The sequence below is a fragment of the Neofelis nebulosa genome, chromosome 16 (genome assembly GCF_028018385.1).
Source record: "Neofelis nebulosa isolate mNeoNeb1 chromosome 16, mNeoNeb1.pri, whole genome shotgun sequence".
Taxonomy (NCBI): domain Eukaryota; kingdom Metazoa; phylum Chordata; class Mammalia; order Carnivora; family Felidae; genus Neofelis; species Neofelis nebulosa.
Window position 1 is genome coordinate 40,159,959 of NC_080797.1, and position 60,948 is coordinate 40,220,906.

The 60,948-nt window shown below is 53.9% G+C and overlaps 1 protein-coding gene and 1 long non-coding RNA gene across 6 annotated transcripts; one reads left to right on the top strand and one right to left on the bottom strand.

The window, feature by feature from the left end:
• Positions 1-18,360: 18,360 nt before the first annotated feature.
• On the bottom strand, positions 18,361-34,885 carry LOC131498595 (uncharacterized). 4 transcript variants are annotated; one of them, XR_009255492.1, is made up of 5 exons: positions 34,759-34,885; positions 24,469-24,663; positions 24,112-24,368; positions 23,779-23,936; positions 18,361-21,383 (listed from the first exon to the last, which is right to left on the bottom strand). It is a non-coding gene; the product is annotated as an uncharacterized LOC131498595 (long non-coding RNA). The 4 variants fall into 4 exon arrangements; XR_009255493.1 differs by lacking the exon at positions 34,759-34,885 and adding an exon at positions 30,689-30,853; XR_009255491.1 differs by lacking the exon at positions 34,759-34,885 and adding an exon at positions 28,337-28,452.
• ITGA3 (integrin subunit alpha 3) lies at positions 28,552-58,735 on the top strand. Of its 2 annotated transcripts, XM_058706043.1 has the most exons (27): positions 28,552-28,767; positions 29,215-29,422; positions 36,686-36,813; positions 37,141-37,220; positions 38,758-39,007; positions 40,401-40,487; positions 40,878-41,085; positions 41,543-41,739; positions 43,857-43,945; positions 44,073-44,209; positions 44,381-44,467; positions 45,451-45,518; positions 45,592-45,728; positions 46,528-46,677; positions 46,775-46,872; positions 47,206-47,353; positions 47,594-47,662; positions 48,281-48,360; positions 48,469-48,546; positions 49,108-49,210; positions 49,363-49,545; positions 49,744-49,866; positions 50,481-50,594; positions 52,012-52,110; positions 55,955-56,080; positions 56,469-56,612; positions 57,333-57,457. In XM_058706043.1, the coding sequence occupies exons 1-26, from the start codon at positions 28,665-28,667 to the stop codon at positions 56,577-56,579; spliced, it is 3,261 nt and encodes a 1,086-aa protein (XP_058562026.1). In that variant the 5' UTR covers positions 28,552-28,664; the 3' UTR covers positions 56,580-56,612; positions 57,333-57,457. The 2 variants fall into 2 exon arrangements, with proteins under 2 accessions (XP_058562026.1, XP_058562025.1); XM_058706042.1 differs by lacking the exon at positions 56,469-56,612 and having other exon boundaries at positions 57,333-58,735.
• The last annotated feature ends 2,213 nt before the right edge of the window (positions 58,736-60,948 follow it).

Sequence of the window (60,948 nt, forward strand, 5' to 3'; positions counted from 1 at the left end):
CAACCCAGCCACGCGTTGTTTATAAGAAACCCACTTCAAATATAAAGATACAGTCGATTAAATGTCAAGGAATCAAGAAAAATATACCATGCTAACACTAATCAAAAGAAAGCTGGAGTGGGGCGGGGCACCTGGCTGGCTCTGTTGGTAGAGCATGCAACTCTTGATCTCAGGGTCATGAGTTTGAGCCCCACATTGGGCGCAGAGCTCACTAGAAAAAAAAAAAAGGAAAAGAAAAAGAAAAAAGAAAGCTGGAAGAGCTTTACTGGTTTGAGACAAAGCAAACTTCAGAGTGGGGAAAATAATCAGGGATGAAGAGGGGCATCACATAATAAACGGGTTTATTCTCCAAGAAAGCATGACAATCTTTGATGTATACGCACCCAACGTGAGTGTCAAAACATGCGAGGCAAAAAGCAATTGAACTACAAGAGGAAAAAGACAAATCCGCTCTTAGAGTTGGAGACTTCAACACGCCTTCATTAGTGGTTGAGTTTGAATTATGGGTTTGAAGAACCGCAAGGAGGCCAGTAGGGTTGGAGAGAGAGTGAGCAAGAGTACCAGAAGAGGAAGACAAAGAGGTGACGTGATGGATATGGAGGGATCACGTAGGGCCTCGCAGGATATCGTAAGGACTTTGACTTCTACTCAAAGTGAGATGCGGTGCATCAGAACAGAAGAGTGGCACAGTTTGACTTCTTTTTTATTGGAATGTGTGTCGGTGTGGATTTTTCAAACTTATCCTACTTGGAACACTTTGAGATTCTTGGAGGTGTAGATTCATGCCTTTCATCAAAGTTGGCCATTGTTTCTTCACGTACTCTTTCTGCACCCCTTCTCTGTCTGGGACTCCCACAGTGCATGTGTTGGTGAACTTGATAGTGTCCCACAGTTCTCCTAGGCTCTGTCCTTTTTCTTTTTTTCTTTCTGTCCATTAGGCTGGACGATTTCAATTGACTTTCCATCACCGATTCTTCTTCTTGTTCAAATCTACTGTTGAACCCCTCTAATGAATTTTTCGTTGCAGGTACTGTACTTTTAAGCTCCAGAATTTCTATTTGGTTTCATTTGATAACTTCTATCTCATTGATATTCTCTATTTGTTCAGACACCGTTCCCTTGGTTTCCTTTTGTTATTTGTCCATGCTTTTCTTTAGCTCTTTGGGAATATTTTTTTTTAAATTTTTTTAAATGTTTCTTCATTTTAGAGAGAGAGACAGAGACAGAGTGTGAGTGGGGGAGAGGAAGAAAAGAGAGGGAGACACAGAATCAAGAGCAGGCTCCAGGCTCTGAGCTGTCAGCACAGAGCCTGACGTGGGGCTCGAACACACGAGCAGTGAGATCATGACCTGAACTGAAGTTGGACACTTAACTAACTGACCCACCCAGGCACCCCCTCTTTGGGCAAATTTTAAAAACAGTTGAAGTCTTTGCCTAGTAAGTCCAATGTCTTTGTTTGTTTGTTTGTTTCAGTAAGTCCAGTATCTATGCTTCCTTTCTGTTTTCCTGTGAATGGGCCATATTTTCTGTTTCTTTATAGGCCTTGTAATTTTGCTGTTGAAACTAGGTATTTTGAATTTTATAATGTGGTACGTCTGGGAATCAGATCTTTCTTCCTATCCAGGGTTGTTGCTGTTGCTTGCTGTGGGATACAGTGCATTCATCCATTTGTTTAGTGACTTTTCCAAACTATTTTTGCAAGGACTATATTCCTTGTCACGTGTGGTCACTGAGGCTGTGCGCAGTGAATCCTGTGCACAATGCTGCTGAAAGGGGAATGATGTACTTACTTGGGATGCTGAAGCTTTCATAACATTTTTAGCCCTGTTTCCGTTTCCTCAAAATGTGCAGAAGCATTTCATGAGATTACTGACTTTATACAGATGGAAGGAGATACTCCTTAGACACATGCCTACCTGCAAGATGACTATCAGTATTGCTGTTCATGGCAGAGATGTTAGAATGTTGACCCTTAAAGTAATTTTTTTTTAAGTAGACTCCACGTCCAGTGCGGGGAAGGGGGGGGCTTGAACTCACAACCCTGAGATTAAGAGTTGCATGCTTCACTCACTGAACCAGCCAGGCACCCCTGTAAAGTCTTTTTTAAAGGGTAAGAGAAGAGGAATGATAAAAGAGAGAGAGAAGATGAAAGATAAAAATGGAGAAAGGGATCACAATAAACAGAAATTTATATGCTATTTCTCCAAAACTGTTTGGTGATCTTTGGAGAGGACATAGGGAGCCGAGAGAAGAATAAACTGACTGCATTTGAGTTGTTCAGCATCACGTGTAGATTGTGAGAAAAGCTCACACAGGGGGGAAAAAAGACTCATATTTAGGAAATAAGACTGCCTCAGACTTAAAAAAAAAGGGGGGGGGTAGTCACCAGACAGAAGGGCAGTCAAGTTAAACAAGACTTTCTTAATTAAAAAAAAGTTTATTTATTTTTTGGGAGGAAGGGGCAGAAAGAGAGAGGGAGAGAGAAAATCCCAAGCAGGCTTCACGCTGTCAGCACAGAGCCCCACACAGGGCTTGAACCCACACACCATAAGATCATGACCTGGGCTGAAATCAAGAGCCAGACCCTGACCTGACTGAGCCACACAGGTGCCCCAAGACTTTCTTAAAATTTTTTTAAAATAAAAATTGTAACTTATTGGAAATCTGCGTTAGTCTGGGTTCTCCGGAGAACAGAACCAATACGAGATATCTAGCTAGCGAGCTAACCTGTCTCTCTCTCATCTGTCATCTATTACAAGGAATTGGTTCATGTGGTTATGAAGGTTGGAGTCCCGAGATCTGCGGTTAGTAGGCTGAAAACCCATGAGAGTCGGTAGTACAGCTCCAGCCTGAGTTCCAAGGCCTGAGACTCGGGAGCACGGCTGATATAAGTTCCAGTGTGAAGGCAGGCAAAGACTGGTGTCCCAGCATGAAGACAGCCAGAAGAGAATGTCTTCTCCCTTACTCGCCCTTTTATTCCATGTAGGACCTCAACAGATTGGATATCCACCCCACCCCCCCCCCCCAAAACCACCACAATGGGGAGGGTGGTCTGCATTACTTAGTCTACTGATTCACACATTAATCTCATTCAGAAACATCCTCAGGAACACACCAGAATAATGTTTAACCAAATACCTGGGCATCCCATGACCCAATTCAGCCGACATAAAATTAACCGTCACAGAATCTGACTTGGATTTCACAGTCTGGATCACCTCTGTGCCTTAAAACCATCTTTCCCGAGAAGGAAGTCAACCTTTTGCTGGCACCTGAGTATTTAAACACGATGGACGTTTTAGACACGGCTGGTCTGTGTGATAAATCCGTAGATGCGAAGGACCAACTGATGAACAATTGGTTTACCAAAACAAGCCTGTAAGATACAAAGCAAGGGGCATTTTTGAGGAGCTGGGATGGATTCCCAGAGGTCTAAAAACCTGCCGTGGCAAGGAGGTGAAATCCTAAGCATTCCGTGCCCACGGGTTTTGTTGAGGGGAGATTTAGTTGGATGTCGTCACATTGGACCGACACAGGGAACAGAGCTGTGGGGTCGAGTGAACTTGACATGTGACTCTCTGAAGTTTCGGCGCTGCGTAAAAGAAGATGAAGCTCTCCTAAATAAAGGCTGCAGGCAGTTCAGAGAAGTATTATGGGAATAGAAAAACAAGACTCACATCATGCTACCATGTCACGGGTCAGACAGAAACATGCCATTGCTTTATTATTGTTATTATCATCACTTAATATGAGCAATATCGCCTCAATTTGTCCTATTATAGGTATCTTTTTCTTTTTGTCATTTTACATTTATGTATCTTAAGAATACACAATCAGGGACACCTGGCTGGTTCAGTCGGAAGAGCATGTGGCTCTTGATCTTGGGGTTGTGAGTTCAAGCCCCACGTTGGGTGTAGATATTCTCTCTCTCTCTTTTTTTTTTTTAAACGTTTTATTTATTTTTGAGACAGAAAGTGATGGGCTGTGAGCAGGGGAGGGGCAGACAGAGAGGGAGATGCAGAATCCGAAGCAGGCTCCAGGCTCTGAGCTGTCAGCACAGAGCCCGACGCGGGGCTCGAACCCACAAACTGCAAGACTGTGACCCGAGCCGAAGTCTGTGACCCGAGCCGAAGTCGGACGCTTCACCGACTGAACCACCCAGGCACCCTGCGTGTAGAGATTATTAAATACATAAATGAATAAACTTAAAAAATAAAAACAGAATATACAATCCTGTAGCTCACAGAATTTAAATGTCCAGCAAAGAGTTCTGAAGAGTTAAAATAAATTTTCCTACATCAGACGAAAAGAGATGACCTAAGAATATTGTTATATTTTTCTTACACGTATTCCTTAATTGGCCCTGTTATCAATCAGTACTAATTACTTCTTTCAAGCAGTCCCGTTGTTTTGTTTAAATAACAGCATTTATGGACGAGGAAAGAAAATAATAAAAGAATCACACAATTTTGAGTAAATACTTTCATGCTTTTATGTTAAAGTCATAAAACATGCTTAGGTTACAAATGGTACTATTGAGTTTTAATTTTTTGCCTGGTATGGCTGTGTCCCTCTAACAAGATTGGGTCTCTAAAAAGCTGGTCATTGGGGCGCCTGGGTGGCTCAGTCGGTTGGGCGTCTGGCTTTGGCTCAGGTCACGATCTCACGGTTTGTGAGTTCGAGCCCCGCATCAGGCTCTGTGCTGACAGCTCAGAGCTTGGAGCCTGCTTCGGATTCTGTATCTCCTTCTGTCTCTGCCCCCAACCCACTCGCATTCTGTCTCTGTCTCTCTCAAAAATAAATAAACATTAAAAAAATAATAATAATAAAAATAAAAAATAAAATAAAAATAAAAAGCTGGTCATTGTGGGTAAGGGACTTCTGAAAGCCTGGGCCCAGAGCTTCACAGACCTCAAAGGATGTCATCATGTCTACTTATCTGTCTGCTTTCCATGTGGCTGCCCTCCCTCCCCTCCCCAGCCTGTGCTTACATTACCTTCAAGTAACGATCTTAGCCAGGAAAGCGCTTCCCCAGACACAGTCCTGGGATTGAGTCTCAGTGGGTGCCCTTAGTTCACACGCCTGTCCCCAAACCACTCACTGTGTCCAAAGGAAGCGGTGGAGCCTGGGTTATCAGCTCACCCCGGAGTGGGAGGGAAGCTGGAAGGAGCCAGTTCCCTCAAAAACAAATTGAGAGTGGAGAAGTGGTTCCCCTAAGGGAAGCCTGGGACTCTTCCCAGAAGAGGGAATAGATGCTGTGCCGGCGAAAGCGTCCTCAACCATCCATTACTCTGTCGGCGACCAGCCAAAGTGCTTTCCGCTAAGTCGTTTGGGGCCAGCTCCCTGGAGCCACACAAACATGCATCCATTTGATCACTTACCATATTATATTGAGATGATCTGTTGCTGTGTCTCTCTTACTGGTCGGACAGCGCGTTTCTCGGGGACAGGGGCCATGACTGATTCCGGCTCCGTCCCCTGCACCTTGCGCTCGGCCAGGCACCTGAGAGATGCCCTGGGATTCTGTTCTTGCCTCTGTCCTCGGTTCACACGTTCCTTGCACACTCTCTTCCACTCCTATGACTTTCAACCACAGCTCTGGCACAGATCTCCCCCGAGTCCAGAGCCGGGCATCCCGTGGTCTTCCAGACGCTCTAACTTGGACATTCCACAGGCAGCTCGAACTATACTGGAAATTGAACTTGCTGTCTTCATCCCTAAACGCTCAAGATTCTCCTCCACTGCTCCCTTTCTCAGCGACGCCCCGTCATTCAATTGACTTTGCTCTCACCTGCCACCATCCGTCCATCCCCAAGTGTTATTGATTCTCCCTCCCAGATACCTCTCGGTGCCCCCGCTCTCCTCATCCCACTGGCGGACGTCAGCACCCCTCCTTGATGATACAGCAGGCATCCGGTACCAGGCCTGCCTCAGGCTGTTCCTTGGTGTTTCCTGTCACTTTCACCTTCAAGCCTGCAGCTTGAAGCCTTCAACTCTGCAACTCCAGCCCTGCCCAAGCCTTTCATGGTGTCCACTTCTCCTTGTCCTGGGAAACCAGCTTATCTCCAAGAAGAAGTTCTCCATGAGGACTCAGCCCTCATGTTTTTGCTCTTCCCTGCCTTCTAACACCTGTATTCATCCAGCCCCCTTTTCAGGGGTGCATTTAATTGTGCGACCGCTCTTGTACTTGAGGGCAATTTGGCTTCCTGTGGTAAAGCCTCTGCGGTTGACAGGTGGTCGCTTTACTTACTCATTTCTCCCTAGAGACTGCGAGTGACAAGGGAGCAGGCGCGATGTCCTTTATCTCTGTGACCCTGGCCAGAGGTCACCCCGGGGCTGGAATATAGTAGGTGCTCATCAATTGTTAAGTGAGCGAGTCAACAGGGCAGCTACAACAGAGGTTGGCAAACTTTGAAAAGGGCCGGATAGAGACTATTTTAGCTTTTGCAGGTAGCGTGGCCTCCGATAAAGAAAGCAACCACAGATGATATGTAAATAACACTGTAACTTACAAAATCAGGCGGACGCTCTCAGGCTGATCTTTCAGCCTGGGTGAGGGGTAGGGGGAGCCCTCTGATACTTTCTCTGCCTTGAGGACAAGAGGGAAAGGAGAAAAACATGAAGGTCAGACCATAGGTCGGATTTTCCAAGGAGAAGAGGTTAGGGAGGAATCTCTTTCCTTGGAGGTTTTAAAGATGAGAAACTGCCCAAGTGTGCCGGAACACAAGGTGGTGTGGCCTGGAGGCAGGAGGAGGGACAAGGCGGCCCCTGGATCAGTCATGATTGTTACAATCCGGGGTTCTTTCTGCCCTTTGGAGAGGGGCGCTGGGCACTGACCATGGGCTGCAGTTAGCTCAATCGCCACCAGGTGGCGGGCCTGCCCATTCCTAAATGCTGAGGACTCTGGCAGCTGGGGACTCAAATTGGTTGACAGATTTGTTTATCCATCATTTATTCATTTATGATTTGTATTCCCCAAGCACTTTGGACTCCTCCTACAATGCCAGCAGGCATTGTGCTAAGTGTGGGGAGGAAGCAAGTAGCCAAGACTAAGTCTGGGTTCTAGGCCCGTGGCCTACCTCCTCCCTATGCAGCAGCAGGGCAAACGCCCAGATAAGTGTCCACAGTGGTGACCAGGTGTCTGTGGGGCAGGCCTGCTGCTTGGATCTGTTCCCACTGCAGCCTCGTGGAATGGTGCCCCTTGCCTTCTGTTCTCGTTCAGCGAGAGCCAACGGGCAGCGGGCCCTGAGCAAGGTTTGGATCGCCTCCCGCCCTGATCTCAGGTCGCCCACAACAGGTCTCAGGTGCAGCCGCACACTGGTCCCCAGGGCTGAGGTTTTCTCCATCTCTGATCCTCTTGCAACCAGGCCCAACCTCAAACCACCAGTCCCTCCCCTCCCCCGTTCCTCCCTTCCCTTTGCTCTGTTCTGATAGGTTTTCTCAAGCATGTCCATCCAGAATGTCCAGGAATGTCCACCCGCAGGAAGCAGGGGCCTGGAGCAGGACCAAGTCCTGCGGGTCTTGGGGCCACGGCACCCCTTCTGCCTTCCTCCACCCTTGCTCCTGCTTTCCGGGCCACACTCTCCCGCCCCTGCCCCTGGGGTTCCCAGTGCCAGTGTTAACACCAGTGCCTATCTCCCATGGGCTGGAAGCACCCATGTCTTGGCTATTTACCCCAACCCCACCTGAAGTGTAGCCGCAGGAGGGCAGGGACCTCTTGTTCACTGTCAAAGCTCCAGGACCCACACAATGCCTGACACCTAGTAGGTTTGAACAAATGGCAGCTGAGTCACTCGGTGGAGGTGAGGGGATGCAGCTTTGCATAAGTTTTGAGGTCTTCAGAGGGAGACCCTGCAGATCCACAAAAAGGCAGGGTGGGCAGGGGTAAGCCTAGAGGCTAAGAACATGCCCGAGAGTAACTGCCCTGAATGGAATCGGGGGACCCCTTGGAACTGCTTCAGTGAGGACCCAGGCTGCTCTTTATCCACGGTGACACCAGACCCAGCAGGGATGGGGCAGCACCTATTGGGGTCGCTCTTTGGACTAGGCCCCCAGATGGCTTCCTCAACCATCAGCCATAGGGCGCCATCCTGTGGAAGAGTGCCAGCCACTGTTCTGCTTTATTTCCTTCTCCTCTCTCCTCCTGTCCCGCTTCCCTGGCAACCGGGAACCCCCTCCCTCAACCCAGGCCCCGTGCCTTCTGACTCACTGTGCAGCTCAGCTGGAAAGCATCTGGCCATGCCCATGGCCTTGGCATCTGGCCCATTGGTCTTGCATGAGAGGCACCGTGTCCTCAGACCTTCCATGAAGTTCCTCCATCAGGATCATGTCCATTGATGTCCCACCCCATCCCTGGAAAAATCCCCTCGGAGAATTGGAGGTGGCAAAGCACCCCGCCCCCCGTGCCAGGTGGAGTGGGAGTCCCAATCTTAGCAGCTCATCACATTCCGGACATTCCCTGTGGGCAGGGGAGGGGGTGGCCAGAAGAGGAGAATGCTGCTTGACTTCAATATCCCAGGTCTTGGTTTTCTCCAGTTTCTGCCCCCTGCCCCCACCCCCGCCAGGGCTCAGGACCCCTCCCTGTGCCTCCCAGGCCCCTTGCATCTTGGTCACCATGTCTAACTTGGACAAAGTTGTCCAATTCCTAAAACCCTCACACACACATGCCTCTACCTTCTGGCCACCTCCCAACTCCTGACCACAGAGGTGGTTGAAACAGGGCTAGGATCTGGCAACCGTGGGTTCTAATTCTGGGTCTACCACTAACCTACCGTGAAGCCTTACTCTGAGCTCTAGGTTCCCTGAGAAATGACAAGACCAGACTGGTGGTCTCATGTTCTAAAGCCAAAGAGGAACAGTGAGAGACCTAGACTAGACTGAAGTTTCCATAGAGGACGGGAAGGGGAGTCATCATGGAGGTGTGTCCCTTTTGGAGACAACTCCTTTTTGGTTTTCAAGTGAGGAGCAGGCTATCCCTAGGGACTCCCCTCCTCGGTAGCATTCCCTACCCCAAGCCCTTAGCCCATTCTCTTATCAGCAAAATGTCCAAAAGAGTAGTACTATGAAGAGTATCTCCAAACACACACAGCCACCATCAAACTTCCTGGTAAAATGTTGAAAGCCTTTCTACTGAAAAGGATCTCACTATCCCCACTTCTGTCCAGCACTACACTTGGAAGTCCCAGACAGGACACTATGGCCAGAGAAAGAAGTTCTGAGAATTGTAAGGGAAAAATAAAACGGCTAATATTTAGATGACTTAATGGTATACAGAGAAAATCCAAAAAATGTACAGACTATTTGAATAAATAAGTGAATTTAGCAAGGTCACTGGATACAAGTTTGGGATAAGAAATCAAATGTTTTCCAATTTTTAAAAAATGTTTATTTATTTTTGAGAGAGCGAGCGAGACAGAGCGCAAGCAAGGGAGGGACAGCAAGAGAGGGACACACAAAATCCGAAGCAGGCTCCCGGCTCCGAGCTGTCAGCACAGAGCCTGACGTGGGGCTTGAACTCACAAACCATGAGATCATGACTTGAGCCAAAGTCGGATGCTTAACCGACTGAGCCACCCAGGCACCCCCAAATTCTTTTCAATATACAATCAATGCACAATTAGCAAAAGGAATTCAAAAGACAACATCATTTTCATTCGTATGTGGAACTTGAGAAACTTAACAGAAGACCATGGGGGAAGGGAAGGGGAAAAAATGGTTTCAAACAGAGGGGGAGGGAGGCAAACTATAAGAGACTCTTAAATACAGAGAACAAACTGAGGGGTGATGGGGTGGGGAGGGAAATGGGTGATGGGCACTAAAGAAGACACTTGTTGGGATGAGCACTGGGTGTTGTTTGTAAGTGATGAATCATGAGAATCTATCTCCCAAACCAAAAGCACACTGTATACACTGTATGTTAGCTAACTTGACAATAAATTATATTTGAAAATAAAAAATAAAATATATTAAAACAAAAATCAATCTAACAAACAAACAAAAACCCCAGAAGACAACATCATTGGGGCTCCTGGGTGTTTCAGTTGGTTAAGCATCCGACTCTTGATTTAGGCTCAGGTCATGATCTCACAGTTCATGGGGTCAAGCCCCATGTCAGGCTCTGTACTGACAGTGTGGATCCTACTTGGGATTCATTCATTCTTTCTTTCTTTCTTTCTTTCTTTCTCTCTCTCTCTCTCTCTCTCTCTCTCTCCCTCTGCCCCTTCCCCTGTTCACTTGCAAGTGCACTCTTTCAAAAAAAAAAACTTTAAAAAAATCACAACACCATTTATACACCTTAAAAATATCAATTTCTCATTGAGAAATAAATCTAACCAAAAAAGTACATGATTACTTAATACATAGAAAACCACAAAACATATTGCGAAATACTGTAAAATATCTACATTAACAGAGGGGTATACCATTTTCATGAATTGGAAGATTGTAAAGGTATTAATTCTTCACAAATCAATCTATAGAGTCAATGCAATCCCAATCAAAACCTAGCAGGAATGTGTGTGTGTGTGTGTGTGTGTGTGTGTGTGTGAACAAGTTGACTCTAAAATTTATATGTAAATACAAAAGACCAATGGGGCGCCTGGGTGGCTCAGTCGGTTAAGCATCCGACTTCAGCTCAGGTCACGATCTCACGGTCCGTGAGTTCGAGCCCCGCATCAGGCTCTGGGCTGATGGCTTGGAACCTGGACCCTGCTTCCGATTCTGTGTCTCCCTCTCTCTCTGCCCCTCCCCCGTTCATGCTCTGTCTCTCTCTGTCCCAAAAATAAATAAACGTTAAAAAAAAAATTAAAAAAAAAAAAAAGACCAAGAATAGCCAAGATACTCTTGAAGAAGAGAAAAGTTGGAGGACTTCTAGCACCAGATATTAAGACAGTGTGGTGTTAGTACAAGGGTGGACCAGTAGAACAAAATAAAGATCCCTGAAACAGGTCCACACAAAAATGGCCACTTGATTTTTGACACAGATATTGCTGCTTTGCTCTAAGGAGAAAAGCATGGTCTTCTCAATAAATGATGCTGGGTTGATTGGATGTTCACATGGAAAAAAGGTATCTTGATCCCTACTTCACATCACACACAGAAATAAGTTTCAGCTAGAATATAAATCTAAAAAGAAAAAGGTATAACAACTAGAAGGAAACATTGAGATATCTTCATAAGTTTGGGGTAGGCAAATTTCCTTAAACAGGACACAAAAATCACTAACCATAATGGAACAAACTTGATAAATTATTCTCCATTAAAATAAAGAACTTCAGTTTATCAAAAGTCACCATCAGGAAAGGGAAAAGCAAAGCTACAGAGTTGGAGCAGATATTTGCAATACATAGGGATGGCATCCATAATATATAAAGAACTCTTACAGATCAATACAAAAAAGATGGACAGTCCAATAGAAAATGGGCAAGAGACTTGAACAGGCACTTCACAAATAAGGCTTTCCACATGGCCTGTGAACGTTCGGGAAGGTGTTCAATATCTTGTCACTAGGAAAATGCAAAAGCTACTAGAAGCTAAAATGAAAAGGCCAACTAAATATGGTAGGGATATGAAGCACATAGCACTTTCATACCCAGCTGGTAAGAGTGTCCATTGGCAGAATCACTTTGGAAAATTTTATGACAGGATCAGTTAAAGCTGAACATATTCAGCCCCTATGGCCCAGCATTTCCATCTCTGGGCACGTGTCCAACACGAAAAGCATACATTATGTTCCAAAAGACACACACAAGGATTTTCACCACGGCACTATAGTCAGCAGCCCCAAACTGAAAGCCTCAGATGCCCATCAGCAACAGACTAGATCAATAAGGGATGGTCTATTCATATGATAGCATACTACACAATGCAAAGGAACAAACTACAGCTGTAAGAGACAACACAGATGAATCTTGGGCAGTGGGAGTGGGAGGAGACAGAGACAGACAAAGCAGAGAACAGAGAACCAAGGTCACAAGGCGCTGGGCAACCAGGGCGAGAAGGAGAACAGCCATGGGAGGAGAGGCGGCTGGGTGCTTGGAGCAGCGTCAGGTAGGTGGTGGTGGATGGAAACATAGGCCACCTCCCTCCTCCATCACCCCCACCTCTCAGGAGGAGTGACACCCCACTCACTGCTCGGTGAGCAGTATTTAGGGAGGAATTAAAGCACAGAGCCAACAGCCCACAGGTGAGGGGCAAAGAGAACATGGAGAATTTGGCAAAAGGCAGAAAGCAGAGGTAGAGGGGGAGCAGCCGGGACTCTTGGGGTGAGGGCTAAAGCTTAGAACCCCAGTATGGGGGCGCCTGGGTGGCTCAGTCGGTTAAGCGGCCGACTTCGGCTCAGGTCATGATCTCGCGGTCCGTGGGTTCGTGCCCCGCGTCGGGCTCTGTGTTGACAGCTCGGATCCTGGAGCCTGTTTCAGATTCTGTGTCTCCCTCTTTCTCTGACCCTCCCCTGTTCATGATCTCTCTCTCTCGGTCTCAAAAATAAATAAATGTTAAAAAAAAACCCCAAAAAACAAAAAACAAAAAAAAAACCCCAGTATGGTTTTTCACGTGGGAGGGGAAGACGGAGTCTGGAAGTCAGGAGAGCTCAAGACCCCAGGTGATCACCCTGGGGTTTCATGTGAAGCGAGCAGGGGGAGATTAGATGTGGTGTAGGGCCATCTGCTCCGCGGACTCCCCTCACCCCTTCCTGCGCTGGTGCAGGGCTGCTGGGCTGCCGAAAGTCAGCCCCTCTCAGCCGGACACGACACAGACACGTGGAGAATGTCAGTGGCCCAATGTGGAGATGGCTGGAGGAGGCCATGAAGAATCACCCCACTGATATCCAGAGGCTTGAAGGAGAGACACCACCCACCCCCCACCTCCCTCCCAAGTCTTTGGGTGGAAGGACTGTGACCTTCAAAGAGCCAAGGGGTTAGATGCAGGCCACGGGCTCCAAGGAGAGTCAGCAAGCCCTGGGGAGCGGGGAACGAGTGACCGGCTGCCTTGCAAATCAGGGGCCGGCTCTGGGGAAGCCGACACTAAAGAACAGGGGGCTTCTGCTCCCCACTCCCCAGGGCTGGTGGAGGACAAGGACGACAGTGGTTCCGTTTGCCTCGCACAATTTGGAAATCCCGATCTTCTTGCAGCCTTTGCTTATGCTGTTTCCCCGTAGGTCTGGCCTGTCTGGAGGCACAGGGTGCAAGACCGGACCTTTCACGGAGCTGTCACCAGCACGGCCCCAGTTGGTCAGCAGCAAAACCACGGGCAACAACGTCCTATTGCCTCAAGTACACGGATGAGCCTCTATCACAGGCCCAAGGCACACGGCTGGGAAGCCATGGGAGTGGGCGGCCTTGGGAGGGGGGGGCGGGGCGGGGGGGGGGGCGGGGGGAGCTATAGGGAAGAGGCAGCGTCCTAGGTGAGAGTAGGCAGGAGGGCCCAAAGCACGCTCTGCCCCTGCGGTTGGGGGGGGAATCAGTTCGGTGTGGGGGTGAGGGGGGGCGGCAGGGGTGGGCGCAGCCCCGAAGAGAGCAACCCTTCCTGGATGCCTTCATCAGGCTGTCCCTAGTCTCATCCCTACCCCCCCACCCTCCCCAAATCTAGACCACACCAGCCCTCCAGCCCGAGCGAGCGAGAGCGGGGCGCCTGCTCTGCCTGTACCCCATGCAGCTGGCTGACAACTAAGCGGCAGGGGGTGGGGGCTCCTCTGGGTCTCTCCCAAGGAGTCCTGTGTGGGCTTCGCACAGGGGCGGCGAGGCGCTCACTAGCACTTTGTGAGTCAGCCTGAGAAGACCCCAATTGTAGGGCTGACCTGTCCTGGCTGCCCTGGCCGGGAACCCCCAAAAGGAGTGGAATGACCAGCCCACTTCCCTGACCGGTCCCAGCCAGGGAAGCCGGGGACTGGGGAAGGAGAGGCGGTGGCGGGGCAGAGGGCCCGTCCTTTACGGGAGTCCTGGCCCCCACAGGACCTGAGCCTGTCAGGACTGAAGGCTGACGCCCGTCCCAGCACTGACCTGAGCAGACGCGGGCTCCTCAGGGGGGAGGTAGGAAGCCTCCCCCCCTGTCTTCAGGGGTGTTTGTGGGGAAAGCGTGGCCTTGTGGGAAAGGGGAGCAGGTGTTTACCTGGTCAGGAGAAGCTTGGGTGAAGTTCAGATTTAGCTACTTAACGCACACCACGAGGGAGAGACACGCTGTTTATTCCTGTGTTGCAGCCCCAAACCTCCCGGGCATGGCAGAGCGGTGGGGGGTGGGGGGGTGGGGGGTGGGGGGGGGTGGGGGTGGTGGCAGGCAGGGACAGAGAAGGCCGAGGGTCTGGGTCTTCAACTCCCCCGGAGAATCCGCGAACCCTCCTGGCCTCGCCCCACTCCTCCCATCAAGCCTTTTTCAGTGGGAGGCCCCTGGGTTCCTGTCCCAGCCTGTCTGTGCAGACAGGAGAGATGAGGGTTCAGAGGACAGAGACACGGAGGGAGACAGAGACGGGACAAGAGGGCGGAAGTAGGGTGATGGAGCCAGAGGAGGGGGCGAGGGAGAAGCCTCCAGAAGGGGTTTGGGCGGGGGCCTTGGGAGGGGGGGCAGAGCTCCTGGCCCCTGCACACGGCCCAGAACCAGCTACGGTGTACTCTGGGAGGTGGGGGCTTGTCGGCTCTCCCCCCCACCCCCCACTCCTGTCAAGCTCCTTGATTATTTTTTCCTGTCAGCTCTGCCTCCTGGGGCTGCCTCCCGCCCAGGATGTAAGGCAGGCAGCAGCTTATCTGACCCAGCCTAGCCCTGGGGGAGCCCCTGCTCTTGGGGGGGGGCCTGGATGATGGGAGCCAGAGAGACCAAAGAGACAGCTCCCACCCCCCATCCTAGGAGCCCGAGAGGCCCCCTTCCCGCCCCCAGTTTCCCAGCCTCTCCTCTGAGAGCAGGCCTGAGCCTTCTGGGATGCAGCCAGATCCCCGCCGGGAGGGTGGGCTGTGGGAGGGATCAGTAGGCGGTATTCACTGTTCTACAGGTCCCATCCCCCATGCAGGGTGAGCCAGGCTCCTGCCTCCTCCAGCTTCCCCTCCCTGCGTCCAGGGTCTGCCTGCCCGAGGGAGACAAGAGTAATGGACACAGCCAGGGCCTGGCCCAAGAGCCTTGGCTCTGGGCCCAGCACTAAGAACACTGTCCGTAAATATTTGGGGAGTGAACGGTACCCGCCCCTCCGCACACAGCCAACTCTTTTCCTGCAGCCACAGAAGGCTTACGGGAGCGGGAGGCCACGGTGTCCATCCCTCTGCCTCAGATCCGCATCAGGGATCTGCTAGGCCCTCGAGCGGGTCTGGCCACAGACAGGAACCCCATCTTCTTCGTCACCCACGGTGGTACCATTTCAGCCACGCCCCTGCCTCTATGCTCACCAGAGTCTGGCCCAGCCGGGAAACCCCAAGCCTTTACTCTCTCGACTCCAAAATCCTTTGCTGATGGGTGTTCTTTCTGAAATCTAGCTTCTGCCCTTCTGGGAGCCCTTGACTTGGTGTTGGGATGGAAGTGAGTCCTGCTCTGGCCTTTGGAGAATAAACTTCGGTCCTCGCCCTGCTCTACCGTGTCTCTTTCTGGAAGAGCTGTCTACCGGCCGTCACCCTGGCTAGAAGGGCTGAGTGCTGCTGGGAGGCTGCCCTGAGACTCTGTGGGGGGTCCCCTTCCCTGCCCCACTGGGAGCGGGAGCCTGGAGGGGGACACACAGCCCTCAACCTTCCCTGTGACCTTTCCACCCTCCCGTGGCCTCTGTCTTTTGAAGGACAACTCTGGACAACTCCCACACCAGGCAGCTGTGAATTTACCTGCTGTAGCGGGATGGCTGAAGAGTCTCAGGGGTGCTCCCTGTCCCAATTCCTAGGACCTCAGGAGAGGCCGTGGATGCAGGGCTGCTCTGGGCTGGGCTGGGGGACCGGAGCGCTGGAGTCAGGGCTGGGAAGAAGGCCTCCACATGCACTTTTCCAACCTTGCTCCCGTGTCTATGGCTCGATATCTAACCTCGTTCCATGAGCCTGCCTTGGCCCACTGTCGCGTTGTGTAATATCAGGCATGTCATTGCAGGGCTCTAGAGCTCAGTTTCCTCATCTGTAAAATGGAGGTAATAATATCACCTGCTTCATACGATTGCTTTAAGGATCAGATGAGATCATGCAGGCGGGGCACTTAGCACGGGCTAGAGACTAAGGACACAATAAACATGAACCATTATGACTGAGGCTTTTAAGACTTAAAGGCCAAGTTCTCCAAGTTCTCTCGGCCCTGAGCTCTGGGTGTGCTTCTCACGGCCTGGGGGAGGGAGGCTCTGTGGGAAATAATGTGTTCTGAGGCCACACAGACTCCCGCTCCAGCCTGGCTCTGATCAGGTCAACTTGCTCCTACCCACTATTTTTCTCCGCCCGCCAGGCTCTTGTGTGTTTCTAGATCTGGTGCCTTCTCCGGACCTCCTCCAGCCTTGCCAGGCTGGTGCCCATCCCCCTTCCAGGAAAAGGGACGTAAGCACAGCTGGGATGAATGACAGTTCCTAGCATCCTCTCCGGAAGCACCAGGGTGGTGGGGAGCTCCTGTCTGGGTCAGGGAGGGTCTGGGAATTCCTAGGGCTCGGGTGGGAGAGCCCAGGGAGGAGGGAAGCACCCCTTCCAGGAGCCAAAGAGAGGTGAGGCAGGATGGTTTTCCCCACCCCTTCCACAGTGAAGGCCACGTTCAGACCCCTGCCACCCTGCCTGCACACTTAGCGGGTGAGAAGTGGTATCTCATTGTGGGTTTGATTTGCATTTCCCTGATGACTACATCTCCTTAAGTGCTCATCTGGCCTTTTGTGTATCTTCTTTGCAGAAAAGTTTATTCACATGCGTTTTAACCACTTCGTTGGCCCCAGGTCACTAGGCTGTCCTTCCTCCTTCCCTTCTCCCCCCCACCGCAGCCTGTTCTCCCTCTAAGCCCAGCTCTAGCCAGGCCCTCCCCCCCTGCTTGAACCTTCAATGGCTCCCCATTGCTTATGGCCAAACTTGCCATACTGTGTTCTGTGAAAAGCGTTTTGGGAAAAGCAAAGAGACATTCCTCTGGAAATGGTTCTGTGGTTAAACTATGGCCATCATTTTGGGAGATGCCACAACACTCAGACGTGGTCCAAGCTTGCCAATCAATGCGTGTTAGCTCAGAGAATTCCCAAAGCTAAACCAACAAACAAACATAAACAATCCCCTCCCGGACCCAGAATTTCCCCCAATGAATATGATGTTAGATTCACACCCTGCCTGTGTTTCCTTTTTCTTTACAATTTTTTGAGATACAAGTCGGGTATCATAAAGATTCAGTCATACTGTAATGTGTATTAATGCTTCATTCCTTTTTGTGGCCAAATAATAGTCCCCTGTGTGGATGTGATCCATTTTGTTTGTTCATCAGTTGGCGGACATTTGGGTGAGTTTTACTTTGGGGCTGTTACGAATAATGCTGCCACGAACAGTCGCATACAAGTTTTTGTGCAGACATATGTGTTCATCTCTCCTGGGTATATACCAGGGAGTGGAATTGCTGGGTCAAATGGTGAGTCTATGTTTAGCTCTTTGAGAAAATGCCAGACTATTTTTTGAAGCAATCACATCATTTAACGTTCCCACCAGCCATGCCCAAGGGCTCCGAATTCTCTGCGCCTTCATCGACACTTATTTATTTGACTTTTTGGTTCAAGCCATCCTCGGGAGTATAAAGTGATATCTCATTGTGGGTTTTTTTTTTTTTAAGTGTCTATTTATTTTTGAGAGAGAGGCAGACAATGCGAGTGGGGGAGGGCAGAGAGGGAGAGAGGGAGACACAGAATCCGAAGCAGGCTCCAGGCTCTGAGCTGTCAGCGCAGAGCCCAACACGGGGCTCGATCTCATGAACTGTGAGATCATGGCCTGAGCCAAAGTCGGATGCTTAAACGACTGAGCCACCCAGGTGCCCCTCACTGTGGTTTTGATTTGCATTTCCCTAATGATTAGTGATGTTGAGCATCTTTTTATAGGCTTGTTGGCCATCTGTATGTCTTGTTTAGAAAAATTTCTATTCAGATCCTTTGCCCATTAAAAAAATTTTTTTAAGTTTATTTATTTATTTTGAGAGAGAGAGAGAGAAAGAGGGAGAGAGAACATCCATGCACAGAGAGAGGGAGGGAGAGAGAGAGAATCCCAAGCAGCCTCTGCACCATCAGCACGGAGCCCAATGCCAGGCTCGAACTCACAAACTGAGATCATGACTTGAGCCGTAATCAAGAGTTGGCCACTTAACCAATGAGCCACCCAGGCGCCCCAATCCTTTGCCCATTTTTAAGCTTGCCTTTTTCTTATTGGGTTGTAAGAGTTCTTTATATATTCTAGAAACCAATCTCTTATCAGATTTATGATTTAGAAATATTTTATTCCATTCTATGGTTTATCTTTTTGCTTTCGTGAAGGGGTCCTTTGAAGCACAGAAGTTTTCAATTGTGATGAAGTTCAGTGTCTTAGTCCGTTCGGGCTCCTGCGACAAAATACCACAGAGTGGGTAGATTATAAACAACAGACGTTTATTCTGGAGGCTGGAAGTCAAAGATCAGGGCACAACAACAGTCAGGTGAGGACGCTCTTCAGGTTGCAGACTTTTCCCTGTATCCTCACATGAGGCTGGGGGTTTCTGGGGAGCTTCTTTTTATAAGGGCACTGATCCCAATCCTGAAGCTCTGACCTCCCGACCTAATCACCCCTCAAAGGCCCCACCTCCACCTTGGAGATCAGCACTGTCACATACAGATGTGGTAGGGAGGGGGACGGGCCTAAACATTGAGACCACGGCATTGGGTTTGCCTATATTTTCTTTTGCTGCTTCCCTTGGTCACATCTGAGAATCCATTGCCAAATCCAAGATCACGAAGATTTACCCCTCTGCTTTCTCCTAAGAGTTTTTGGTTTAGCTCTTGTATTTAGATTGTTGATCTGTTTTGAGTTAATTTTTGTACCTGATCTGAAGTAGGGGTCCAGCTTTATTCTTTTGCAGGTGGACATCCAGTCATCCTGTCCTCTCCCCCATCCCCCACCCCTTAAATATTTATATATATATATATTTTTTTTTTAATTTTTATTTTTTTAACGTTTATTTATTTTTGAGACAGAGAGAGACAGAGCATGAATGCGGGAGGGGCAGAGAGAGAGGGAGACACAGAATCGGAAGCAGGCTCCAGGCTCTGAGCCGTCAGCCCAGAGCCCGACGCGGGGCTTGAACTCACAGACTGCGAGATCGTGACCTGAGTTGAAGTCGGACGCCTAACCGACTGAGCCACCCAGGCGCCCCTATTTTTAAATTTTTTAATTTTATTTATTTTTGAGGGAGGGAGGGAGGGGGAGAGAGAGAGAGAGAGTGAGAGAGAGAATGTGAGCGGAGGAGGGGCAGAGAGAGAGAGGGAGACACAGAATCCGAAGCAGGTTCCAGGCTCTGGGCTGTCAGCCCAGAGCCCACCGTGGGGCTCGAACTCGCGTACCACGAGATCATGACCTGAGCCGGAGTCGGACGCTTAATTGACTGAGCCACCCGGGTGCCCTGAAATATTTATAAAATATCCAGTACCGGCTCATGGAATTCTGGGGAGCAGCAGTTGGGAAATGCCAACCTACAGGATCAGATCCAAGTTTCTTAGCCTGACCAAAGCCGCTCACCATCTGCACCCAACTTACCTCTTCCCTCTTAGTCTGGACGGGTCTCTTGGTGCTCCTCGGCAGTACTGGATTTTCCCGCCTCTGTATCTAAGCACACGCTGTTCTGATGCTTCCCGCCACCCCTACCCCTGCACCCACACAGCAGCCCCCTTTGTCTGCTGGAGTTCGCTCGCCTTCTAAGGAACGGGAAGAGCTAAGACTTGTTGGGCGCCTGCTGTGTACTATTTCCCTAAACAACTTATTTGTATTATCCCATTTAATTTTTACAATAACCCTATGAAGTATATCCTCCTATCATCTCCACCTTACAGATGAGGAAGTTCCAAGTTCAACGTGAGTAAGTCACTTGCCCAGGGTTACTCAGTGAGCAGGTCTTGGAGGGAGAATCTGAACCCAGGCCATCTGACCCCAGAGTCCCTGCTCAAGAGGGGGACCCGTCACTATCCCCCCACAAGCTTTGCCGATTGCCGCCACTCTGCCCCCTGCCTCATTAGTACCAAAGTATATTTCTCGGGATCTACGATGTATTTCACTGAGATAACAAATTAGCGAGTGAGTAAAAGAATGAATAGAACTGCATTGTCAGAGCTGGAAGGGACCCAAGCGATGGTGCACATTCCAGGATAACAGCTTGATCTGATGGATAGGGACGTTCTGAGACTCGTCCAGGGTCACGAGGCGGGGCAGAAACCGTGTCCGGACCCGGCCTCTTCACCTCCAGCCTCGCAGTTTGGACGGCACACCTGCTGTACCTCCTTTCGACACACATTTATTGAGCGCCTTCTCTGTGCGAGGCCCCAGTCTGAGCTCCATCCGAGACAAACAGGATGAGACCCCTGGGATCTCTATCTCTCCTCCCAGGACAGGGGGGGCTTAGGCCTGGCAGGGCTCCTCCTGGGCTTCAAGACCCTCCTGGTCCACCCCTGCCTCCCCCCATGTAGGGCCATCCCTGGGCTCTGGCCCAGCTTTCTCTGTTCTCTTGCAGGGAGAAGCCTCAAAGGGAGGCGGCAGTTGGCCAGGGGCACAGGGCGGGCCGGGAGGAAGGACCCTGGGTCCGGTTCATTTCCTGGCACCCTTGTTTGCCGCGTGCCCCTGGCTTCTGGTGGCTGTTTCCACCCCACCCACAGCCTCCCTGGATGCAGGGGCAGCTGGCCAGAGTCTGGAATTCTCCCACCATCCTCGGCCCGGCCCTCCCCTCAGAGCCCAGCAGATCAGGACTAGAATCCTGCTCCCCTCTGGAATGGTGTGACCTTGGGCATGTCACTTTGTCAGTCCGGGGCTTAGCTTCCTTCTGGAAAAGCAGATTACAGGACTGACCTCACAGGCTCCTCATGAAAAATAAAGGTCGCAATCTACATAAAGAGCTTGGCGCAATGAGACTCCCCGTGAAATCTGTCACCCCTCTTCTCAGCCTAGCTCTCCCCATTTTCCTCCTCCAGGAAGAATTCCAGGATGCCCACTCTCCACCGGTCCCCATCTCTGTGTTGGAGTCCCACTCTGAGCCCCGGGGAAGGCCAGCCAGGCTCCTCTGTGATGGGGGTTCCCGAGGGGCTGATACCTCCACTAGCTCTTGGGGGTCCATTTCCCAGGCACAGAAACGTCCACACACCGCAATGAATGGAGCCGAAGGGAACCCACAAAGGAGCACTGCGATTTGTTTGATGGACCAGAGAAGCTTCAATCTGAGGCATATCACTGACCTCCACTCCCAGCAGAGCAGTGTCGTAGGAGCTATGGGCAGGGTGGAGAGAGAGGGGGGCGGTCTGGGCTTGCCTTCTCTGAGAGTCAGGGCTGTTGGGAGCCCTGTCGTCACCCCCCCCCCCCACCATCTCAATAAAAAAAAAAAACAAAAAACATTTATTGGCCTATTGACTCTGCGGCGGGCCCTGTGCACGTTCTTATCTACTCTCCACAACGACTCTAGGGTTAGAGTGCAGTTATTAGCTCCAGTGCGGACAGAGAGACTGAGTCACAGAGAGCTTAAGCAACTTCGCCCCAGCTAATAAGTGACATATGGCCCAATATGGCGAGCGCTCTATCCGAGGGAAAAACAGGGCTGTGCCAGAGCAGAAATCATCCGTTGAGGCCCGGGTTGCTGGGAGAGGGCCTCAATTGGCCTTGATGGAAGGGGAGCTGTCGATGGGCAGGAAGATGCTGGCATGTTGCTTTCAGGCACTCTGGGCAAAGGTCTCAAGAAAGGGGCGAGCAGGATTTGGGGGATGATCTCCCTCCCCCACGGGCTGGAGCCAGGGGGAAAGGATGGGAGTGGAGGGTGCAAGGACCAAAGGGAAGCAGGTGGTCGTGGAGGAACCTCAAGCCCCGGGCTGAGCAGTGAGTCGTCTAAGGTTAGTTTTGAATAGGGTCAGGGTAGTAAAGCCCGGGGGCCAGGTAATGATTGTCCAAGGGAAGAGAAGGGAAGGGCACAGGGGGTGGTCCCATGCCAGGTGCGCCTCAGGTATGATCTCAGTTATGTCCCAACTATTCCCAGAGTTGGGCATGACCGTCACCTCTTTGCAAAGAAATGAGGGTCAGAGATGACTAAAGGTGAGTCAGAGGCTGATGCGCGTTGGGGTAGGGGCTCCACTGCCCGGCACACTGGCAGCAAGGACAGCTGTGCATTGTTCGGACGTCTAAGGGTGTGTGTGGGGGCAGAGAAGAGGGTAGGCAGGGAATGAATGAAGCGGGGGCCTCTGGGGTGGTAACCAAGAGAGTTAGAACAAGAAGGGGGCCAGAGGGAAGAAAGGACAGAGCTGAGGCCTGGAGTCCAGGGTGCAGGTGGTGAGAGACCCTGGGAACTATCTCAGGGGAGCCTGCTGCGGGCCAAGCCTGACCCCAAGGAGCCCGGTTGACATCCAAGCTGAGGCTAGTGCTTCTGGGGAAAGGCCTCTAGGATCATCCCTCTGCCGGAAGGTTTGGAGCGCGCCACTTTGGGGGGCCCTCCCGGACTCTGGCCTTGTGTGCCTCTACCCCTGTCCCGGGGCCTCTGGCAGATCGCCGAACATACCTCCACCTAGGAGGCCCCGGAGGTCCCGCGGACTCGCCAGCTACTGGCTACTGACCTCTCCCCGCATCCCCTGCACCGACGCGCCACCAGCTCCTGCCCCCGCCCTCATCCACGTATCTCTCACGTCCATGTACATCTCTGAAGCATGGCAGGTCCTCGTCCTTTCTCGGGTCCATCCCTGCATCCACCCCGGATCGGTCTTTTGAAGCCGCAAAGGCTCTCGGCTCACTCCCAGGGGTGAGTGAACCCAGCTGTTGCCTTCAGTTCCAAGGCCGGCAAGCCGAAGCCTTTCCTGAGCGTGTCCCTTGCAGCCTCTGTGATTGCTGCCCGGCTGCCCCGCCCGTGGCCCCTCGCTGGGCCCGTGTCCCTGTGCACATCTGGTTGTCTCCCCCCACCCCACCGCCCACACCGTACCCCTGAGTTCCATCTCATTCGGCAGTCCAGATGGGCTGTGCCCGCGCTCCGCCTCCGAGCCACGGTCAGGAGTGCTGCCCAGAGCAGTTCTGCCACCGAGGAGTGGCCGTGACGTCCCCCAAGCCCTTACAACTCTTCTTCCCATCAGAGGAGCCCAGGACAAGGCAGGGAAGGGACCTGCAGAGGGAAAAGCCCAAGACTCGGGGGGCACTGTTTTGCAGGAAAGTGAAATCCCTTCTTCACTGCCCATCATGCTAACTGGGAACCAGTAAGGACAGTGCCAGGGGCCTGCCTGCCACCCCCCTCCATTAAATCATTCTCTGTCCCAGCCCTGGCCTCTTCCCTCCCTCCCCCTACCTTCCTGCTGCCTGAATCATTTATAACCCAGGGCCCTGGGCTCTGTGGGAGATGCGGTAACATCCTGCCCCATCCCTGCCAGGGAGCCCACGTGCTACCCTGCCAGGTGAGCTCCCTGCCTTTTAATAAGAACGTTCAGGAGACAAGGCCTTAGGGCAACAGGAAGGTTGCCTCATGGTGAGAATTTTTGTGATCCTGGCAGGAAAGGAGAGCGCCCGTTATGAGGAGGGGAATTTCTGGTGCCTCCCAGGTCAAACTCCAGAGGGGTGCTCTGCCTTGCACATCAGGCTCGGGGTCCTGAGAGCAGAATTTGTTCCCGTCCCCACCCCCACCCCGTGCCCCCTGGCTCACCAAAACTTGCAAGCGCATTTCAGATCAGGGGCAGCTGGCGTCACTGCCCTTCCACTCACGGGTGAGGTCCGCAGTGAGGGCTGGGGGGTGGAGTGCTTGGATGAGGGGCACAGGCAGGGAGAAGGCTGCAACCTGTGTTACTCAGGGCCCGGCTGGGTCTGCAGTGGGTGGGGAGGAGGAAGTGAGTCAGTGGGCACAGCAATTCATGCCTCAGAATTCTGACTTTCCTTTTCAACCCACTGAGCCAAGACATTTGTCCCAACAGGATCCCAGGGTGGGGGAGGGGACAGGAGCAAGAGGATATTTACGAGACCGAGCTGGCCTCTCACTCACCTCTACTGTGTTCTCTGATTTAGGCCCATACGGAGCATGTGGCCAACTGATTTCAGCTGGACACACGGTGGCTGAAGACGCACTGCCACGTGTGAGTGACCGTCACGGGTGCTGGGAATACAAGTGTAATCAACAAGGCAGCACAACTATCTCGTAGTGAGCGACTTCTGGGCCTCAGCTCTACTGTTTTCCACCAAACCTGTGCGTCGGGTTTCTATAATCACACTGCAAGCCCAGACTGGAAGTCACCGTAAGGCCTGGAAGATTCAAGAGTGACTGCGTGGCACCCCCATTGCCCGTCCACCACCCCCCTCCCCAGCCCTAAAATACAATATGGTACAGACTTAGGCTGTTTACATTTGAGAGCTCTCTGAATGTGGGGTCAAGGTGAAAGCTCGAATAGGGGGTCAAGGTGAAGGCCTCCCTGGAAGATGTTCTGGTTCGTCTCTGACACCCCTGGAGGTTCTCAGCTCTGTGCCAGGCCATCGTAGGTTGTCAACGAATGTTTGAGGCTGACAGATTCTGAGGCGGGGACCAGGCGCCTGCCGGTATCTAGGTCACAGGAGAAAGGAAATCTGATAAACCCATTCATGCTTCACGGCTCCTCCCTCCCTCCTCAGTAATTTGCATTTCCAATTCAGATCAGAGATAGAGACCTGAGTCTTAATTCAATAGCAGAGATCTCATCCACTTAGTTCAACAAATATTAGGAGCCTTAGGACACACGGGATGCCGGCGAGGGAATAATGAGAGATCTCCTCCAGCCCTTTCGTTGCACAGATGGGGAAATCGAGGCTCGGAGGAGGAAAGTAACTTGCCCAAGGTGAGAAGGCCGAAAAGAGCCTGCACTCAACACACACACGGCACCCCAGTTCTGCTCCACCTCTCTCCCCAGCTGCCTGTGCACACCCCATCTGCGTGCTGACCTTCCTGGGAGGACTGAGCAAGCCTGGGGCTCTGGGCGAGCGAGATGGGGTCGGGGGTGGTCACCCAGAGGAAGGCTAGCGCAAACCCAGCAAGCGCTAAATAAACCGAGGCGCCTTTATAGAATCTTGACGTTGTCATTGTTGCGACTGAGGAAATTTCACCCCAAACCAGGCCCCGGCTCTTCTGCCCTCTTCTGTCCCGAGGCCCCCGTCTTGCTAGTCCTTCCCTTCTCCCTTGTCCAGATACTCCTCCTCCAAGAAGCCTCCCTGCCTTTACAGCACAACCCACAGTTGGCTTGTTGCCAGGCTCCCCCAGAGGCAGACGGACCCCACCCAAGGTTTTGCTTGATCTCAAGACTGATGACGCCACACACACGCCAAGAGGGCATGAAAAGGTTTGTTATTTACATAATTGAGGTCTCTGGGGGAGAGCAGGGCTGGCGTGTGGAGCAAGGTCTGAACCAGCCAGGGAGAGCAAGGAAAGGAGATTGCCTTCTTGTGGTTGGGGAGTGAGATCAAAGTGAGCATTTGAGCAGAGAAGGCCTGACGGAGTTCAAATCCTCCATGGATGCCAAAGGAGGGAACACAGCCCCCCAGTTTTATTATCAGCTTGTCCAGGGGTGGGGCAAAGGGGAAGAGGGAGAGGGGGTGCTTGCGAGCTGTCAGCAGCCAATCAAAAACAGGACTCCGAGGGGAGCCTGGTGCGGGGGGGGGGGGGGGGCGGGGGAGGGCTCCGTCGGTTAAGCATCCCACTTTGACTCAGGTCATGATCTCACTGTTTGTGAGTGTGAGCCCTGCCTCGGGCTCACTGCTTGTCAGTACAGAGCCTACTTCCGATCCTCTGTCTCCCGTTCTCTCTCTGTCCCTCCCCTGCTTGCTCTCTCTCTCTCTCTGTCTCAAAAATAAATAAACATTTAAAAAAGTTTAAAAAATGGACTCTGGGTCCTCCTGAGGCATGTTATTCATGTGTCTCTGTTTTTCTCTACCTTTGTAGCTACTAGGGCCCCTTCTCCACAGAGCAGAGCCGACACGATAAAGTCAACTGACGAATGAGACGAAGCCGTGGATGACACATCACTGGAACCAGAGGACTTCAGAACTTTGTCATGAACTTGCGGTTTCCCTTTCTGCATCTCTCTAGCCCAGAGACCCTTCCAGTGTCCACGTCTCCTTCCATCCCTGCTCTGTCTCCCCCAGACCTATCTGACACTCCCCCACATTCCTTAGCTGGAGTTCCCCCCCTCCCAGGCGCCCTGCTCTGGCTCCCACATTCCCTCAGGATACTCCCCTAGAGTGGAAACACCATCCCTCCTCCCTTTCCTGCTCCCAGCCCTGGGATCGGACATGCTGGTCATTCCTGTTTGGGATGGCCAAAGAGATAATGCCTGGCATAGAGCCCATCTGTCATCACAGGACACTCAAAGCTGTGTCAGGTGGGACCCCTGCCCACACCAAGCGGCCACCCTGGCCCCTGCTCTCCTGGCCCTGGACATCTCCCCTCCTCCAGAAATGCAGTGGAGGACCCAGCAGCCAGCCCAAAGGGGAACAAGGTAACTGGTCATCTTCGATCCTGGTCAGCTTCTTGTTCCTTGACCTTAGATGGCCCTGTGGACGCTAGACTAGAAGGCAGACTACGGGGAGAGGCTGGGTGGCTCTGGGAGTCACAGCCCGGGAACAGATGCTGTCCTAAGGGCAGACAGGGATGGATGTCGTCTCGCAGAACATCACAGAGAATGCTGTTACTGCAGCTGCTTTCATTTAGATGCATCTGGCTGTCTGACCAACATCTGCCTGGGACTCGTCTCTTAAAGACATAGGTGTGGTCAGGGGCTTCCGGTCCTAGCTCCGACTCAAATGAGCTGTGTGACCTTGGACATCCAGACTCCCTCATAAGTCAAGTGAGGATGATAATCCTGATTTCACAGAGAGGCCAGGAGGGTGAAATAAAAGTCTGCACGTGAAATGATTCATAAACTATAACGTGCAAGTCCCTTTCCAGCCTCTGAATCTAATTTTGTACTCCCAGCTCTTTATTCCCCTCCTTAAAGAGGGGTCCAAATTGTACAGGCTTCAGGCTCCCCCCCCCCGCCAAACCTAGAGCTTCCCCAAGTATTGTACAAATGTTAATGATTAGCATAAGTGGTCAAGGAGGACTCTGAGGCCAGATAATATAGGATTAAAATCCGAGCTGTGTGGTCTTCACCATGTTGCTTAACCTCTCTGAGCCTCGGTTGCCTCATCTTAAAACAGATTATCTTCGAAGATTGTTGCAAAGCTTTAATCTAATAATCTTTGTAGGGGCACCTGGGTGGCTCAGTCGATCGGGCGTCCGACTTCAGCTCAGGTCACGATCTCACGGTTCGTGAGTTCGAGCCCCGCGTCGGGCTCTGGGCTGATGGCTCGGAGCTTGGAGCCTGCTTCCGATTCTGTGTCTCCCTCTCTGTCTGCCCCTCCCCCGTTCATGCTCTGTCTCTCTCTGTCCCAAAAATAAATAAATGTTAAAAAAAAATTTAATAATCTTTGTAAAGCACTTAGCATAGTTCCTGCTGCATGAGCATTTGCTACATAGTAGTTTTCTTCTTACTATTATACACTCTCAGAGATAGGCCCTCTAAGTCAAATTTCAAGAGAGCGAGTGCTGAGGCCTGAATTTCTGGGCCAAAATAAGAACGTTCCTTCAGCCTGGAGAAAAGAATGCTCAGCGGAAGTGGGTCTTTGTGCTTCAATATGAGAAATCTGAGTCAGATTCAAGAAAGTAGATAGTGACCTCTTGAAGTTCCCTTTCGGTTAGATTCTTCTGAGGATAACGAGACCTTTGGGCCCCGCCCACCTACCTCCACCTGGCACCACCCATCACGCACCTATGGGGGCTCTGTCCCCGCCCAGTCTCCAAACACTCCGTCTGAGCCCGGGTAGGAGAAGGAGACCTTTGGGATTCTGCTGGGCTGGGCCCTGAAGGCAGGAGTGGATGAGATACGCGTACGGTCTGGGCCCAGCTCCCTGGCCACACAGTGCGTTCTAAGGAGAAGGGACTCATTTCCACCCCGACGAGCTTATAAGGGAGACGAGAAGGCTCAGCCCTTTGGAGGAACTGCTGTCTTGTGGCTTTACTACAACTAGCAATGCTTGGTTATTACCACTGCTAAATATCCGTCTGGCTTTGCTGAGGGACCACTCCCACCCGGATCAGGGTGGGCGAGGGCGGGTAGGCAAGAGAAATCAATCTCGACAAGGACAGCGAAGGGCCTGGGTGCGAGGAAGAACGCCCAGAGACCGCCAGCCGCCTCTCGGGGACTCACAGCGCCGCGGAGGCGAGCCGGGCGCATTCCAGCCAGCGGCGCGCGGACGTCGGTTCCCAGATACGCCAACGCCGGGGCTCTCCAGCCGGGCCCGCAGAGGTGGCCGCGCCTGGAACTGCCTTTCCAGCAGCAGTAGCAACCCGAGCAAAGCGGCCGGACAAATCCCACCCCCGGCCCCGCCCGTCCAATCCATCTTGCTCGGGCTTGGGGGTGGGGGTGGGGGGCGGTGACGCTTCTTGGGAGAAGCATGGGGCGGAGAAGGGAAATCCAAGTCTTTGGGGGCTCCCGACAGGTGTTTGGGGCAGAAGGCGGAGCCTGGTGAGGGAGGATGAGGAGGGAGGGGCGATGCTGCCCCTTTAAGAGGCGGTGGCGGAGCCGGGACCTTTTCTCTTTCCCCGGAAGGAAAGCGGAGCCCCGGCTGGGCGCGCAAGGTGGGGAGGTGCGGGCTTGGGCGTGGGGAGGCGGGGCGCGCGCGGAGGGAACCCCTCCCTCCGGTCTTCCTTGCGGTCCACCGGTCTGCGTGCCCAGAGCCGCCGCCGAGCCGGGATCGAGGGCCACAGTGCGGCCAAGGGGGCGCGGCCAGGACCAGCTGGGGGCAGGGTGCCCTGGGCGGTGGGGGGTGGGGGGGCGGTGACCCGGCGGCCGGGCAGGCGGGAGAACCGACCCACGAACCTCGGAGAGGAATCTGAGAGCGCAGACCCTGAGAGGACGTGAGACTGACCGGGGCCGGGGGCCAGAAACTTAGCGCGGCGCTGCGGCGCTCAACGACGCGGCCCGCGCGACTGTTCTGCGGTGGCGCGGGCAGCAGGTGAACAGGTCCTCACTCCCAGCTCCGCACCCTCACGCGCTGTCGCCCCGGCCCCCGCTCCCGCTCGCAGCCATGGGCCTCGGCCCCCGCCGCGCCGCCTGCGTCCCGCGCCCGATGCTCTGCGCGCTCGCCTTGATGGTGGCCGCCGGGGGCCGTGTCGCCTCCGCCTTCAACCTGGACACCCGATTCCTGGTGGTGAAGGAGGCCAGGAACCCGGGCAGCCTCTTCGGCTACTCGGTCGCCCTCCATCGGCAGACGGAGCGGCAGCAGCGCTACCTGTAAGTGAGGCTGGCGGGGGTGGGGTGGGAGGGAGGGTGTGCGCAGGGTGCGCGGATCCTTAGCCGAGGCGCAGCCGGGCTTCCAGGCCCGCGGGGCCGCCGCCGGCTCTAGGGAGCCGGGATTAAGGGGGCGGAGACCCGGGCAGCCCTTCTGTTGCCAAGGTCTGGCGGGAAGTGGAGGGGTTGGGTAGGGGATGGGGTCGGTAATCACTGGCAAGTGCTGACCGGGCCAGAACCTGCCTAAACTCAGCCCCTGGGCTCTTCACACCTCTCTTGATTAGAAGTGGGATCCCCGTTTCCTGGGCACCCTCCCATTCTGTAAACCGAGGACCTCATGTACCGAATATTTCTCTCCAGGGCTGGGACCTGGGGAAAATAAACACCTAGTGGATCCCTCTTCCCCCGTTCCTGGGAAGAACCCGTGGGCGTATGTATTTAAGCCCTCCCGGGCCTTTATACCTCGCATTTTAGTCGGCCGGCCATGCCAGCCACACCCTCCCTCTGCAGAGCCGGACTGGAGGGCCTCCTCAGCTGCTGGGCAGTTGCTGGGTGAAGTGATGGGCCAGTGTGGGCGTTTGGAGCTGTCCAGGAGCTCCCTCTGACCCCTTGAGGATGGGGAAGTCGAGGGAGCTGTCCCACCTCCTGCTTGGTCTCCCGCTCTCCAAGCCACCCCCAGCAGGGACGCCCTCCCACCAGACATCTTCCCTGCATTCCACAGATTCATGTTGAATCTTCAACCCTGAGTGTGTTTGTTTTGGTTTGAAGAGGGAAAGAGTGTTTTTCTCTTCTGGTCGCCTTCCCCAACAGCTGTAAGGAGAAGGAGGGGGAACAGCTAGCCACAGGGGAGAGGAGAGAAGGAGATTGCATCCAGCTGTTTGTGTTTCCTCCCCCCATCCCCCCTGCCGTGGTGCACACTCGCGTCTAGAGGGGCGTGTGCAGGTGCTGGGGTTGGCATTTGGGAGAGAAAGGCAGCTGGTGCAGGGGAGGCCACCCCAGGAGGGAAAGAGTTATGACAGGTGGCAGCCCCCCCCCCCACCTCTTTGGGCTGGGGGACCTGCCAGACATCTACCCCCACCTGGTGTCCAACTCCAGCTGAGCGAGAGGACATAGGCACATACAGGGTGTTATTGAAGCCTTTCCCAACGCTGGCTGGAGCCTGCTACATAGTAGTAGAAACTTGAGGAAGCTTGGAATATCCAAAGTCCAAACTCTGCCCCGGCCTCAGCCTCTGCCCCTGCTGGCCCAGCCCCAGCCCAGTCTACCTACCTCCTTGGCCTCCATGTCGCTTCTGCAGGGGCCCAGTCCACCACACCCTTCCCAGCACAGCGCCAGCAACTTCGGGCTGCTCGTGGCGAGCCCTTCGTCTTTTGGAGACCCTAAGTGACCATCGGCACAAGTTTCCATATTGGTGCTCTTTCCGCCCCAGCCCCAAAAAAGATTTTCGGATTTTTCAATCCTGAATCTGCATGATATAAGGCAGCATAGTGTAAAGAGAAGATCAGGAAGGCAAGATTAAATAATGAAAAGCTGGAGTAAATAATGGATTCTGTAAGCCCCACCCCCCCACCCCACCCCCACCCCCATGTGGCCTTGGGCAAGATATTTCCCTTCTCTGGGCCAGTTTTCCCCAAAGAGGGGTTGGATCTGGATCTATATGCTCCTTCCTGCTTCTGTTGGCCTATAAGAGGCAACTTGGCATGGAGGAGAGAGAAAAGGTGCCAGAGTCCCACTGCCAGTTTCCAGTCTTGGATCTGTCACTAATATCTGAGTCTTAATTTCTCTGCATGTCAGGGGGAGAACAACATGACTTCTAGTTTGGCTTTCGTGAGATAGTGTGTATATCTCTGTGCTCTGTGAATGCCTACATCTCCAAGGAGCAGTTTAGGGCTCTTGTGCCAGAGCCGGGCCCTCACTGACCAAGATGGCTTGTGCAGAGGACCTCTACTTGTCTTCCTGGGCAGCTGGAGATGGCATTAGGTGTGCCAGGAGCCCAGAAGGTTCTAAAACGACTGCACCTTGGAGAGGCAGGTAGTTCTAGATAGAGTTCTGGGCCAGTCTCTCGGATGTCCTGTCTTTCCCGGGGGTGGCTCTGTATCTTGGCTCATCTCTCCTCCTCTCGCTGAATTCTGCCCCTTGGCCCTTGGGGAGAGCCAGCCGGGCCAGCTGGGTTTAGCTGCAGCCAGCTGTGGAGCCAGATGCGAACAGCTGCTTGAGGGGAACCGACAAGTCAAGTCTTATATTCTGTTAGCCGCAAAGCCCCTCAGGAAGGGGAGAGGTTTCATGGTCCTGAAAAAACTCTTGGCCTGGGGTTCCTAGAAGGTTTCTGGGAGATGCAGGGGCCCCTGAAAATATCATGTGTCTGTGCATTGTTCTGGGGGCAGAAGGAGGGGAGGAGCGTGGTTTTCATCATATTCTCAAAGAAGGCCTTATTCCAGAAGCGGTTAAAAACCCAGGTGTGGACCTCTTTGTTCACCTTTATCTCTGGACCGGATTTCCCCGCCTGCAACATCAGAGCTCTCTCCAACCCAGCTTTTCCCAGTCTCTGGAAGTGAGGGGTGTGGAGCAGGGCCAAGGACTAAGGACTTTGGGCTTCTTGGAGAGACGCATGAGGAGCCCGGGGGAAGCAGACGGACTATTCCTCTGGGAGATGGCCCCTGCCCCCAGCCCCCGGCACCTGCTCTGTACTTCCCTCCTGGGAATCCAGTTGTCCTGGTCTGGCCTGACCTTTGCCCTTGCCTGGAAGTGAGGAGCCTGGGGCGGAGGTGGTTGTGGCTCCCGGCAAATGAGGTCATATCTGAGGTAGGTAGGTAGGAACCAGGCTTGCCTGCTGTGCTCTCCCAAAACATGCTCTCCTAAAACATGTGTCTCCTAAAACATGTGTGCCAGACGCCTGGCAGCTTCCAAGCCTCGTGCCAGAGGAAATGGGCAGAGCAGCCGTGGCTGCGGGAGAATTCCTACACGCGTGGTACCCTCTTCCTCTGGCTCTCTCCAGTGACCAGTCCAGGCCAAGGAGGTTTAAAATTGGGCAGGAGGCAGGGGAAGACTGATCTGGTACAAAAAGAACTAGAAGGGATTTGGCCGGAGCTAAACAAAGGAGGAAGGGGATGTCTGACGCAGTGCGGGGGACTGAGGTTAGATGGCACGAAGAACACCTAAGGAATCAAATACGGAAAAAATACTAAGGAGCCAGCAAGAAGGAGATGAAATGAGAAAGACTCCTTGTTTTGGGCCAAGGCCTCTTTCTCCTGTCCTCTCTCATTGTCTCGTTGCCTCCAGCTTATTGCTTTGGTTCTTGGGCTGAGTCACCAGAAGGGAGAGGGGGCAGCGTAAGGCAGACGTAGGGGGAGGACGGAGAGGGCCACAGTTCAGCTGCCACAGGAGCGGCCTCTGGGGAGATGGCTAATTCGGGCCGCAGGATGGGCGCAGAGCTGGGATCCTGCGTCTGGGAGCTGCCCCCACCTGCACCCCGCGGGACTCAAAGGGGAGGGGGTGCCCTGCACGACCCGCTTCCCGGCCTGAGGAGTAAGGCACCGGGCCTGTGGTCTGAGTGCTGGCCCCTCTGGTTCCTCCAAGGTAACTGAAAGTTTCCCATTTGAGTCACCCCAGCGCCCCCCCCCCACCCCGAAGCCAGGGGCCTGGGAAGTTGAATCTTACAGGCGGTCTCTCTGAGCATCAGCCCACCCCAGGGCCCCCCAGGGGGCCAGCCTGGTGCCTTAACTGCTCCTGGATCCCATTCCCCAGCCTCCTCCCATTCTGCTGCTTTCTGCTTGGCTGTTGCATTAGCTTTGAACCGCTCTGGGAAGAGTGATGGGATGGGGGTGAGGAAGTGCTTTGATGGGACTTGGAGCTCGAGGGACTCCCCAGAGGCCAGGAGGGGGCTGTCTGGCTGGAGCCAAAGGAGAGGCTGAGGAGGCAGCTCTTTGAAAGCCCTTGAGAGGTCATTTCATCCATCCCCCTAGTTCCCAGAGGGCCCCAGCCCGGCTCCAGGAGAGGGGCTGTCCGATCTCCCTCCTTTCTTCTGTGCTCCCAGAGCTAGGTAAAGCGTCCCTCTAGCTTCCCTTCTCTTCTGACTGCTGCCCAGAGGGTGGGCTCGGGGGTGGTCTGGGAGGGGTCAGCTTTTGGACTCACTGATCTGGACCAGACCCAAAAGCAGGTAGCAGAGGTGCTCATTTGCATGGTATTTCACACTTCAGTTTACGTGCCAGTAAGGTCTCTCCCACACCTGGCTGTGGCTAGAGGAAGCTGGACCTGACCTTCAGCACAAGCCTTCCCCCATCCAACTCCCAGTCCTCTGGCTATAGACCCACTGGATCCCGGGCTGGGAGCCAGAGGGCCTTAAAGGGCCTCCGAGCAGGCCAAGTAGGAGCTAAAAATACTCGAAAGGGTTTGGGGGGGGGGGGGCTCCCTGTGGAATCTCTGGGAAAGGAGGGGCCTAGGATGTGGGGCTGGAATTAGGGCACCGGCCCTGCCCCACTGCCCATCAGTGGGCACAAGGCTGGTGCAGGGTGAGGGCCGAACGGGTATAGATGGCAAAGGGATTTCTTTCAATCTAGTTGCCATTCGTGCCTGGCTCTGCCTGCTCGGTACCCCAGGGGGCTAAGAGGAGGGGCCCCTCCGCCCATGCCCTCTGAGATGAGCAAAGCTAGGAGGTCACGGTCACCCGGCTCCTCAGCCACCTCACCACCCCCCCCCCCAACCCCAACAACTTGGTCAGGGCTCAGCGGGGGGCCAGCAACACCGCCACTGCATTTCTCGCCCTGGACTGCAACCGGGGCTCCCCAGGGACTCCTCGCCCACCGAGGCCTGGACCTACCCCTTCAAGGTCACGGTAGCCATCCCTCAGCCTCTACCTCCAGCCAAACCTGAGCGACCGTGCTCGAATGCCCCCCCTTAGTGATTCCACCCCCGTGGAAGTGCCACTTGGGTCCCGACCTCTGCTCCCTCTAAACCGAACTAGTCTGCTATTTGCCCTTGGTTCCAGGTCCCCTAAACCCGGTGGGGCAAAGATTCCTGGGTGCTTGGGTGGAGGGGGGACACCTGGGAGTAAGTTAAGGCCAGTCCCTGATGCCACAAGGAGTCAGACGGACAGTGCTCACGTTGGCCGTGACTTCATAGTCAGAAAGCCCTCTTGAAGAATGAACCCCTTTGTCCCCCCTCCAGGGCTGGTGGGACAGCTGCTGTCCCCATTTTACAGATGAGGCACTCACAGCTCAGAGAGGGAAAAGGAATTGCCGCACAAGGCGGAACAAACCCCGCGAGCAGGCCGTCAGGTTTTTTTTTCCCCATAGGCTGGCTGGAATGTTCCTTTCCCATGGGCTTTTGCTTCTGTCTCTCACCTGTCAGTTGCTCCGGGGGCAGATGTCCATGGGTGGTCAGGCAGCGGACTCACCGGGCACCCTCTCCGGCCCAGACAGTGGATGACTAACCGGGCCTGGCTGCCACCCTGGTACCCTGCCAGCCTTCCTGCCCGCACCTCCTAGCACTGCTCTGCTTAAAGAAGCCGCACCCCCGCCCCCAGCCACACTTCCCAGGGTGAGGTCTGAGCCCGAGGAGTGAGGTACAGGCAGAAGCCCCACCCCCTTGCCAGCACCCCCAGGCAGCGCATTCTTGACATCAGTGGGCGGAGGCACCCCAGTCCCGGCATGCCCGGGCCCTGCCCTGCCCCCTCCTTGCAGCCCTTGCTTACAGGTCCCAGGAAGGAGCTGCAGGTGGGGCCGTTGCTGTGCACCTCCAGACTCTGGCAGGAAGCCCAGAGCCCAAGTTCTGAGCCGGAAGCCTCAGGGTGATAGTGTTGCCGGGGCCAGATGGAGGGGTACCTAGGAGGTACCCCTCACCCAGAAGGCTGCGTCCATCAGGGTCTGGGAGGCGGGCCTGGCCGAATGTCCAGAGGCTGCCGGGAGATGATGCCCCAAGAGCAAGGGGGACGTAGAGCTGTCTTCTCAAACTGAGGTGCCCATGTTAGATATGCAGGTTCCAGGGCTCTACCCCCAGATGCAATTCGGACAGTCTGTGGTCGGCTGAGGGCTTTGCTGTTTTAACAAACATGCCAGAGATTTCTGATGCTGGTGGGCTAAGGACCATCTTCTGAGATCCTGCTTCCAGGCTGATCTGCCTTCCTCTCCAATAGCCACCTCTCTGGGACGGGATGGGTGGCCAGGGCCCAAAGCACCCTTGGAGGAACTTGCGGTTAGCATCCCCAAAGACGGGTTCTAGGCAGGCTGGGGGCAACGAGATTGTCCTCTCCCATCCCCACGCTGGTGCCCACTGCCAAGAACTCTGCCCTGCGGCCCCATTGTCCAAAGTGTCAGGTACCCAGCCCCCCGCACCTTGTATGCCCGTCTCAAGGTGGTGGTGGTGCCGTGTGGGGGGAGAGTAGGTATCACCCAAGTCACTTCAGGGCCCTGCTGACCTCGGCTCATCTGGCTGTGGTTTAGGGGACACTCGCTGCATTCACTCGTTACCTCCTATTCTTTGGTGCCAGCCCCTGGACCGAAGTCCTCATCGGTCTCCATCCGAAGACCCTCATTTGGAGGGGAAGGACCCAGGCCTCCAGCAGCCCACCCCACCCCTCACACGGTTTCCCCTCAGGCCCCCCGGAAGTTGACCTGTGCCAGGATTCCTCCAGACTTTCTTCCGGTCTACCTTCGCCTCAGAAGCCAAAGCATTCCTTCCAGAAGCCAGATCCGACCGTGTCACTCAGATGCCAAACATTCCTCCCCAAACCCAGATCTGCTCCTGTCACTCCCTTGTTTAGAAAAATCCTTCTGTGGTTGCCCTTTCCACCCTGTCCTCCTGTGTGGCCCCACCCCGCCCCCTGCCCCCGCTGTACTAGGGGCCTTGTGGATCCTGAGTCACCCTGCTTGCTCATACTTCCTGGCCTTTGCACATGTCACACCTTTGCCTGAAGTGCCTGCCCTCCCTCCCTTTCTTCCTGGCGACTCCTCATCGTCATCAGCACAGGCCGGGCTCCCCCTTCTGTGTGCCTCCCTGACTGCTCCCCACACTGGATCTGGGCAGATTTGCTCCCCGCTTTCGTCTCCTGAGGCACTTACTTCAGATGTCTGTTTTCTTGCCGGCCTCCCCTGCACTGGCCACTCCTGGAGGGCGGGGGCCAGCATCCATTCATCTCCTGACCCCAGATCCTGGCACACAGCCTGGCACCTGGGACCCAGCAGATGCCCTGGAAACATGGTGAACAGGGAGTTGTTTGAAGCAGGCCTTGGGGAGTCTGAGCTCGGTTTCACCAACCTCCTTGCCCCCCAGGCTCCTGGCTGGTGCTCCCCGGGACCTCGCCGTGCCTGATGGCTATACCAACCGGACCGGTGCTGTGTACCTGTGCCCGCTCACTGCCTACAAGAATGACTGTGTGCGGATGAACATCTCTGAGAAAAGTGAGGGGAAGGCGCTGGGGATCAGCGCTGGGTCAGGGGTCTGGTGGAGGGGGGTAGCACAGAGAGAATGATCTGGAGGAGCTATCAGGCTTACCTGGGCAGTTTCTAGTCCCTTCTTGTCCAGCTGGGAGGAGGGAGCTCTTAGAGGAGAGTGGGACCACATGGGATTTGTGAAGCTGAAATTAATGGCGGGCTGGGGGAGGAGCACGGGGGGGGGGGGATGCTGTCTGCAGGAGTAGAGGTCCAGAAAGACCAACCCCTGCCCTCGGAGGCTCCAGGCACAGGGAGGATGAGTGCCCCGGCTCATGATCCCTCCCATGCCGACAGGTGACCCTGATCATCACATTATTGAGGACATGTGGCTCGGGGTGACTGTGGCCAGCCAGGGCCCTGCGGGCAGAGTCCTGGTAAGTGGGTACTCACTGTCAGCTCCCCCCACCCCAGCCCTCTCCTTTATTTCCCAGCAGCTGGGGAGGGAAGCAGAGGGCAGGAGAGGGGTCTTGGGTAACTGAGCTGGGACCTTGCAGATGTCCATTTCTATGCCTGTATGTCTCCAGGGGCCTGAGTGTCCCTTCGATCCTACTCTTATGTGGCAGTGGGGTGGGGGGAGGGGTGCTGGCATGCGCCTAGGGCCTGGCATGGCTTGGGTCCTGTCTGAATCACCCACTTCCTCTCCCCCCATCCCCACCGCCACCCCTCCCCCCGGGGTGCTCACCCTTCGTGGGAACGAGCTGAGGGAACTGTGAGGAGGAAAGGGCAGAGAAGGCCTGGGGCAGTGCGGCCTGGGCCCGCTCCTTCCTGACAGGCTGCTGGCGGAAGAGGCACAGCCCTGCTGACCCCAGCTCACCCGGCTGGGGTTTGGGGGCCACTCCCTGCTGTCACTTGCCAATTCCTGGCTGCATTCTTCAGTGTCGGCCCCTGGGGGGGGGGGGGTCTCAATTTCTGAATCCCAGATAGACCGTTCTTTTTTTCATAAAAATTGATGTGAAATTTACAGACAGTGAAATGTACAGATTTTACCTTTTAGTGAGTTTTGACACATTAAACACCTGTGTCAACAGATACCCATTAAAGAAATATTTACATCACTCCGGAGAGCGTGTCCCCTTCCAATCAATCGCCACCCTCATAGTCATCCCTGTTGCAATTTCCGTTACCTTTGAACACTGTTTTAAACTCTGGGTTTGCATCAAATGTCGGAGCTTAAAACTGAGACGCCGTTTTAGAACCATGTTATGGATGGTGTGGTCTAGGATTCCATTTAAGGCAGTCCTAGATCCTGGGCCCTTCGACAATTGTCCGCTGACCCGTCTGTTCATGCCACAAATGTTTAGTGAGCACCTACTGTGTGCCACGCAGTTTGCTGGCACCAGAGGCTTAGCAGTGACTCAGGCCCATGGCTGGAAGGAGACACAGAAAGCAAGCACACGAGACCCAGGCCTAGTTCTGGATTTCACCTGACCCCTGGCTGTTTTACAAACACCTTGTTCTCATCGATTTGCCCCACAACTCTTTGTCGAGCCCCTCTAGTGTGCTGGGAGAGGGTATGACAGGGGCAGAGCAGTCTAGCGCAGTACTGAGGAGCTCAGACGCAGGAGCCTGACAGCCTTGGTTGGAGTATTCTCTGCTTCTGTCTGGGACCCGAGAGCCTGGATCCCACATCCCCTCATCCTTTCCCCTTTTCCTTTTGCCAAGATCTGTAAGCCACTCTCCCGCCCAGGACCTCCCGGCCTTCCAAAACGTGTTCCCAACCTTCAGAGCAGATTTCAAAATCCCGGAAAGGAGACCAGGTCCAGGTGTCACTGTGGGAAGAAAAACAAGCCAGGAGACCTCTTCCAAGTCCTCCCTAGCAAAGCCAGAGGTGCACAGGGCCAAGGAGACAGCGGGTCTTCGGTCCCTGCTACGGGCTCAGGCTGTGTGTGTTGCGGGGGGGTGTGTCCCCAGGTCTGCGCCCACCGCTACACCCAGGTGCTGTGGTCAGGGTCCGAGGACCAGCGACGCATGGTGGGCAAGTGCTATGTGCGGGGCAATGACCTCCAGCTGGACCCCACTGATGACTGGCAGACATACCACAATGAGATGTGTAACAGCAACACAGACTACCTGGAGACGGGCATGTGCCAGCTGGGCACCAGCGGTGGCTTCACCCAGAACACTGTGTACTTCGGCGCTCCGGGTGCCTATAACTGGAAAGGTGGGGACCAAGGGGGACGGAAGGAGGAGCACCCACTCCCAGCCAGCACCCCCCCGCCCCGGGACAGCCAGCCCAGACCCTCCCCACCAGAGGGCAAAAGAGATCTCTCTGTCCATATCGGCAATCGCCAGGACCTCTACTATTTTAAAGCGCCTACTATGTGCCAGAGGCTTTACACGTATTATGTTAAGTAATCCTAAAATACTCTTATGAGGCAGGTATCATTATACCCATTTCATGGAAAGCTGAGCCTCCGAGAAGTAAGGTAAATTGCCCAAGGCCAACAGTAAGTTACGAAACCTGGACTGGAGCGCGGGTCCATCTGACTCCACTTCAAGAATTTGAAACCTTATTAAAACCATAAAACACGCTCCTGGTACGACTGCTGACTGGGGCGGAAGGATTTGGTAAAACAAAGAGTTTAAGTGCCCCTCCTCTCCCACCCACTTCCCTCGTCCTGTTTCCCTGGGCAGATTACTAAGTGTCTCACGGAACCGCCAACTTATTTTAGGATATATAGATCTCTCTCTTTTTTTTAAATTTTTTAATGTTTATTTATTTATTTTGAGAGACTGCGCGTGCGCGTGTGAACAGGGGCAGGGGCAGAGACACAGGAGAGAGAGAATCCCAAGAATCCGCCTGACAGCACAGAGCCCGACGTGGGGCTCGATCTCACAACTGTGGGATCATGGCCTGAGCCCCAACAGCCACAACCAAGAGTCGGATGCTTAACCGCCTGAGCCACCCAGGCGCCCCCAGGATATGCAGATGTCTTTTCTACCACACACGTTGTAGCCTCAGTGATCCTTCTGTCCTTACTGCGTCCTTGTTATGGTAGAATCAACCGGCAGAGAGAGGCCTTCCTCTTGACCAACAGGTAGCCCAGGGCATGGTTGTAGCTCGACTCACCTGAGACTGAGGCCTCTGCTCGGTCCTCTGGTCCTGCCTCCCCTGCCCCCTGGTCCTTTAGAACCTCAGCAGGGCAGTGGCTACGCTCCAGCGGCAGACCCATGGAGCAGGGGACAGGGAGGCAGCCTGAGTTTGGGGGCAGAACCGGGAGATAATAGCCTGGCATCTAGCCGCAGGGTCTAGAGTGAGGGAAGAGTCATCTAGTAGCCAGGAGCCTGGATGACCAGATTCTAGCCGTGTCTCTTGCAACTACTTCCCATCCCCGAGCCTTGCTTTTCTCATCTGTAAAACGGGCATCATCATTCTACTTCACAGAATTATTAAAATAAAGGGGACGGGTTTTGCCAATGGCAAAGTGCTTACAAATAGAAGGGGTTATTATTGTCCTTATTGGGGTGGGGGTGGCAGGGGGACCTAGATAGGGAGGATGAAGACAGTGGTGATCTAAACTCCTCTCCTCCCCCTCCCGGAAATTCTTGTGAAGGAAACAGCTACATGATTCAGCGGAAGGACTGGGATTTATCCGAATATAGTTACAAGGAGCCAGAGGACCAAGGAAACCTCTATATTGGTGAGTCCAGCTGTGGTGGCTCATTGGGTGGTAGAGGAAGAAGGGGGCTCAGTTCCTAGCCTGCTGGCCCCTCACCTTCAGTGCCTGGTACGACAGCGAGGCCACGGTGCAGGTGTGAGGAGGGCCATTGAGTTCAACTAGCACACGCCCGTTGAGCACCGCCTGTATGCCGGGCCTGTTCTGAGCACCCGAGATGCAAGGTCTCTACCTTCACGGAAGTCACAGTCCAGTGTGCGGGCGGGATTGGAGGCTGGGCATCCACGGTCCACTTTCTTTCCCAACTTGGGATAGAGGAATAGAAGATATTTGGGGGATTTGGGGGGGCTGGGTCCAGAGTGGAAGGGGACAAAGTGTACTGAGCCTTGATTGACCACCCTCCCCTCGTCCCAGGGTACACAGTACAGGTGGGCAGCGCCATCCTGCACCCCACGGACATCACGATTGTGACGGGTGCCCCACGGCACCGACATATGGGCGCTGTCTTCTTGCTGAGCCAGGAGGCAGGCGGAGACCTACGGCGGAGGCAGGTGCTGGAAGGCACGCAGGTGGGCGCCTATTTTGGGAGCGCCATTGCCCTGGCAGACCTGAACAATGATGGGTGAGAATCCAGGGACATTCTCGGGGGCCAGGGGGAATGGTGAGGGGGGCAGGCTTGTGCAAGCCACAGGGCAGAGAAATGGAGGGTTGCGGTTGTTCATTTGTTTGCATGCTGTTTACAGGGATTTGCAAGTCAAATTTGCGCGTTGAGTTGCAATTAGACACTAGGCGATTCCGGGTATTTACATGTCAATTGCACGACACCTGCATCTCCGTTTGTCAGTTTATGGTTCTAGTGGATGTGGGTTGTTTGGGTGTGATCTGCGGCTCCATGGCTTCTCCAGGACACACGGTTCCTCTTAAAGGGTCACGCTGGCCTTCCCATGTCCTTCACGTGACCAGAAATGCCATTTGTATAGCCGTGTGTTCTGGCACAATTGTACCTGCTAAACAAGAGTTCTGTTGTATATTGGAGGCTGACCCCACACTCCCATTTCCCCTCCTTCTCTCCTGTGCAGGTGGCAGGACCTCCTGGTGGGCGCCCCGTACTACTTTGAGCGGAAAGAAGAGGTGGGGGGTGCCGTCTATGTCTTCATGAACCAGGCAGGCACCTCCTTCCCTGCCCACCCCTCCCTCCTTCTTCACGGCCCCAGTCGCTCTGCCTTTGGCTTCTCTGTGGCCAGCATTGGTGACATCAACCAGGACGGATTCCAGGGTATGAGCCAGCACTCCTGCCCCAGCACACCCACTGACTGAGTGCCAGCCGCATACCAGCCTTGGCAGGGCCTGAAGAGGAGACTGGGGCCGAGGGCCAGGGAGCTCACAGCAGTCATAGAGAGAGGCCGTGCGGAGGGAGCCACCAGAGGCAAGCTCGGTGGACCTCCTGGAGGAGTGGATGTACCACTGGGCATCGGAGTCTGGGCTGAGTGTGCACAATGGAGGGGAACAGAAGGGGCACAACATGAGCATGGGGTACTTGCCCTCATCTGCCCAAATTGAGCGGATGTGGGGTGTTCACGTCAGAGATGAGACCGGAATGGCCTTGTGGAGACGGGGTAGACGCTGTGAAAGCCGGGCGGAGGAACTGGGGCTTTACGTGTGGGTAATGGCAGAGGGGTGTCCAGGTAAGGTTTTGGGGCAGGGATGTGATCTGATAGCTTGGTACCGTGAAAGATGATTCTGGAGGGTGATATGGAATGATTGGGGGAGAGCAAGGCTGGGGTATTAAGATCAAGAATGTATTCTTTTTTTAAATATTTTTTATGTTTATGTTTGAGAGAGAGACAGAGAGACAGAGTGCAAGTGGTTGGGGGGGGGGTGGTGGGCAGAAGGAGAAAGAGACACAGAATCCGAAGCAGGCTCCAGGCTCTGAGCTGTCAGCACAGAGCTTGACGCGGGGCTCGAACCCACAAACCGTGAGATCATGACCTGAGCGAAAGTCAGATGCTTAGCCGACTGAGCCACCCAAGTGCCCCAGGAACGTATTATGTCAAATGTGGGGTGTTAAGGGCTGGGACAAAATGGGAGCCCAGATATAGAGGGTATCCAGTGCTCTACGGGACTTGGGGACCAATTAGACCTGGGGTGTCAAGGAAAGGGGACAGATTAAGGAAGAGCCTGGTTGCCATGAGAGCACCTGGCTTATCTGGAAACCACTTTTTCTGACAACCTTGATTTCCCGGAACATACCTGAGAACTGAAAGGAAGGCAGAGGAGCCTCTAAAGAGCCAAAATAGGTGCTAGAAACTTCGGTTAGCAAAGCCTAAGCATTTACTGATAGAAGAGTTGTCTGGTTTCTACTCAGGACCTACTTACTTTTCCTTTACATACTTTTCTAACAAGCTTCGCTTTCTGGGTACCTAGGCCTTGTCAGATCAAAAACGGCAAACTAGAAAGAGTGTAGTAAAATTTAAGAAGATAGTAAAACATTCAGGGCCTATTTGTGGAAATACTGGTTAGAATTAAAAATTTTTTTTTCATGTGTATTTATTTCTGAGATAGAGACAGAGCATGAGCGGGGGAGGGGCAGAGAGAGAGGGAGACACAGAATCAGAAGCAGGCTCCAGGCTCTGAGCCATCAGCACAGAGCCTGACTCGGGGCTGGAACTCACAAATCGTGAGATCATGACCTAAGTCAGTCGGTCGCTCAACCGCCTGAGCCGCCCAGGCGCCCCGATACTGGTTAGAATTTTAAAAGTCTAAAGTCTAACGAATCTTAACAAGAAAAGTTATCGTGTGATTAAAATTCCAGCCCCCAGTGGTAGACAGACAGGGACTCAAACTGTCCTCTTTTCTACTCATTAGTTGTGTGATTTGGGTTTTCTGAGTCTGCTTCCTCACCTGTGAGATGGGATGGGAGTACCTACCCGCCTAGGACTCTTGTCAGGATTAAATGAGGTCAGTGCTTGATAACTACGTGGCAAAGTCACCAATGGGGAACCCTTCTTTTTGTGGCCCTGCTGGTAAATGCGATTAGAAGAACCTGCTATCTGAAGGGGAGGCTGGTAGAGAAGATGGAAAATACTATAACAAGGAAAAACAAACCCTAGGCCAGGAATCTGGAGTTTAGGCCTGCCCGTTGGCGTTAACTTGGCGGTATGGCTTTAGGTTAAGTATTTGCCTCTCCTAGACCTACTTTAAAAGGAAGCAACTGGGCTCACGATGGTCCCGGTTTTAATCCCCAGCCATCGAGCTCTGTTCCCTGATGTTCTGAAGCACCGCCTGGCAGGGTGAGGTCAGTTTCATGCTGGCCCCTGTGGCCTTGGAGCACAAGGCTGGAGGGACAGGGGGCCCACGGTACCCAGAGTCAACCGTCCTGCCTCTCTTCCCCAGACGTTGCTGTGGGAGCCCCATTCGAGGGCTTGGGCAAAGTGTACATCTATCACAGCAGCTCCAGGGGGCTCCTCAGAGAGCCGCAGCAGGTATGGATGGACAGGGACAAACGGGGCTTGCCTTCCTTCCCCGCAGACACCTTCTCCCTCTTCCCCCTCTGCCCCACTCCCCAGAGCTCACCCTGAGCCTGTCCCTACCGCTTCCCCCTGCCCCCAGGTGATCCCTGGGGAGGAGCTGGGACTGCCTGGCTTGGCCACCTTTGGCTACTCACTGAGTGGACGGATGGACGTGGATGAGAACTTCTACCCGGACCTCCTAGTGGGGAGCCTGTCAGACCACGTTGTGCTGCTGCGGTAAGCCAGGGCAATGGTAGATGGGGGCCTTTCTCTCCTCCAGCCCTGTCTGTGTGGAGCCCCATCTCTGTCCACCATCTCTGGGCACCGGGTCCATGCAAGCGTGAGCCCCAGGCCTGGCCTGACAGGGGGCAGGCAGGAGGCACTGGTGTCTGTGTGTTTTCCCTGCAGGGCGCGACCGGTCATCAACATCCTCCACAAGACCTTGGTAGCCAGGCCATCCGTGCTGGACCCTGCGCTCTGCACAGCTACCTCCTGGTAAGACTCTCGGCCCCTGCTCTGTCCACCCACTTCTCTATATATGAGCACGCCAGGAAGGACCCTGGCTCCCAAACCCCTCCCCTGGCAACTCCTGATATCCCACCGTTAGAGGGTTGGTTCTTGGGGTAAGCATTGCCCCTCCTATCCAACCTCATTAAAAAGCCGACTTCTTTGCAGGAGGTAATAGGCAAATTACCCACTTTGGTCGGGGCAGAGGGGAGGTAGTCGAGCATGGGTTTGGAGTGGGAGCTCTGGACTGCAGTGGTTGAATAAATCCCAGCTATGCCCACTGCAGTGGTATACAGGGGTGGGCTCTGGGGAGTGGGTTCCTAGAGGAGGAGGGGAGAGGGAGACACTTAGGGGGACAGGACAGAGAGCCACCTTGGGCACACTGTTAATCCCCCTGAGTCTCAGAGTCGTTGCCTATAAAACAAAGTTAACAATAATAACCAACTTGCAGGATTGTTGTGATAATTCAATGAGATAACGTACACAAAGCCCTTCACACGGCACCTTGTACACCCTACGTGCTCAGAACGTGTTAGTTGCTAAGATGGTGACAGTAATAACAATGGTGATGACCCCGGGGTCTGTGCGTGAATGAGGCCTGGATCAGAAGGCAAAGGGCCACAGAGCAGAGAGCAGGGGTGAGTGGGAGAAAGAGATCTGGACAGCAGGTCCTATACAAGACTGGGCAGGGCACCAACCAACGGGTGACTTCAGGCAACTCTTTCTGCTCTCAGGGCCTCAGTTTCCCAACTGGTGACCTCTAACCCTGTGTTCTATGGCTTTAATGGGAGTGGGGAGGGAAGAAACCAGGGACACCCCAAACCAGCTGTGTGGACTCCCCAGTTTTGTCCCTGCCTTTCCTTCTAAGGGCCCTGGTTTCCCCTTGCCCAGTACAGGGGTGAGAGCCAGGGCCTGGATAACTGGGTCCCGCTGTGAGCAGGCCCTCCTATGTGTCTCCCGCCTCCCAACAGCGTGCAGGTGGAGCTGTGCTTTGCTTACAACCAGAGTGCCGGGAACCCCAACTACAGGAGAAACATCAGTGAGTGTGGGGGTGCGGGGCGGGGAGCAGCGTGGTTACCTGGCCGCTTGCTAACCACCCCATCCACCTCCAGCCCTGGCCTACACCCTGGAGGCCGACCGGGACCGCCGGCCGCCTAGGCTTCGCTTTGCACGCAGCCAGTCAGCGGTCTTCCATGGCTTCTTCTCCATGCCAGACATGCGTTGCCAGAAGCTGGAACTGCTCCTGATGGTGAGGGAGGGGCGAGGGGTGGGACACTGATCCAGGATCTCTGCAGGAGGTGGCTAGAGTCCCACCAGGTCAGGGGGGAGGGATTGGAATCTCCCCAGAGGCAGAGGAGGGGGAGGGTGGCCTGGAAGGCCATTGGTCTGCAGGGGGTACAGGGAGCAGCATATGATAGAGAGACCCTCGGAGGGAGCATGGACGCCAAAGGGCTCATCGCCCCTGAGAAAAGTGAGGGGTGTGAGACTCTTGGCTTAGTTTGTGTCTGGGAGAAAAAGAGGCCTGTGAGCGGGGGACCAGCTCAGCCCTTCTCTAGGATATCGTGGTTGAAAGAGAGAGCACGGGGGCGCCTGGGTGGCTCAGCTGGTTAAGCTTAAGCGTCCGACTTCGGCTCAGGTCATGATCTCACGGCTTGTGAGTTTGAGCCCGGCGTAGGGCTCTGTGCTGACAGCTCAGAGCCTGGAGCCTCTTCAGATTCTGTGTCCTTCTCTCTCTCTCTCTCTGCCCCTCCCCTACTCACATCCTGTCTCTCTCTGTCTCTCAAAAATAAATAAACATAAAAAAAAAAAAAACAACAACAGAGAGAGCACAACCTGGGGACCTCGGGGATGAAGGGAGGCTCAACAACTCCCCCCCCACCCCATCTCTGGGGAGGAGGAGTCCCATCGGGGTTTTTCAGTGCGGAGGGGCCTCAGTTTCCCCTTGAGGGTTCAGTGTGGTGTGAGGGTTCAACCCGGGGGCGGGGGGCGGGGGGGGGAAGCGGGGAAGGGGAGTGCAGCCCTGGGCTCAACCCACCCGCCTTCCCCAGGACAACGTCCGCGACAAACTCCGTCCCATCATCATTTCCATGAACTACTCTTTACCTTTACGGATGCCTGAGCGCCCCCGGCTGGGGCTGCGGTCCCTGGACGCGTACCCGGTCCTAAACCAGGCACAGGCCCTGGAGAACCACACCGAGGTGGGTGGGGCCAGGGTCGGAAGGGCGGGGCCCGGGAGGGCTGTGGAGCGAGAGAGCGGTATGGGTGGTGGGCCCTTACGCCTCCGGCCTCCTCCAGGTTCACTTCCAGAAGGAGTGCGGCCAGGACAACATATGCGACAGCAACTTGCAGATGCAGGCGGCCTTCGTGTCGGAGCTGGGGCAGCCTCTGAGCAGGTGCGGTTCCAGGCCGCGCTGAATGGCCAAGGGCGGGGCGGGGCTTCATTGGGTAACTGAAGATGAGGGGCGGGGCCCTTTAGGTCAGAGATCAGAGGGACCCCGGAAGATCTGAGGGGAGGGGCCTCAGGGAAAGGCGGGGCTTTAATTGACCTTGGAGGTGCTCAGGCTGGCCTTCACCGGCCAGGAAAGGGGCTTTCTTCTCCGGGGGAGGCTAGAGGGCCGGGCCTTGCTGTCCCGAGAAGGGGCTTTCCTCACCAGCGGGCCTGGGGGCTGGGCCTAGTTGGCCTGGGGCGGGGCTCTGGGCTCACCCTGGTCTCCTTCCCGCCTCAGGCTGCACTACAGCAGAGACGTCCCGAAACTACACCTGAGCATCAACGTGACCAACACCCGGAGCAGGGAGCGGGCTGGGGAAGACGCCCACGAGGCGCTACTCACCCTGGAGGTGCCTCCCGCCCTGCTGCTGTCTTCAGTGCGCCCCGTGAGTGCCCTCCGCGGAGCAAAGAGCCCCACTGGGGCTCCGCCGAGCATTTGCATGCTTGTATGCATGTCGTTTACATGTGTTCTTAGTTGTCGTGTGTCCACCCTCTTTCCTCTGGGCTGGGCTTCCTCAGGTGCTTGCAGCGTCCCTAATGCTAGGGGAACCCGGTGCTCAAGCCTCTCCGGCATCAGACCCAGTGTCACAGGGAAGGGGCTGACCTGATTTGTCATCTTTCCTCAGTCTGGGACGTGCCAGGCCAATGAGACCATCGTCTGTGAGCTGGGGAACCCCTTCAAACGGAACCAGAGGGTGAGTGCTAGCCAGACCTTCCCAGCCCTGCGGGTCCCAGGCTGCTACTCTGATGAGCACCTTAACCTTGCTTCTGCCTGCCTGCTTCCCAGGCCTCCTTGAAGCAAAGAGCCAGGGTAGGACACAGGGAGATACAGGGGGGCAAGAGGAGAGACCCAGAGACTAAGAAAAATGGGGCCACTAGGGAGCTACACACAAAGCTAGAGCAGGTGGAGGTGAGGAAACTGGATTTTGCTGAGCACCTACTATGTGCCGGGCCCTGAGTCCAACACTTGGCACTTTGTTTATGCTGTAATTCTCACAACCTTCTGAGGAGGTAGGTACTGTTTTATAGAAAGAAAATACAGGCTTAGAAAGTACAGTAACTTGCTGAAAGTCTTGTAGCTTGAAAGCATCGGAGATGTCATTGACAGAGAAGAAGGGGAAAGGGAAGCAGGATGAGGCTAGCAAGGCGGAAGAGTGGACACAGGTGGCCAGGTGGAGACCCCGTGCTCACAACGGGGGGGAGGCGGCCAGAGAACCAACTCCCTAGGGTAGGGTTCAGTCCCTCTGTCCCCCGTGGCATTGCTCCTGCCCGGCCCCAAATGCCCCTCTTTGCCTTCCCGGCCCTCGTGGCAGATGGAGCTCCTCATCACGTTCGAGGTCATCGGAGTGACTCTGCACACGAGGGAACTCCAGGCGCAGCTACAGCTCTCCACGTGAGTGACCTTGAGACCAGTCTATGTCAGGAGTGAGGCGCCCTGGGGCCTCCTCCTGCCCCAGCCTCAGCCGACACATCTCCCCTACCCCCTGCGTTCCCTCCCCAGGTCAAGTCACCAGGACAACCTGTGGCCCATGACCCTGACCCTGCTGGTGGACTACACACTCCAGGCCTCACTCAGCATGTGGGTACCACGCCTGCCCCAGCCTGCTGTGCCTGTGCTGGGGCTTCTGTGTCCCGAATGTGGCTCCCAAGCTCTTCGGACACACCTCTCCCCACCTGGTGTCCTCAGGCCTCTACTTCCCGTGGGTCATCCCTTCCTTTAACAACAACAATCGCTATTATTATTATTATTATTATTATTATTATTATTATTAGTCTCCTTGCAAGGCAGGTAGCAGTGGAGGAATCAGCAACCCTGGGGCTAAGGTGTTGGTGTGGCCCTACCATTTCTTGAGAGCTCATTGTGCTAGGAATTTTATATACATCAGCTCACTCACTTCCCACAACAGCCCTGTGATACAGCAAGTGTTATTAACTCCATTTTACAGATGAGGAAACTGAGGTTCTGAGAGCATAAATCACTCGCTTGAGGCATAACTAGCAGACAGCTAGTAAATGCCAAGCAGGGATTTTTCTCAGGTCTGCCTGATGTTGGAGGAGCTGTGGTTCACCTTCCTCGGTGCCCGGCCCCTCTGCCAGGGCCCCTCCCACCCCCTCACTCCAGCGTCTTTCTTACCCTTAGGGTGAGTCACCGGCTACAAAGCTTCTTTGGGGGAACAGTGATGGGCGAGTCTGGCATGAAAACTGTGGAGGATGTGGGAAGCCCCCTCAAGTATGAGTTCCAGGTAAGGGGGCCACTGGGACCCTGGGCGGGGACTGCTGGGAAGTGTGTGTGTGGGGGGGGTGGGTCTGGGGTCTGAGGGTGTGAGGGTTGGGATGGGTGAGATGGAGGTGGTCTTCCAGGAGGCGGTGGCCATGACACCCCTTGTGCCCACAGGTGGGCCCAGTGGGGGAAGGGCTGGCAGCCCTGGGGACCCTGGTCCTAGGGCTGGAGTGGCCCTACGAAGTCATCAATGGCAAGTGGCTGCTGTACCCTACAGAGATCACCGTCCACGGCAATGGGTCCTGGCCCTGCCGACCACCTGGAGACCTTGTCAACCCTCTGAATCTCACTCTCTCGGTAAGGACACCGTCTCTCTCTGGGATCTTTCATTTACATCTCATTTGCATTACACCTCATTTGCATGCTGCAGGGAGGAAGGGCGGCGTCTTGCCCTCCCTCTCCTCATACCCCTTTAGGAGCCTACCTCTCCCCCTTCCCTCCCCCCTACTCTGCTCCCTCCCCTTTCTCCTAGCCGACCCCTTCTTCCCTCTTCAGGTCCCTGGGGACAGGCCGCCATCTCCACAGCGCAGGCGACGACAGCTGGACCCAGGGGGAGGCCAGGGTCCCCCGCCAGTCACTCTGGCTGCTGCCAAGAAAGCCAAGTCTGAGACCCAACTGGTGAGTGGCCAGGGCAAGGTTGGAAGGGACCATCCCCACCCATCACAGCCTATGTAGGCACGAGGGGGCACTGAAGCAAGGCTGATGGGTGCTAGTCACCAGGAGCCCCCAGTCTGATGAGGTGATGTGACCCCGTGGCTTGAGGAGCCCCTAGTCGGAGGGAGGAGACTCATCTCTTGCCTCAGTGGTTATCCTACTCTCCTTGCCGCCAATTCAGCGGGCCAAAGGAAGAGACACTGGCCGTATTCCTGAGAGCCCCATCCTGTTGAGGGTGACATAGTGGCTTAAAGCCTTGGACATGAGGACTGGGGAATGGGGAGAGACAGGATGAATGGCAAGGGGGGGGCGGGGGCGGTCCGGCAGGGAGATGTGGGTGGTGCGGGGCGCCCTCTGCTGGAAGGGAGAGAGGAACAGGCCTGGGAAGCACGTTGAGGACTAGCTGGGGGACGTAGGGGGTGGTGTCCCAGGTGGCAGGAGCTGGCGTGAACAAAGGCTCAGTGTGGGAGGGGCTGAGAAGGGGATGTTGGGTGTTGGGCCCCATTTGTATACAAAGGGATCGGACTTCATGTGGAGGCCCAGACCGTCTCATGTCCTGTATTCCCTGCCCACCTCAGAGCTGTGGCAGTGACCGCACCCGCTGTGTGTGGCTGGAGTGCCTCATTCCCGATAGCCCCGTCATCACCAATGTGACGGTGCAGGCACGAGTGTGGAACAGCACCTTCATTGAGGTCAGTGCCTGGATCTGGAGGTCACTGCCCCCTACCAGGGTGGGGAGAGCATCAGGGAGAGGGTGAGGCCAGGGTCCCAGTGCACATGCGTGCCTGTGCGTGCGTGCGTGCGTGCGTCAGTGACAGCATCGTATTTAACATGCGGCGAATGGGACACCTGTCACTGTATGCCTGTCAGCGTTAGTTCGTGTGTCTGCCTGTGGACATGACCTAATGTCCGTCTCCAGCCAAAACGACCTTCTCTCGTGTGTCCGTCATTCTGTTTGGTGTGTGTGTGTGTGTTCCTTTCCCACGTCCACGCCTTTGCTGTGCTGGTCCTTCCCCCTCTGTTGTCGCTGCATGAAAACTCCTCTTCGGCCCTCAGGCTCTCCCCAGATGCTTCACCACCAGTGAGGTCTTCTCTGACTTTTTCAGCTGCAAACGCTCTCCCTGGATACCCACAGAACTTTTTTTTTCTTTTATGTTTACTTATTTATTTTGAGAGCGAGGGAGCGTGGGGGAGGGGCCGGGGGGTGGGGCGGGGACAGAAATCCCAAGCAGGCTCTGCGCTGTCAGCGCAGAACCTGAGTCAGGGCTCCAACTCACAAGCCGTGAGATCGTGACCCGAGCCGAAATCGGTAACCGACCCAGCCACCCAGACACCCCCTACCCACAGAACTTTCTCAGAAGCTGCACATGCCACTGGTCACGTTCTACTCTAGGTTACAGTTACTCCGGTACCGGCCTGCTCAGGCCACCTAGACCATATTTTTCTGTAAACGACTAGATTATGAATCTTTTCAGCTTTTGTGGGGCAGACGGTTTCTGCGGTAACTATTCAATTCTGCCATTGTAGCACAAGCTGCCATAAACAATATCTAAACGGATGGGCATGGCTGTGTCTCAAAAATATTTTATTTACAAAAGCAAGTGACGGGCCAGATTTAGCCCAGAGACCTGACCTGGACTGTGACCTTCCTTGTCTCTGCTGTCTGCAGCATCCGGCATGGGGCCTGAGGCAGAAATGAATGGGTGAGGGGTGCCTGGGTGGCTGAGTCAGTTAAGCGTCTGACTTCAGCGCACGGTCTGTGGGTTCGAGCCCCGTGTCAGGCTTGTGCTTACAGCTCAGAGCCTGGAGGCTGCTTCCGATTCTGTGTCTCCCTCTCTCTCTGTTCTTCCCCTGCTTGTGCTCTGTCTCTCTCTGCCTCTCAAAACTAAATTAAAAAAACCTTTAAAAAATTAAAAAAAAAAAAGAAATGAATGGGTGATGTGCATTTGTGTGGAGACGCCTGGCTCTCAGGTCCCTTGGGTGCCTCTTAAAGATGCTGTGTCGGGGGAGGGTACCCTGGTGGGGGGGGGTGCTCGGGGTCAAGAGGGAGGCTCAGAGGGGCTTCAGCTGCTTCTTTTAATGCATCCCTCCCCCTCCTCCTGCTTCCAGGATTACAGAGACTTTGACAGGGTCAGGGTAAGCAGCTGGGCTACCCTGTTCCTCCGAACCAGCATCCCGGCCATCAGCATGGAGAACAAGACCGTGTGGGTGAGTGAGCATTTTGGGGAGCAGGGGTACCTGGCCGGGGCAGGGGAGCACAGCGCGTCTTTAGCTGTGTGGTTCTGAGTCGTGGCAGCACCTGGGAATCCTCTGGAGGGCCCCTGGGGTCTGGACTGCACCCCTAAGCAATGAAATCGGAGTCTGTGGGGGTGGGGCCCCCGTTTGGGTATGTTTAAAAGGCCCCTTGGGGATTCTAATGCGCAACCAGGGTTGAGAACCCCTGCCTGAGCTTACTGGATCTGCACAGCTTCTCTGGGGAGAACTGCCATCCCCGTGGAGACTTGAGAACAAAGTTCTCCAGCTTGGTTCCAAGCTACATCGGGGAGGGGGAAAAAAAAGGCAAAATTGTTAACAATTTGTTGTGAAAAGGACTTAGTGGAGGACATACACACGGGAGCTGAAGGGAGTGTTGGCTAAATATATTATGGTGTATTTCCTAAAATAAAGATAGTGGGGGAAGGGCCAGAAAGACCGATGGAACAGAACAGAAATTTATGTTATTACACAGACGGCACTTTTAAGCAGCGGAAGAAGTTAGGTTATTAAGCTGGGTTGGGAGAACCCATTTGGGAAGTAAAGACAAACCCTTATCTCACATGATAACCAACTATACAGTTGAGTTAGAGTAGATATTTAAATATAGGAAATAAAACTTAATATGCCAGAAGAAAACTCAGAGAACAATTTAACAGTAATCTTTAGTTATGGGGGGAGGGAGTCATTTTACTACACCCAGAAGTAGCAAAGGAAGTATTTGACAAGTTAGACCATGTGAAGTTTTAAAAAAATTTGATGATAAAAAAACTAAAAGGGCGAATGATAGATTGCTTTTAAAAATGTTTATAGCACATATGGTGAAGTGTTGGTATAGATGTATTTAAAATTTTTTTTTTAATGTTTTTATTTATTTTAGAGAGAGAAAGGCAGAACGTGAGCAGGGGGAGGGCAGAGAGAGGGAGAGACACAGAATCCGAAGCAGGCTCCAGGCTCTGAGCTGTCAGCCCAGAGCCCGACGCGGGGCTCGAACTCACAAACCGTGAGATCATGACCTGAGCGGAAGTCGGACGCTTAACCGACTGAGCCGCCCAGGCGCCCAATTTTTAATATGTAAAGGTAAATAGGGCAGCATAAAGATAAATGGACAGTGTACACAGGGTGAACTAGAAATAGTCACCTCAATAGTGAGGTCATAAAAATAACAGCAGCAAGGTTTTTTTTTTTTTTTTTCTTCCTATCAGATTGGCAAAGATTAAAAAGAATAACGCTGTCCGTGCTGATGAGGTAGAAGGAAATGCTGTTGGTCAGGGTATAAATTGATGGATTCTTTTTGGAAATGCATTTGTCAATATCTATTAGAGTGTAAAATGCACACTGCTTTTGAGGCAGCACATGATAATACGTCTTAAAGAGCTAACAGGATGAATAGGCGAATATAAATATACGAGGATATTTTATTTTATTTATTTTTTTTTTCTTTTCTTTTTTTTTTTTTTTTAAATTTTTTTTTTTTTCAACATTTTTTTATTTATTTTTGGGACAGAGAGAGACAGAGCATGAACGGGGGAGGGGCAGAGAGAGAGGGAGACACAGAATCGGAAACAGGCTCCAGGCTCCGAGCCATCAGCCCAGAGCCTGACGCGGGGCTCGAACTCACGGACCGCGAGATCATGACCTGGCTGAAGTCGGACGCTTAACCGACTGCGCCACCCAGGCGCCCCTATACGAGGATATTTTAAAGCGTTGTTTATAATGGCATGAGATTGGAAACAGTCTGCATGTCTTTCGCTAGGATGTTGGTTCAATAAATTGTGGTACATTTTCTAGAATGCCTATGCAGTCCTCAGAAGAGGTGAGGTTGATCTTTATTCATTGACATCACAAAATGATGATAATAAAACAAAGAGGAAGCAGGTCGCAGAAGAGTGTGCAGCACACAGAGACCCCCATTTCTGTGGGAGAAAAAAGTGTGTATGTTCAACATATGTATTAAAAAATACGGAAAGAGGTTCACTGAAATGTTGAGGAGAGTTATTTCTAGGAAGTAATATTACTGGGAACCTTTCGTTTTCTTTATATCATCTGTATTTAAGTTTCTTTAATGTTTATTTATTTTTGAGAGAGAGAGACAGAGACAGAGAGAGTGCAAGTGAGGGAGGGGCAGAGAGAGAGAGGGAGACATAGAGTCTGAAGCAGGCTCCAGGTTCCAGCTGTCAGCACAGAGCCTGACACGGGTTTCGAACCCATTAACTGTGAGATCATGACCTGAGCCGAAGTCGACGCGTAACTGCCATAAGTTGCCCCATGATTATTTCTTTAAAAATTATTTTGATTATTTTTTGTTTAAATACAGATGATGGGTGCCTAGGTGGCTCAGTCGGTTAAGCGTCCAACTTCAGCTCAGGTCATAATCTCATGGTTCCTGGGTTCGAGCCGCGTTGGGCTCTGTGCTGACAGCTGGAGCCTGGAGCCTGCTTCGGATTCTGCCTCTCCCTCTCTCTCTGTCCCTCCGCTGTCTGCACTCTGTCTCTGTCTTTTTCTCTCTTTCTCTCAAAAATAAATAAACATTTAAAGAAATACGTACTTTAATTTTTTTTAACGTTTATTCATTTTTGAGAGACAGAGACAGAGCTCAAGCAGGGGAGGGGCAGAGAGAGAAGGAGACACAGAATCCAAGGCAGGCTCCAGGCTCCGAGCTGTCAGCACAGAGCGTGATGCGGGACTCGAACCCACCAACTGCAATATCATGACCTGAGCCAAAGTCAGACCCTTAACCTACTGAGCCACTCAGGTGCCCCAAGAAATACATTGAAAAAAAAAAAAAAGAAAGAATGATATATAGTCATAGTCAGAAAAAAATTTTCTCTATTTAAATATATATACATTATGTATATAAATAAGTAATGTAATATAAATATATAAATATAAATATATAAAAATATATATACATTATGTAATATAATTTTATACTATAATACCATATATAACATTTATATGCTATGTATGGTATATTATATTACAATGTTATGTATTATATATCATATTATATATGTTATATATAATTATAACAATATTATATATAATGTTATATATAATTATAACAATATTGTATAATATATTTTATAATATATACTTTACATTGTATATAATATATATTATAATGTATGATTATATAACATGTTGTAATATATGTAATATAATTTTATATTATAATATACATATACATTGTAGGGGAAGAAATATGGTGCTATAAACTCTTCATTCTTTATTTTTTTGTAAATATTTGTGGAGTGCTGGTTATGTATCCGGCAAACACATTTAATCTTTCCCAGTAACCTTTGAAGTAGGTATCATTCTCAGAGTCTCCATTTTACAGAGAGAGGTTAAGTAACTCTCCCAAGGTCACACAGCTAAGGAATAGCACACGTGGGACTTGAACCCAGGTAGTCTAGTTCCAGAACCCATGCCCTTGGCCGCTCTGCCGTCCTGTGAGGTAGGCATGATGATCTCCCTATTAGAGAGCATGAAATGTACATTCCAAGGGGAGGAATTACTTGTCCAAGGCCACACACACAGCTCATCCAGGATGGGTAGGTTACAAACCCAGATTCCAGGCTGCCTCCCAGATCTGACGCTTGTCCTTTGCTGCCGGTCTGCACCTAGGGAAAACCAGAGAGAATGGAGGCCTCTGCCGCCGTCAGTGGGCGGGCAGGGGCTTTCTCTGGTCCCGGAGTGCCCCCTGCTGGTAGCAGGTCAAACAGCAGGGTCCTGGGCCCAGCGTGGGGCCCCAGGGGGCAGACACAGGGCTGAGCCTCTTCCCACGCTCGCTCGCCAGTTCTCCGTGGACATTGACTCTGAGCTGGTGGAGGACCTGCCAGCGGAGATCGAGCTATGGCTGGTGCTTGTGGCCGTGAGTGCCGGGCTGCTGCTTCTGGGGCTGATCATCCTCTTGCTCTGGAAGGTGAGGACCCCAGACCACCATTGGGACTTCCACTCTGGGACCTCCCACCAGCAGACCCTCGCCAGCCCTCCCTTCACCCCATTCCTCACGTCTCCCCCACCCTTCCCCCATGTCATCCCCACCTTTCTCCCCAGCTGCCAGTCGCACCCCCTGTCCCATCCTGACCTCACTCACCAGGATATTCCTGCCTGGCTAATTGGGGGGGGACCTGTAAGCTGGAAAGGAGAAGCCAGGAAGCTCTGGCTTCCGGCCACACCACCAAGCTGGGGCTGGGGCCGGGGGCCTAGGCATCCGGGCTCCGCAGCCCTAAGCCCCTGCCCATGAGTGCTGCTGGCAAGGACCCCCCAGCTCCCCCTGATGGCCCATCCCCACCTCCTCCCCTCCGCAGTGCGGCTTCTTCAAGCGAGCCCGCACTCGCGCCCTGTATGAAGCTAAGAGGCAGAAGGCGGAAATGAAGAGCCAGCCGTCAGAGACAGAGAGGCTGACCGACGACTACTGAGGGGGGCAGTCCCCCGCCCCCCGGCCCACCCGGGTAACGCGGCCTCCGGGCCCTCTTCCCTGAGCCTCGCAGCTGGCCGGGGCCTCTGACTCTGTCCTATCTGCTCCTCCTCCCCATGGGCCCTCTCTGCACTTCACTCTGTCCCCAGCACCACCCCTAAAAGCAGGCCACTGGTCTCCCTCCACTCCCTGGGGGAGCTCATCGTGTCTTCTCACTGCCTCCCCTGAAGACTTGGGGTCCCAAGAGGGGGCCGTAAAATGCTCCCCGTGCCCCTTGGCTTTCTGGGAAAGCTTTCTTGGAAAAGGAGCAAGGCCAAGGCGAGGCCCCATCTCTAGGCCACACAGCAAACTTCCGGAGTGAGTCTACACCTCCTGAGAAGGACGGGACTAGTAGAGTCCTTCTCCTGGGAACTAGTACTTTTCCTCCTTGGAGCCCCCCCGCCCCAACGGCATGGTCAGGGGAGACCACCACCCATCCTGGCCCTCTCATCAACAATCTCAGTGCCCCACCTCTGTCTCCATCTGCCTCCCTTCTCCTCTCTGCCCTCCTCAGCTCCTCCTTCCTCTGGGGCGTGGGGTGGGCAACCTCGCCCTCCCTGTCACGGTGCAGGGAGATGGCATGTGTTTGGGTCAGGGGGTCCCGGCTTTGAGGGCCTCTGGGTGGGGGGAGGAAGCGGCTGGGCACAACTTCCTGCGGCCCGGATTGCTGGTTCGCTGATACCCTTCCTCTTCTCCACCCCCCACCCCAATGCAGTGCGACTTCTTTAAGCGGACCCGCTATTACCGGATCATGCCCAAGTACCATGCGGTGCGGATCCGGGAGGAGGAGCGCTATCCGCCTCCAGGGAGCACCGTGCCTACCAAGAAGCACTGGGTCACCAGCTGGCAGAGTCGGGACCGATACTACTGATGTCCTCCCCGATCCCACCCCTGCTCCCCCTGGTGCCCCCTTCTATTTATCATAAGTTATGCCCCGGACGGTCCACAGGGGCCGCTGCCTTTGGCTGGCAGCAGCAGACTCAGGCACACACACCTCTTCGAGCACGCGCGTGGGCTATCTGGCCACGGGCTCCCCGCAGGAGGGCCGGGGTCGCGGGCCCTGCAGCGCCAAGCTCACCGCAGCCCTGGGCCCTGGACACACGCGGGCCCCCCTGCTTGTGGCCTGTGCTTGTGCACCACGGCTGGCGCGTGGACATGCGTGGCCCTGCCTCTGCCTGTGCCAAAACGAAGCCAAAGGGCCTCCACCAGAGCCAGGAGGAAAATGCCCCCACTGTGGTGACACCTCCCCCATGCACACTGGACCCATCTTGAGCCATAGTCACTGGATTGACTCTGCTATTAAGTCTAAAACTACTGACAGGGAGTGGCGCGCCGGGCCCCCAGCAGCAGCTCCCGGCACCCATGCCAGAGGGCGCGGGGGCCTGCCTCAGGTTGCCCACCGTGGCGTTTGCAGGACTGGGCGTGCTCAGACCCAAGAGCAGAGTGAGCTAGAAGGAAGGCCCCCGAGATGGCTTTCCTTCACGGACCTCTGTGAAGCCTCTCTCCTCGGCCACGGCCCGCACTGGCGAGGAGAGCAGTCTGGAGGAACAAAGACGGACAAAAGCCGCTGGCCAGCTCGACACGTGGTGGCGGGACTGCCCTGGGAACTCAGTGGAATGCTCAGCAGAGGAGGGGACCAGTCCTGGGCCAAGGAGATGTTGGACGTAGAGAGGAGATCCCACTTCTTACCCACCACTACCGCGCAGGCCTCTGAAGGCCTGGAGAGACCATCTCCCCCCACCGCAACACACACAAGGTCACAGAGGGAGCGACACTTGAATGTAGAACAGGGAGGGAGCCCTGGCCCTGCCCCCTGGGCAGAACCTATTCTGCCCTCACTGACCATGGGGAGGGGACCTAGAAGGAGAGTTCTTGGCTGTCCTTGGCTTTCTCAGAGCCAACCTAGCTCTGCCTCCTCCCCCGTGGGTAGGTCCTGAGGCCCAGTCTAGAAGTTGAGGCCAGTTCCAGGGAACCTCTCCTGACCCCTGCCTCTTGGCGGTTCCCTTTTCCAGTCCCTGTCCCCTTCCATGGTACTGTAGCGGGAGGCTCCCTCCCCCTCCTTGTGCCTTCTTTGTATATAGGCTTCTCAGGCGACCAATAAACAGCTCCCAGTTTTTATGCACTGCATCGGCCTCCATTCACCCCCACCCTGTACCAACCCCAGTTCGGTCTGTTGGATAGTGATGTCATCTAGCTGACCCCTGGGCGGACAAAGCCAGGTGCAGGGAGGGATCTTAGAGGTGGGGAGGGGGACATACCAGCCCCTGCTCTCAGTGATGTCCTGGTCTAAGGGATGGTCGTGGACATATAACTGAGATCCAGAACCTGAAGTCAGGGAGAGGACCTGAGTAGACTGAAGAGAATCCCAAAAGGCTTCTTGGTGCACAGTGTGGCTGCCCTGGGGGAGGAGGAGGGAGGGAGAGGTGGTGATGTGCAGGGTCCAGAAGAGGCAGAAAGCTACTCTGCTGTATAGAAACAGGTAGTCCTGGATACTGGTGCAGGGAGGCTGAGTGCAAGGGCGGAGAGCCAAGAACCTTCATCCAGTGGCTGGATTCAGAAAAGAGCCTGCTTTTCTGCTGCAATTGCACCCAAACCCCCGCCCCTAGACACCATGTTGAGTAGATCAGAGGGCGAACCAGGGACCCAAGACTGGAAAGATGGAAAGGTCCTAGTATCTATTGCGCAGACTCTGGGCAGGGGTACCTGCAGTCCTAGTCTTGTGGCCACTGCTCCAGGGCTGCTTCGGCACTGAGCCCCCTTGGCCCACGTTATTGGGCCAAGCCCTCCCTAAGGCCCCCTTTCCATACGAGCCTGGGAGGACTGGGAGGACGGAGCTTTCCCCATGACTTCTTTGTCCTAAATTGTGGTTTGGGTCCTTCCGTCAATCGTCCTCAAAGCTATGGCCTTTGGAAGACTTCCCTGGAGGCTGAAAATTACTACTCAGTGAAGCCTAGAGGCAGATCCTCTATTCAGCCGCTCTGAGAGCCCACAAACCCAGGCTTTCTCCCAGGACCCCCTGCTAATGTCTGCCTGGGTGTCTCCCAGCCTGCCTCACTGACTGCCCCTCACTTTCTGGGCTGGGATTGCCCCTTTCCGGGATGACTGACAGTGGAAGCTCCACTTCCTCCAGGAAAACCCCAGCCACTACCCAAAGCTCTCAGAACCAATAATAATCGGAACCCCCAGTTCATTTTCCAAAACCTGGGTTATTCGCTCAGTCGGGAGTAACACCACGCGTGGGGTGGCAAAGTCCAGCTGCAGAGCTCAGTCCGGCTCACTCCTGTCTTTTGCAGACACTTTCTACTTATGAAAAAAGGTGGGATCTAGGGATCTACACTTTCCTCTGGCTACCTTCACAGGCTCAGCTCCCAGTCTCGTGTGTGTGTGTGTGTGTGTGTGTGTGTGTGTGTGTGTGTGTATGACAGACTGTTTATGCTTGGATGAGAACACAGTCTCTCCCTCTGTCTCTGTCTCTCTCTGTCTCTGTCTCTCACACACACACACACACCACAGTGTAAGTAGTCATTTTCAGGACTGGTGCTACACTTTTATGAAAGAAACATCATGGTAGAGAGGCGGCAATACCCACTTTATATAAAAGGGTCCTCGATCATGTCAAGCTTCAGGAGCTCCTTGGAGTTGTAGCACCTCCAAACTGTTCCCCAAGAGGGTCTCAGCTTTTGTGTCACTAAAAGGACCCATAAGGTGATTCTCCCCCTCTGGGCACAAGGTTGGATGGCACTTCCTGGTTGGATGAGGTCATGTGACTAATATTGGCCAGTGAGTTGTGAGCAGAAGGGAAGCGGATTGATTCTGGGCTGAGAGAGTTAATTGCTGGGCGAGGCCCTCCCCGGCTTTCCCTCCTCTGCTGCTGCTGCTGCTGTAGAAGCCTGGATTGAGAGCCCCCCTCCCCGCCCCCCACCAACTTGCATTGTATATATAGTGGGAAATCTGGGCATGGTGTGGGTGGAGGTTACCTCAGCATCACCTAAACCTAGCTTGACCACACCATGCCACTCCCGTTATCACCCTGCAGCAAGCTTTGCAGACCTAAGCACAGAGGCCACATTACAGAAGTCCAGCACTTTGGGGCGCCTGGGTGGCTCAGTCGGTTAAGCGGCCGACTTCGGCTCAGGTCAAGATCTCGTGGTCCGTGAGTTCGAGCCCCGCTTCGGGCTCTGTGCTGACAGCTCAGAGCCTGGAGCCTGTTTCAGATTCTGTGTCTCCCTCTCTCTCTGACCCTCCCCCATTCATGCTCTGTCTCTCTCTCTGTCTCAAAAATAAATAAATGTTAAAAAAAAAATTCAGAAGTCCAGCACTAACGAGAGGAT

Bases quoted from the DNA above. Each gene is read 5' to 3' on its own strand.
- ITGA3 (XM_058706042.1), top strand. From the start codon at position 28,665: ATGAGGAGGGAGGGGCGATGCTGCCCCTTTAAGAGGCGGTGGCGGAGC. The intron at 47,663-48,280 runs GTGAGTGCTAGC...CCCTCGTGGCAG, and splicing joins CCTTCAAACGGAACCAGAGG to ATGGAGCTCCTCATCACGTT. The intron at 48,361-48,468 runs GTGAGTGACCTT...TTCCCTCCCCAG, and splicing joins GCGCAGCTACAGCTCTCCAC to GTCAAGTCACCAGGACAACC.